General features: G+C 35.7%; 1 long non-coding RNA gene across 1 annotated transcript; it reads right to left on the bottom strand.

The window, feature by feature from the left end:
• Positions 1 to 3,998: 3,998 nt before the first annotated feature.
• On the bottom strand, positions 3,999 to 7,124 carry LOC132280115 (uncharacterized). Its single transcript, XR_009471455.1, has 2 exons — positions 6,744 to 7,124; positions 3,999 to 4,514 (listed from the first exon to the last, which is right to left on the bottom strand). It is a non-coding gene; the product is annotated as an uncharacterized LOC132280115 (long non-coding RNA).
• Between the last annotated feature and the right edge of the window lie 64,965 nt (positions 7,125 to 72,089).

Raw genomic sequence — 72,089 nt, forward strand, 5'->3', positions numbered from 1 at the left:
AGATCTCTAAACCCAACACCCACCCCTCCAAATGTCAAAAATATCCCCAACATTTCTCCAAATCACACACTCTCTCTCTCTCTCTCCTCATTTTCACCCTACCCTTCCATGGAACACACAAACCACCACTGATCCAGAGCAAGCAATCCTACTGAAGCTGAAACAACACTGGTCCAATCCACCCTCAATCAAACATTCGTGAATATAAATTATTGTTATTTCTATATACGCTCGTGTTGATGTGATGTGATAATATTTTTACTGTGCGCGATGAAAGTGGAATTTAACTCTCAATAATAACAGACTATTAACTGAATTTTAGGGAGTTAATTATTCCCAACAAATGTATTTGTGTTAAATATAAGTGCTACTAGCATTCTTTCGGTCATATATGCTCATGAAATATTGTGTTATGCGTGAATGTGTGTGATTGTTATTGCTATATATGTTCATGTTGATGTGATCTGATAATACTTTGACTGTGTGTGATAAAAATAAATAAATAAATAAATCTCAACAATAACCGATCATTGAGTGAATTATCGGGAGTTAATTATTCCCGACAAATGATATTATTTGTGTTGAATTTAAGTGCTCCTAGCATTCTTTTGATCAACGTTGAGTTATTTGTCCTGGACATAAGAGCTAGCAAAGCACATTTTTCACCATTAATTTGAATACAAAACAATTTAGTATTATATTGGGCACTTTTCTTTTCTACTTTCTTTATTTTTCTAATTATAATTAGACAAATTCAATAGGATAGGTTAAGGACAAGTGCAGAAAATACCCTTTAAAGTATATTCCGTGTAACACTTTAATCACATATTTAAAAAAGTGTGTAAAAAATATCCTTAATATTTTTACATTATGTAAAAATACCACTCAATCAAAAATATGACATAAATTAGTGTTGTAATACTTGTTTTACCCTTTTAATCTTCCAAAAATATCCAAGAGGGTATATATGCTACTAATCTCATAATATAAAGGTGTTATGTGCACATTACCTTTTTTAACTTTTTCTCTATATATACCTCCAAACTTTGTTTTTTGAAACTTTGAGAATTTGTTGAACAATGATTGAATTTTTTGAGATTTCAATTTTTTGTTTTCTACTAATTTTTTTTTCTTTATTTTATTTTATTTTCATACCAACACTATTAAACAAAAAAAAGGAGAAGGAAAAAAAATCCCAATATCAGTGTGCAATGGTTTTCAGAGTTTGGAGTAGATTTATTTTCTTTAGTTTGCATTTTATTTTCGCTTTTTATTTTCTATTTTTATCTTTACTTGTCCATTGCCAGCATCCTCCAATAGTGTCATTTTCGGTGATTTTACAAAATTATTTATTTTTATATATTTTATAAAATGATTTAGTAATGATAATTTAGTCAACTTAGGATTTATATTTGTCGGAGGAACCTATTTGCACCAAATTGAAAGTTTAGGGATATTTTTAACGCAAGGGACATCCTCCAATAGTGTCATTTGGTCATTTTATAAAATTATTTATTTTTATATATTTTATAAAATGATTTATAAGGGCCATTTAGTCAATTTAGGATTTAAATTTGTCAGAGGAACGTATTTGCATCAAATTGAAATTTTAGGGATATTTTTTGCCCGTGCGGGATGTGATTTGCACTGTCAACATACTTTAAAGATGTTTTCTACACTACACATTGTTTATTAACAAAAAATCTCACCTTACATATTAGATGTGGGAGTCCGGATTCTTTTGAAACTTTACCTGAAAGATAATTTCCTGACATATATTATTTATAAAGCATTGACGATAAAAATAAAAACTAAAAAGTAATAATTACTCAACAATTACATCTAATATATATCCCTTCAATTTCATATTTTTATATTGAATCTCTACCATAAACAAGACAGTTTGATCCGAATGACTCAACGTAGAAGAAAATTGCTTGGAAATGCTTAGACAACTTCTTTCAAGCTTTGGCGTTCTCATTTGACTATCACTAATAAGAATATAAGACCCTTTGAATTTTCAAAGTAGAGAGTGGTTTCGTTTCTACATTAGTTGTTGCATTGAAATTAATTTGAAATATCTAAGCAACCTTAGTCGAGGGCGGATTAAAGTTAGACATGCACCAAATTAATTAATTTGAATTTTTAAAGTAAAAAATGAGGGTTTCGTTTCTACATTAACTGTTGCATTGAAGTTAATTTGAAATTTCTAAGCAACGCAAGTCGGATCACCTGAGTGGGCCGATTTTGCAATAAAAAACGAAAGTAGTCCATTGATGCTATGTTTTATATGATATGATTTTATCATTGTTTATTTTGTTTAATTTGATTAGTTTCTAACTTTAAAAGAAGAGGTTTTCTTTTTTCTCTATTAGAAGTGCAACTTAGGCAGGCTAACTTAGTCCAATCTGAACTCAGTCCGAAAATTTTGTAACTCCTCTGTTTACTCATGCTTCCATTCCATTTTTCTCTTTGAAACTTCTTTTAACTCTTTTACTTTTACCTTTAAATGGAAATACTAATTAATACAAATAGAAACCCTCTGTTCTTCAACACAACAATAATAATATGTCATTTAAACATTATATCACCAAATTAAATCTTAACATATAGTCATGATACTAATTCTCTGAATTACATGTTATGGTGTCAGAAAAATAGAAGAAGAAAAGATTTATATGGTAATAAAATTTCAGCAAGATGACACGGACCAAATTCTGCATCGACTTTTGATTCATGAATGAGTAATGATAAGGAGTTTAACAGTTGGACACACGCGATTATATTTATGTGAATTTTACATTGATTTTTGAATCATGAATGAATAATGATAAGAAGTCTAACAGTTAGACACACACAACTATATTTATGTGAGTAGAAAATGATGTTATCGCCCACTCATATAAATTAATTGGATACATCCGTCTTTCAGTCTATCTATCATTATTCATCATGGTTAATCATATGTTTCGAACCAATTACTAGTACGTATGTTAGTTATGACTTAAAGCAGGATTAAGTATGGTGGACAAAATAAAAGCAAACTAGTTGTAAAGAAATATTCTATAGAATTGTTATTAAGCTAACTATAGTGTATGGAGCAAAGTGTCAGGTGTTGAAAAATCGCAAACATGTGAAATGAAGATGATACATTGGAAGATAAGAGTAATTAGAAGAAATAGATTAATAATGAGTCTGTGAGGAAAGTATTAATGAAGTTTACCTCTATAAATGAAAAATTAGAAGCGATAAAAAGGTCTATTAAAATTTACATGAGATATAGTAATTGAAATAATTTAAAAAAATTAAATCTAAGAGAAGACATGGTGTAATATAAGAAAAAAAAAAAAAAAAAAAAAAAAATCATGTGGCTGATTTCATAAATAATAAGATAAAAGTAAAGATGATGATGATAAAGTTTTTTGAATCTAGTAGAGGAGAGCGTTGATTGGATTGCGTGCATTTTAGCAAAATTTATTTAATCGTTGTGGAAAACATTCATGCAGAGGTATGATTACATACATTTAGGTTACAAACGAATCAAGTTATTCATGAACAATTCGGGTTCGACTTGACATAGTTCATTTTGTATTTGTTTATTAAATAAATAAACTATTTCCAAACACAATTAAAGACTCATTTATTAAATAAGCCAAACTCAAACATTTCGTTTGTTTGTGTGCATATTTGTGAACCACCTTGCTTAATGGGTTGATTTGATTTCGTGAAAAATGCATATAACCATTTCTTTTCAGTCCATGACATACTAAATTAGCCCACATAAAAATGCTCACTTAACTATTTAGTTATCATTAATCCAGCCCAACACACTTCATAACATTATTTTGTTCATTTTAGAAAGCAAAAGCCGAATCCATTATCCAATTTAATTGCCTAAGCCCATTACACCTCCCAATTATATTCAAGCCCATCTGCATCTTCTTTCACATAGTCTTCCTTTACCATTGTGAACCCTAGCCGCCAAGAATCATTGGCCGTTGACTGGAAACTTGATAATGTATTTAAATTCTGGGCAAAAGTTGAAAAATAATATGTACTATCTCGAGTTGTAAATCAACTTCAATCTCAACAAAACATTGCAAAATGGAACTTTCTGATCATTGAACCACATTTTTTGGTGTATGTCGATTCACGCGCCTGTGCATTTTAAGTAATGCCTGAATTACCATTTTGAATGACTATTACACCCGACAAAAGTGCAAAAAACCCTTGAACTATTAAAAAAATAAAAAATAACCTTATGAACTATATCGGGTTACAAATCAAAACTAGGGATGGCAACGGGGCGGGTTTGGAGCGGGTTTCCCTAAATCCCGCCCCACCCCTTTTATTTTTTGTCAAGTCCATGCCCGTCCTGAGACTCTCGACGGGTTGAATTTTCCTGTTTAGCCTCGCCCGGTTGGGAAATACTGTGCCCCCGTGCCCGCCCCGCTAACAAATTTTTTTCTCCCACTTTTTGAAACTTAAGCTCATGCTATTTGAATGTGGAAAGCCTGGGAATGACACAACATAAATGAAATTATGTATCCCAACAAAAATAAAAAAAATAACATGCATATAACATAATTCAGAGAATATAATAAACAAAAATAAAAGTTTAATACAACCAAATCACAAGAAGTTCTAAACTCCAACTTCCACCATAACCAAAACAAAAACAAATTTAATACCAAGTTTATATATATATATATATATATATTTATATATAAAATATAGTTATATGCTTAATGGGGCGGGGCGTGGCTCCTAGGATATGTATACTGAACCCTTACCCGCCCCGTGAACCGCGACGGGTACAAAATTTGTATCCATGCCCGCCCCAACGGTATAAAAAGTGTTTTCATATCCTTTATTAACGGGGTGGGACGGGACGGAGCTCCGGCGGGGCGATAAAAATTGACATCCCTAATCAAAACCCTTAATTATACAATTTATTTTTGTTATTATTTTAAGTTATTATTATTATTATTTGAACTATTTTTTTGATCATTTATGAGCTTCCATATACTCTTTGTAGGTATATAGATCCATTAAATAATTTAATTTTGTTATTATTTTAAATAATAATAATAAAAATTATTATTATTATTATTATTACTACTACTATTACTATTATTATTATTATTATTACTCCCTCCGTCCCAAAATACATGTCCACATTGTTATCTTTGTGAGTCATAAATACCAATGTGGATAACTATTTTGGGACAGATGGAGTATTATTTTTGTTTTGATAATTTAATGGCTTGCAAAAATTGTTTACAGGTGTATAGATTCATCAAACAACTAATCAAGCAATTTAATTTTGTTATTATTTAAAAAATTTATTATTATTACTACTACCACCACTACTAATACTATTAATATTATTCTTATTGTTATTTTTTTATTATTGTTAATTTGCAGGGGTTCTAAAAGTAATTCACATATCTTGTAACTAACTACTTTATTTTTATTATTTTATTATTCTTATTACTACTACTAATAATATTATTAGTTATTATTATTGTTGATATTGTTTATTATTTATTAGGCAAAATTGTAAAAATAAATGCTGAACTATTGATTAGTTGCAAAAGGGTTCCTGAAGGGTATTATGGGCATTATATATTTATAATATTTTATAATTTTTATATAAATTAATAAGTGTGGGTATTTTTAGTAATTTTGACCTGAACGGTGAAAAATGTGATCAGGTCATGGGGAGGGTCTTTTTACAAGGCAGGATTAATTTACAATCCAAAATAATTAAGTGTTATTTTTCACTTTTGTAATAGTACATGATTTTATTTTATTTATTTATTTTATTATTATTATTTTTTTTTTACAATTTTGCCTAAATTCTAACATAATTGTGTATTTGGAGTGGTGGGTGTAGAATTTCCAGCGGAGCCGGAGCGTTTACCGAATTGGTCTAGGACTGAATTTCAAACACGGCAAATTCAAAAGCAAAATTAATACTAATTTATTTTGGTAGGCGTCGTAGCATTGTACAACAATCCGACCGGTGAATTGCCAAGACCATGGGAATTGTAGCTATCTATCTTATGTCTGGGTTCATGGTAATCCGACTTGGCAACATTTCGGCTAGTTTATGGACATCATCCGATTTGAAAATATGTTGATGATAATCGACCATCTATTATTTACCGGTTTATCTTCCTAACAAATTGGTAAGAAACTTAACTACACTTCATCTCTATTGTGTGAGGGTGAGTCTCTAAGGTCTGTTTAGTTTATAATTTTGAAAAGAGTTCTTAAAAAATAATTTTTTTTTTTTTTTTTGGCATAACCATCTTATGAAAACATGTTTTTTTGTAAGTGAGTTCTTGAGAAATAATTTTCAAACTGAACTTGAGTAAATTTTTTGTACAGAATTCTATTCCTATTTTCTAAATTTACAAACTAAGACCACCCTAATATTCTTTAAAATAACCAATATATCCACAATCAAACTAATCAAACACAAATATCAGGACGTCAACGGCTTAGAGAGGGAGAGACGCCCACTGCATTTTTATCCCCTTTTATAGAGTTCTACATCTATATATATATGGATCAACTTGTATATACATATATATCATGCAAAACAATATTTGGTTTATAAGAAGCAGAGTGAATGTAAAAATGATAGCATAACAAGGAGAAACAGTTGGACAGTTCGGAAATAAAGCAAGTAATAAAATATATATATATAAAAAAAAAGGTTTAGGTTATATCACCAGCATGAAGCAATGAGTCCACACCGAGAGTCCTTTCGATCGTCTACCCTGCCATGAGAATACCTCTCCAGTGGTTGACTCAACAAGGGAAGGGGTGTGAATCGTTGATTCAGGGGAAGAGGTGAGAGAGGGCTTACACCGTTGACTCAGGGGAAGGGGTGAGAGAGGACTTAAGAGTGTAGTGGTTGTTTGTTGTTGTTATTTTTTTTTTCTTTCCCTTTCCTTGGCCTTAAAGCGCGTCCTTTTATCGTTGAAGGGAGTGAGGATGAATAATATATTCATGAGTATTATTATTATAATAATAAAGATAATTGTAATGTACTAATGAAATATAAATAATACAGTGTAATTGGATTAAATATTTAATGAGATAAATAATATTAATATGATTGGTTAAGGTGGAGTTTGGGTAAATCGGCCTATTTGACGGAACTTCACTCACCAAATCAAGTATTTCACTGAATTTCAAAAAATTTTAATTTCTGTTTCAGGTCTTCAAATATTTAATTTTTTATTCTGGCGTGATGAATCCCTATACATTGACCACTTGACTTTTGCCAACTGGGCCTTCGTTTATAATGTGGCAAGCCCATGTGGGGGTAACATACATCCATCACCTACAGGCTACAGACTTTTATCAAGAAATTGTGAATAGCCCATAGAATTGAATAAACCTATTTTAAGGGCAAAATCACATTTTAAACTTGAATTTTGATGACATCATCGTCTTTGACTACAAGAAGACTGAGGGCAAGATTGCATTTATTACAAATGTGTGAAATAGAAGGGATTACGAGGTTTTTCAAAACTTATTACAGAAAAAGTTTTCGTAATTTACCCTATTTAGAGGAGATAAAAGTTAATGGGTCCTTAACTTGATATTTTGTCTTTTCTATCCACATGGTTTATTTATATGGAGTAACATGAATTTTAGTGAAAACATGAAAGCTTTACTGTTTGGAGTATGTATCAAACTAAATTTCAAATTGTTGTTAAAATCCTTTCTCTTTTATAACTAAAATATTCTTCTCTAAACACATATTGTTGGACCTAATTGAAGACATAATTTGATCACGGAAACAAAACTTTATCAACTAAACTACACCTATAAAATTAAATTTCTTATAATTGATAATAGAAATATTAACTGATTGCAAGTTAAGCCATTAGATTAAGGGCTCGTTTGGTATAGTTTTTACTTCCGTTTTTACGGAGAAGAAAAATAGAAGTAGAAGTTATCACTTCTATTTAGCTTATTTGTTAGTGTTTGGAAACTGTATTTTAGAATAGTTTTTAATGGTAAAAGAGTTTTTCAATCTGTTTGGTTAAACATTTACGGAAGCTAAATAATTATTTTGCCCTTAGAGTATTTTTTAAAATTATCGTTTAACTTTTTCGTAACTCTTTCTCTAAAGACATACAAATAAACTACTCAATATAATCAAATTTATCCACAACATGCCATATAATTAATAATACTAATAATAACAATTAAGAGATGATTTAGAAAATTTTGTAATTGAACATTTTGATTCCACCAAAATATATAATAAGAAAAATAAAATAAAAATAAAATATTGAAGGTTTCTATTTTTTTCTTCTAAAAAGAAAATAATTAATCTCATACTTTTTGACTTTCCTATAATAATATTGTTGTTTCCTTATAATAACAAGCTTGATTATATTATAAGGAAACTTAATTATATTATAAGGAAATTACTGAAAAAAAAAAGAAAAATATTGCTACGGTCAACGTTTAATGTTCCAATGGGATTGATTGCAATATAGGGAAGATCTATGCCGGTGAATTAATCTGATAAAAAAAAAAAAAACTTTATTTTTGGGTAAATAACTAGAATCTATTGCCGCAACAAAAGGGAAATCAATTTTAGGGTGAAAAAAAAAAAAATTAAAGATTTGTGATGGTTGGATGGAGCATTGAAATATGGTGTGATTATTCTTATGGAAGTTAGTGATCGTTTGTCGAGGAGTTTCGAAAATATTTAGAGAAAATTGAAAAAAAAAAAAAAGGAGCATGAAGAAATAGGCAGAGAAGAAATACCAAATTATAGATTGGAAGATTGAAGGAGTATAGCCACCGGTTCTCTCTAGGTTAGAATTATGCAATTTAATAAGTTATTCGAACTTGAACAATAAAGAAAGAATTACCCCCAATAATAATCTTCTTAAATTTTTTTCTCTGGTTGAATGCTTGATGGATAGTTCTTGTGAGTATGGAGGGATACGTTGCAAAGAACACGGATGTGAGTTTTTTTGACAGTAGGGTTTGGAAATAGAATTAAGGGGTTTTTTTTTGTAGGAATACAGTTGGAATTATAATTTTTTATGAGAAAATATAAAAGGTACGCTTGTCATTTAAAAAGTTTCATTAATGTCCTCAAAACTCTTCTCGTGTATTTTAGAAGAGCGTTTAACAATTAGCCAAACTCTACCCAAAACAACTTCTAAAAAGCCAATCCAAACAGGCCCTAAATAAGTTTTCTAATTTATGTCCGTTGGTTAGGACTTTAGGGAAGGGACTAGCAAATATCCAACATGAGAATTTTGTACACCCTCATATGAGGTTTAAACAGATTAAACATAGGTAGTCATTGTTTGTTGAACCGGTCAGTTCAAAATGGTTTTGGTAAGTAAACCGGTGTGCACGGATTCACAAGAGAACTGGCCAATTGTATACAAACAGGTCACCTCTCGGTCAAACCACACGTATTTAGAAACTGACCCCTTCTCGATCAAACCGGCCGTTTTTAAGGATGAAAATTTAAATGATATGACCTCAAACAATCGTCCAAAGATCTTGGAATGAATATTGATTAACGCATGTAATCAAATGTCAAATTTCACAAATTGGAAACTAACCATGATATTATATAAGTGTGAAATTTGACTTCTTATTACTCAATGAGTCATGATTTGACCGACATATTTTACAAACACCGATGATGTCTCTGTTTCTGGATATCTGTTTCTATGTTGTTTTGGGTTTGGGTAGCAGCTATAGGGAAAGAGGAGTTTTGGGCCGGCCCTTTACTCTTTGTCCTTGTTTCGCCTAATGGCCTGTTTGGTTAGTAATAGCCAATCTTAATTACTGTGTGATACCAAAAATAAGAAACTTTGACTTCTTCAGGACACTTTCCAAAGCTAATTATAATTATTTGCATCAATCCCTCATTCTTGAAGAAACTCCCGAGTTTTGAATAAGTTTACCACAATGGCCTTCCATCATTATTTATTATTTATTTATTTTTGATACTTTAACAGAACATCACACCGAATGTTTTGTGTGGAACATTCAACTCCATTAATTTCACGATCATAGAATCCACAATTTCTCAACTCCATTAATGGAGAAGCTTCATTTTTAAGTTTTAACCAAATTATTCAAACAAAATAAATCTAATTCTAATGTACATTAGTACCAAGAGGCTAAAATTGACAAGATTTTGTTAAATCAAATTGATTACTCTTAGATCCAATATATATAGATTGAATAATGAAGCATTCTAATTAGTTGATAATATTAGTATTTGTTGATAATTTTGTGAAGGGTTTCATTAAAGCCTAATTCATGTTAGAGTAGATCCTGTTGTTGTGAGAATACTTAATTCATAAGTTATAGGGAGGGATTTATGTTACTACAAATAGAGACTAAAGCAAGTGTTGAATTCAAAGCTGGTGCTGACAACTACTTCAGCTTTGAAATGTTGTTGACTGGTTCATAAGAATTCTCCTCTTTTGCCTTATTTGCTCCTTTAAACTACTTAGTTTCAAATTCATTTCAATTGTTGCATCTTAAACATTATGCCATGTAATTTCTATTAGGATTTTTTGTTATTTATTTATTTAGTACACTTCATAATTTAAACATGACTTACACAATATTCATATACAAAATTTACACAAAATAAGAGATACAAAATCTATAGTTGAGAAAACACGACTTTAAGACAATTTTTACTACATTAATAATACTAATAATTCAAACATAAGAGCATCTCGAGCAATGTTAAAAGAACTTTTTTTGTGTAAAATATATACAACGTATAATAATAATAATAATACTACTACTACTACTACTACTAATAATAATAATAATAATAATTATTATTATTATTATTATTATTTTTATCTCTAAGTGTATGTTAAAATACATGGTAAATTCATCAATGTGTAAAATTTGTGTAAAATTGTTATGTATTTTGCGCAACTCTTTTACAGAGTCATATCAACATATTTTCTCTCTTTTGTACATTACACATGTTGTTATTAGCAAATATATTTTTACACAAAAGGTATAAAATAATGGCATAGCTAAAAAATAATTAGTTCAAAATTTTGTAGAAATCTACTTTGACACATAAGATATACAAATATATATATATATATAGACAACCATTAGAGATGCTCTAAGAGATGCAAAATATGTATATATATCTATGTATATATATATATATATAAAGATAAATGATAGAGAAGTATTTGTGAACACATTATCGTAAAGCTGATAGTCCTCCTCTATATGCAGTTACTAGTGGTACTAGTTAGTTCAAAATATTAGTTTCAAGTCTGTATGTGTTTCATTGCTCTAATTTCAAGTTGATATGTGTTTCGTTGCCTATATATTCGTAATTTGTAATGTAGATAAACTCAAACACAAGTATACAAATAATATGTAGAGCAAGACTGTGGAGAGTATAGATCATATAAAATCACATTAGTCCAAGATGAAGAGATAATGGATGCTTTATATGTGTATATATAAGATAAATAACTGGGTTAAGATATAATAATTATGAATATTACGATTAAATATAATTTAAATAAAAATATAATATTCATTATTAATGTAATTTGGTTATATTTTTATTAAAATATTCCCTAAAATTTCACCATTAGACATGAAAATAAATAATTTCACAACTCAGGCTGGTGAAGTTCAGGTTTTTTTTTACAGTTCCCTTTCTAACTTGTATAGTTTACTCTGATAAATATTGTTATTTACTAACTACCTGTAGATACCTGTTTTTCGTCGGTCGTGGAATAATCAAAGGGTCTGGGAATATATCACTAAACAATATGATGAATGCAGAAAGGTGGAAGAAGGAAGAGAAAACCAGTCCAGTGAGAGGATTGAAGCAATGGTAAGGAAAAAGCTGTCGAGAGAACTTGGCCTTTTGCCTTTTGTCACTGCTTCCTTTTATAGTCTTAGGTCACTCAGGTGATATATTATTGGGCCTCCAGCTTGAAAACGAATCAGGGTCATGCCTCTTTTGGGTCATGTTGCCCTAATCCCTATATTTCTGGAGCTGCTGCCAAGCGTACCTTTCCTATTGAGTGACGCGAAAATGGCAAGCTGTAAAGGCAATTGTACTATTCCAGCTGTATTTTGCTTTTATACTCAAATTAGGCCTTGCCTTAGTGAGCAAGACATTACTAATTTTCCATCTTCCATTCCAAAATCCCTTCTACATCCCATTGACCTTGAAGAGTCCTACCATAACCCTTCATTGCTTTGGCATAAGGTTGAGTTTGTCGCTCGTGACTTCAAGTCCTCCAATTGGCAATTTGAAGGTTAGATCAGATAGAGATTCGAGGCCCATCGATCGACAGTTTATGGCCGGGTTGGATCAAGGTTTAAGGCTCGTTGATCGACAGTTTGTGGTTGGGTCGGATCGAGGTTCAGGGCCCATCGATCGACAGATTGTGGCATTGGATCGAGGTTTAAGACCCGTCGATCGACAGTTTGTGGTTAGGTCGGATCGAGGTTCAAGGCCATTGACAGTTTGTGGCCAGGTCAGATCGAGGTCCAAGGACTGTCGATCGATAGTTTATGGCCAGGTCGGATCAAGGTTCAAGGGCCCGTCGACCGATAGTTTCTGCAAGGTTGGATCGAGGTTCAAGGCCCCCTCGATTGACAGTTTGTGGCCAGGTCAGATCGAGGTTCAAGGCCCGTCAATCGACAGTTTGTGGCCAGGTCGGATCGAGGTTTAAGGCCCGTCTATTGACAGTTGGTGGCCAAGTCGGATCGAGGTTCAAGGCCCGTTGATTAACAATTGGTGGCCAGGTCAGATTGAGATTCAAGGCCCATCGACCGATTGTTTAGTTAGGCCAAGGTTCGAGGCCCACTGGTCGATTATTGCTTTTTTGCTGAGGTGGATTGTCTAGTCTAAGTGTTGATCATTTTTGTCTTATTGCTCAAAGATGGTACTGTGGTGGGGTCATCTTAATTTGACCATTGATGACGTGGCTGAACCATATCCACACTACCCTTGTGTTTATATCAGTGTGTGACATATATGGGGTAAATTTTTTTTAATCAAATCATCATTAACCCTTTTTATGGGAAGAAAAGAAAATATTGGCTTTATTTTGATGCTTCGCTTGCCTCAACCCAAAAAATATAAAGAAAATAATAAAAGTATAAATTTCTTAATATATATATTTTGATTAATCCTATAACTGAGCCATTTCAAAAGAGCTAGAATTTAATTTCTCATACCATTTCATCCTCCTTTCATTGGTCGAGAATCTTTTTGTGACTGTCTCTCTAACTCAGTTTTTTCTCTCTTTAAAATATCTTTTTGTTTCTACCCATGTGTATCTCTCTCTCTCTCTCTCTATTTATATATTTTTATCTCTCTCCCTCTCTCTCAATTTTTTTGTCTTTCTAAAATATCTCTTTGTATCCGTCTCTTAGCCTATATCTCTCTAAGGTTTTTTTTTTTTCTCTCTCTCTATAATATCTCTTTGTGGCCATCTCTCTATCTCAATTTTTTCTTTCTCTAAAATATCTTTTGTGGCCACCCACATATATATCTCTATAATTTTTTTTTTCTCTCTCTAAAAATTCTGTGGCAGCCAATATTTATCTTTCTAATTTTGTTTTTTCTCTCTAAAAATCCTGTTGTTGCCAATATTATCTCTCTCTAATTTTATTTTTCTCTCCAAATTTGTGTTTTTCTAAATTTTTTCTCATTTGTTTCCTCTTTGCTTTGCTCTTATATTTTGTTTCTCATTTTTTTTCCTCTTTGCTTTGCTCTTAAATTTTGTGTTAACAGTTATGAAATTGGTTGGAAATTCAAGGAGCTAATCACAACCACTCATACCACGGTCCACTGCATCTAACATAAATTACAGGTAAAGAAAGTAATCAACCAAAATGAGCAAAAAAAAGTTATAACATCAGTAATTATCAAGGTATACTGCATCTCATCATTCAATCAAAATGAACATGGCCAAAAAAAGTTATAACAACACCAACTCTTAAAGTATACTGTAAGTATATAGCTTCAGTCTCAACCACAATAAATATTAAAAACAAGTTATAACACCACCAACTGTAAAGGTAAGATCGTTCACGTTTTAAGAGAGCGACTGAGGGGGTGTGTAGTGGGTTGGGTGTGTTTGGTGGTATCTATAAGGTTGGGTGTGCTGGGCCTTAGATGTAGGGAATAGAGGAATAAGTAAAATATTGTTAGGTTATGACTTTAAGGATAATTTTGATATTTTGTTTTTTATTTTTTATTATTATTATGATAAAGTAAGACTAATTTAGTAATTTTAACATCAAAATTATGATTTGTCCTTATTTGCACAAATTAGAAACAATATGAGGTTTTTCAAACAATAGGGGGATAGTTGCACATTTTGTATATTATAAGGGTTTTTTTTTTGCAAATTCCACCAAATCTTTTAATGTTTTAGAATCCCCATCTCTTTATAACACTCACGACCATTCCCCATAAAGTTACCAAGCCCTCACCTAAGTCTAAAAATGGAACCAATATCCAATCTAATAAAATAATGTGGCAGAATTTGTGTACATGTTCCCAGCTACCTTATATAAAACTCTATATAACTTTGTAAAGAATATTCTCTTTGTGGAGGGAAAAAACCCCACCAGTTACAACACACCACGTGGCGGCAAAAAGTAGCTCACAACCAAATTAAGATAACTAGAAGCCCACAATTAGTTGGAGGTCCAACAAAAGAAGCCTTGCGCATGTACCAGTTCAGCCCAATTAAAGTGAAGGAAGTTTGACTTAGTATAAAGGCTAAATGGGTGGCCCAATCTTAACAAGGCCTGAATTCCATAACATTTGCCATAATGATGAATGCACGATCTGTAGGTGTAATTACCCACGCTTGGGAATAAAAGCCAAGAAACGGCTCCATGTAAATCTCTGAAGAAAAACTTATAAATAGAGCCTGAATGAGAATGAAGAGGTATCGAATTCCCCATACTGCTACTCTCTCAAAGATTTATTTGTTCTCTTCTTGATTATTCTGTGTGTTCTCCATAATTTATCTCTTCGGGTGCGAGAAATTGCATCTACACTTTGGCCCCGTCTGTGGGAATTCCGATATAAGAAGTCCGTTCTCTATCTCTTACATGAAACATCACTCCAGAAAGGCAACAGAACTAGACGCCGTTCAACCGCAGCAACAGGAGACCATGTAGAAAATACGTGAAGAAATACAAGTGCAACTTGACGTCCTTTGACAAGCAAATGAAGCTAGCGCTGAGCAAATCAATATAATAAGGCAGGCTTAGGAAGCCAGCGTGGTGCAAATCAGCATTCTACGCAGGGCAAATGAAAGACTTCGAGGCAACGCTCGGCGAGATGATCAGCTAATCGACCCTCGGCCCGAACGTTAGAACGAAAATCCTTCTATGGAGCCGGGCACTGAAAATCCACCTCACCAGCAGAGGCTCCACGCCAACAGCTCAATGGAACGCTGGAGGACATTAACGATGCTGCAAGTCAATCCTGCACCCTAGGGAACTCCAATGTTGGGGGACTCAAGCTACTAAAGCCCATCCATCAGATGACGTGGACTCGAGTAGAAAAAAAGTGTGGACCCCAGCAGCTGATCAACCATCTTCAGGGAATGACTTTATCACCAGGCTCTGGAAAGAAATGGACGAGCAAATCAAAGAGCTGAAAACCCAAATGCCTGAAGACATGGCAAGAGAATTCACTGCGTCAATAGTGAAGACCCCTTTCACAGATGAGATAGAACGGGTCGCAAGACCCAAAAAATTCACACTGCCAAAGTTCATCAAATTCAATGGGACTGGAGATCCCCTTCAACACCTGAACCATTATACTCAGGAAATGACACTAGAGGCACACAATGATCTATTCATGTGCAAAATATTTCCATCCAGTTTGACGGGGGTGGCCCTAGAGTGGTTCAAGGATCACCCGTGCAAGTCAATCCCAAACTTTGAGTCACTGTGCGTTGCGTTCTTGGCCAGTATTGTGGAAATACGAAGCAGAGAAAAATCATTGCCACTTTCTTTATGATTCGACAGATGAAGGGAGAAGGCCTGCAGACCTTTCTCACCTAATTCAACATGGAGTTTTCGGGTATTCCAAATTGTAATCAAGACATAGCCATAGAAGCTATGGTGCAAGGCTCACGTTTCCACTCTTCTCTGGTGAAGTAAACCCCAACTAACATGTCAGAATTGAATTCGCAAGCACAAAACTATATCAGACTCGAAAAAAACGAAGTAACTAGATGTAATACCCCGATATTTTATAAAAGATTTATTAAGTAGGATTAATTCTTTTTATTTGATTTTTAAATGATTTTTTTGATTTAGTTGGAATTAATTATTTTTATTTTATTTTTAAATGATTTGTTGGATTAATTACTTTTATTTAATTTTTAAATGATTTGTTTGATTTAATTGAGTGTTATGGTTAATGGTCTTATTTTTATTAAATTATGTTTCTTGATTATATTTGTTGAATTAGTGTGTTGGTTTGCTTTGTAAGAATGTCATGATTGGGTTGTTTTAAGTTGCTTATTTGATTACGTGTGATTTTTATGCTAGTGTGATTTTATTGTGAACTAATTATAATTATTAGACTTAATTGGATTATTTTATTTATTTATGTTAATGAGTTTGGACGTAAGGAAGGTTGGACCAAATGCTATTGTCTTGGGCTTGGATGAAGCCTTATTGGGTTAATTAATAAAGGCCCATGGTTATTTGATTATTTTTGGTATAATTATAAATATATATATTTAATTATATATAAATATAATTAATTAATAAGTGTTACGGAAGGATATATATATTTATGGATGGATATATAAATATATATAGATATGATATATGATTTAATTAACCAATGGTTAATTATGGGAGATATATATATGTATATGTAATATAATATATGTTTATATATATTATATTATTTAAAGAGTATAGTTTTATTATTTTATTTGGTAATCCTATTAGGAATATGATTTAAGTTTTTATGTGTATAAATATACGCATAAGGTTTAGGATTAAAAAGTTTACACATTAGAAAAATAAGAGAAGTAGAGAGAAAGAAAAGAAAAGGAGGTCGACAAGGAAGAGACCGAATCTGAGAAAGAGGATGTTGGGATGGAAGTGTATTGAAGTGGCGGTTTTGTTTTAAAACCTTCAGGCGAGTTTTCTCTATCTTTCCTCTTAAAATCCATAAGGATTTCACCTTGAGTATCAAGGCTTTAATTAAATTGTTAATTTAAATCATGGTTAGAACAGAGTTAATAAAAAATATTAAGTTAATTTAAAGCATGGTTTATTATTATTTTTGTTTTTGGAATTGTAGGGTTTTAATTATATATATAGGATGTATATATTTAAAATCAATTGTAATGCTTGATCTATGACCCAAGAGGATTATTTAGGGTTTATATAATTTTTGATAATTTTCTGTAATTTTCAGAAATTTTCTAGAGTTGTTTCATATTTTTTTGATATTATTTAGAATTATTTATATTTATTCTGGGGAAAAAAATTATATATTGTTTTATATATATATATATATGAGAGGTCCTGTAGCGGCGACGGCATGTAAGAAGATTAGGTTAGTAATCCAGTGCGGCGCGGTGTAGTCTCATAGCGTGTACAAACGAATCTGGACCATTGGATTAGTTTAGTTAAGTGGTTTGATATGGTGTGGTGTAGCTTCATAAGAAATCAGTGCACCTGGGATCTGAGCCCTAGATGAAGATGGGCCAAAGAGGGATTGATTTGGTGCGTCATAGGAGCATGGAGATGCGGTGAACTGATCTGGTGTGACGTGCACATAAGGAGACCATGCATCCAGCGAATGGCAGCATGCCACATCAGCCAGAAGGAGGATCAGGCGCGTGGTAGCGCGTGAAGTGCTCGTGGGGGCGCGTGTTGACACATGGCAGCTTGTGGAGGCGCGTGGGAGCGTGTGCAGAGGGTGTAGGAGCTTGTGGTGGCGCGTGGGGATGCGTAAAGCACTATTTAAGGTTCCGTTAAGGTCCTGTGAGGTCCGGTGAGTTTCTGGAATTGGTTTTTTAGCCTATTAGGATTGAAAACAACTACTAGAGGAGGTGTTCTTGGTGTCCTGAAAGCGATGGAGTGTTACTACAGTGATTAGTAACATTTACTTTGCGTAAATATAATAACTTATTATATTGTTAAGGAATGTGGCGTATATATGTATATATAAAATTATATATATATATGTGTGTGTGTATACATAGATTTGATTAAATTATGATTCGCATGGAAGGAAGGATATATATATATATATATATATAGGATTAAATAATCAAGGATTATTTGGAAAATATATATTGTATATGTGTATATATATGTATGTTAATTAAGGTTATTAGTGTTATTATTCTTATTTAATGTATCTGGATAGACTGGTTATTAAATTAGGGATTTGCTTATAATCTAAGATATCCATGTATAAATTAGTTATCGTTGAGCCTACAATTTGTACATGAATCAGTTGCCATAGGCGTAAATATATATTGCCTGAGTATTTGTATGAATAGAATACATATATAGGAAGCATGGATGAGTTGCTAGTTATTAGTATAAATATATATACTTGTAGGGGCATGGTTGAATTGTCAATGTATAACTAAATATACATGTGAAGGCATGGTTGAATTATCAATGTATAACTAAATATACATATGGAGGCATGGTTGAATTGTCAATATATAAATAAATATATTTTTAATGGTGTGGTTGATTTGCCAAATGGTAATAATATTGCTATGTGTTAGATGATTAAAATATATCATTTATGGTTAGTGTATGTATAAGTTGGATTATGGTTAGATATTCTTAAATTAGAATAGTCTAGTACTGATAGGTTAGTGTATTATTTTTATACATATTAATAAAATAATACTGGTGGAGACATGGATGGTTTGTTAAAGCTTAGATTTTGGACATGTGATTTAAATAATTAAAATCATTATAGGGTTTGGGATTAAATATAATATTCTTTTTATTATAATTTATTGTTTAAATGATTAAACAACTGATTAGGATGGAATTAGGGTTAAAGGAGTTTCTTTTTTAAAATAAATTGTAGATTGGTCTAGGAATGATTATTATTTTAATAATTGGTTAATAGGTATGGAAATTTAATAAACCTATTAATGGATGTGATTAGTATGATATATATAATTATATATAGACATGTATATTGTGCTTAATTAAAGTTTAAACTTTATTAGGTTTGGTTTTGATCAGAGATGATCTGCTTATTGGTTTTCAGAGGCCTGGTAGAGTGAACTTGCTCGTAGGGTTTTACCCACGATTTATTTTTCAGGTTATTTGATGTTCAAGTCTAAAGGTTGAGGATCCGCAGTTGGAGGACTTATCCACTCTTTCGTTTTTTTAAAAGTAGGATATTTTATTATTTCATTTGTTATTAGTATTTAATAATGAATTTCTGGATAATGGATTTTTGGTGAAGGGGTCCTTGAGTTACAAGATTCCCGTGTTGTATATTTTGGGAGAAATATTAATGGAACTTTTATTTAATAGATTTCCTTCAGCGAGTTATTTATTCTTTATTATTCATCTTTGTACTCTGTGCTTGTTTAAACTACTTTAATTATTTTGATATTCCCTGATTTTGTACTCGGACTTGATCAACCCGTGTTCCGAAATTAGGGGGTATCACACTAGACAACAGAGAGCGACCCTGGTTACAGAAGAGAATCGACCGAAGGAACGATCGAGTACCTCGAGGGTCCATCAAAAACCCCTGGCCATTGAGGGATGAACCCTTAAGAAGAAGTCCCGAATGGCAGAAAGAGTCACACCTCTCAAAGTAACGCTGGCCAGACTGTACCAAAAGACCAAGGCAAGAAACATCTTTCAAATCCTACCACCAATTAGACAGCTAATGGAGCAGAGAGACCAAAGTAAGCACTGTGCATTCCACAGTGATTTTGGCCACCTAACCAATGATTGCAGGAGCTTGAGAAGACAAGTGGAAGCGTTAATAGCCAAGGGCGAATTGACTGATTACCTTATTACCCCGAGATAACAAAGGCAGCAAGATCGAACCCGGGCAATCCCAAAGGCCGTGGTAGAAAATCATCCTATCCGAGTAATCAACACAATTCATGGCTGTCCGGAAGAGGACGAGTAATCAGGAAAATCCTACAGGATCTAGCTCAAACAAGCCCATACGCTGTGGAGGATTGGTGAAATCAATGCTGTTGACTGCAAACCCAATCCAGCACAAGTTTCTTTTCATAAAGGAGATCTCAAAAAGGGTACAACACCCACATGAAGACCCATTAATAGTTAGCCTACTAGTGGCCAATTGCCTTGTTAGACGAGTACTGATTGATCCTGGCAGTAGTGCCAATATCATAACAAAGTGGACATTCGATCAGTTAAAATTGGCCACATATCAGATTCGCCCCACTAGAAGCCCTTTGGTAGGACTCGATGGAAAAAGAGTGGACCCCACAGGTGTAATCACACTGTCAGTCACTGCAGCTAAAAGATCTCTGAAAGAAAACTTCGTAATTGTGGATATTTACCCTACTTACAATTTGCTAATGGGCCGAGGATGGATCCACTGCATGGAAAGAGTCCCATCAACCCTGCACTAAGTCATGAGATGTGTGAGCCCGAACGGTCATGAGGTCATCGATATCTGGGGGAACCAAGTAACAGCAAAAGAGTGCTACCACACGACGATTTATCCCTCTGATAAGGGCAAGAAATTGCTGAAATAGCAATTACCGAGCTCTTCCTTTCCCAAAGAGAGGGAGGAACCGGAAGAAGAACATCCTACCAAGGAACCCCTAGAAATCGTACAGATAGTCGCAGGAGATGAACACAAGCTGACCAACATAGGGATTCTCTAGTCAGTTCAAGAAAAGAAGGAGCTGACAGAAATTCTGAGGTGGAACGCCGACATTTTCGCTTGGAATCACTGGGACATGCCGGGAATTGACCCACGGACAGCCTGTCATAGCCTAAACGTGGACCCTAGCCACCATCCGGTGAAATAAAAGCAAAAGAGGTTTGCCCCCGAAAGAAATAAAATCATTGCTGAGGAAGTCAATCAACTTTTAGAAGCAGGATTCATCAGAGAGGTCCAATACCCTCAATGGTTGTCAAATATGGTGGTTGTCCAAAAAAAGAATAGCAAATAGAGAGTCTGCATTGATTTCACCAACTTGAACAAAGCATGCGCGAAAGATAGCTTCCCACTCCCCAAGATCGATCAAATGGTAGACGCTACGACCCGGTATGAAAAACTGACTTTCCTTGTTGCTTACTCAGGCTACAACTAGATCCCGATGAACCCTTCGGATGTAGAGAAGACTTCTTTCATTACCGAACGTGGGACCTTCTTTTATAAAGTAATGCCCTTCGGATTAAAAAATGCAGGGGCAACTTATCAAAGACTGATCAATAAAATGTTCGAAGAGCAGATCTGCCGAACGGTCGAAGCTTACATAGACGATATGGTTGTAAAAAGCAAAGATAAAAAAGATCATCGCCAACACCTGCAGGATGTATTTGATATTCTCAGGAAACATAGAATGATGTTAAACCCAGCAAAGTGTTCATTCGGAGTATCCTTAGGTCAGTTCCTCGGTCACCTGGTGAACAAGAGGGGAATAGAGGCAAGTCCCACTCAGTTAGCAAAACTGCTACAGAGCCAAGAGCCCTGAACCATGAAGGAAGTCCAAGTCCTCACTGGGAGAGTAGCAGTTCTTAGCCGCTTTATATCCAGATTATCAGACAAATGCAAACCATTCTTCGACGCAATCAAAGCAAGAAAAGGAGATATTTAGGGGGTAGAGCAAAGAGAAGTTCTCGTGAAACTCAAAGAGTACATGACAAATCCCCTAATTTTATTTGCTCTAGAGCCCGAAGAGCCATTGTACTTTTACCTATCAGTATCTCAGTCAGCAACCAGCTCGGCCCTAGTAAGAGAAGTGGGAAAAAAATAACACCCTGTCTTTTACTCCAGCAAGGCCATGACCGATGCAGAAAGTCGGTACTCAATGGCAGAAAAAATCATCCTTGCTCTAGTTCAGGCCAAAAGGAAACTTCGACACTATTTCGAGACTCATCGGATAGTAGTCCCCACGATACACCCTATCAAAACAATTATTAGTAAACCAGATATTTCAGGTTGGATCACCAAGTGGGCAATTAAGTTGAGCTCCTTTGACATTCGATACGAATCACGTATCGCAAAAAAAGGGCAAGTGATTGTAGATTTTCTCTTTGACACTGACCCAGGGGAAGAACAACAAATCACAGAAAACCCTTGTTGGGAGTTATACGTCGATGGTTCCTCAAGCCAAAATGAAGCCGGAGCAGGGATAGAGATAAGAACCGCTGAGGGGACCAGAATCCAACAGTCAATCCGACTAGAGTTCCAGTCACAAACAATGAAGCGGAGTATGAAGCGCTGTTGGTAGGGCTCAGATTAGCCAAAGAACTCCAAGTAAAACACCTCAGAGCCTATAATAATTCGCAACTCATCACCAAACATGTGATAGGAGAGTACACCTCCAGAGAGAACATAATGGATGCATACCGAGAAAAGGTTGAAAAATTGGCAAAGTACTTTGATACAATCAAATTTTAGCAGATCCCTAGGGAAGAAAATCCGATAGCCGATCGCCTAGCGAGTGCAGCATTCATAACAGGTGAATCACTAACCAGGGTCGTCCTCATTGATATCCTAGATACGCCAAGCATCACAAGGAGAATGCAGGTACTGGTCATCTCATGGGAACTAAGCTGGATAAATCCACTATTGGCTTACCTTGAGAGAAGAGAACTCCCCAACTCTAAGGAAGTGACCCTGCAGCTAAGGATAAAAGCTGCCAAATATTCAGTTGTAGGAGGACAGCTCTTTAGGAGATTGCATTCCGGGCCCTACCTCAAATGTTTGACCCCTACGGAGTCCCGAGAAGTTTTAAAACAGATACATGAAGGGGAATGCGGGAATCATTCTGAGGGCAGGTTATTGGCTCATAAAGCTCTCACTTAAGGTTATTTCTGGCCCTACATGGCAAGGGAAGCGGAAGAATACTCCCGCAGATGCGACAAGTGCCAAAGGTATTCCCCTCTTGTCTATCAACCCCCAGAAGAAATACACATCATGAGCAGCCCATGGCCATTCGCACAATGGGGAATGGACGTGGTAGGACCCTCACCAATGGCTGCATCGCAAAAAAGGTATGCCCTGTTAGCCACTGATTATTTCACCAAATGGGCAGAGGCAGAGGCATACGCAAATGTGACTAACGTCCAAGTGAAAAAGTTTGTTTGGAACAATCTAATATGCAGATTTGGAATCCCAAAGTCCATCATCATGGATAACGGGCCAAATCTAGATAATCAATACATTCAGCGTTTCTTCTGCAAGTACGAAATCAACCAAAAAGTATTAACTGCATACCACCCCCAAGGCAATGGGTAAGCGGAGATAACTAACAGAACAATCTTTGTCTGCATAAAAAAGAAGCTGGAAGATAAAAAAGGGAAGTGATTGGACGAATTGCCAAATGTCCTATGGACATACAGAACCACCCCGAGACGTCCCACTGGTGAAACTCTTTTCTCTTTAGCTTACGGTACCAAAGCCATAATTCCCACCGAAGTGGTAGCACCCACCATCCGAAGCTTAGCTTGGGACTAGAAGTCAAATAATCAGCTTTTGGAACACAGTCTGGATCTATTGGAAGAAAAAAGAGAAGCTGCAGCCATCCGGCTAGCAGTTTACCAGCAGAAGATAGCAAATAGTTATAATAAAAGAGTGAGAAGGAGAAGCTTCAATCCAGGAGATCTGGTACTCCTAAAATCAGAGAAGTATGTCGGCAAATTGGAACCCAACTGGGAAGAACCATACCGAATATCAGATGTGATTGGAAAAAAGAGCTTACAGACTTTGACACCTGGATGGCACCGAAATGACCAAGCCAAGGAATGCAATGAACCTGAAAAGGTATTTTCAATAAAGTAACTCGTACAATGTTTTCCAGTATTCTACTTTTTGAATAAATAAAGCTGCTGACAGTCTTTTTCGAAAGTCCCACATTGGATAAAAATAAAACTTCTGGCTGTTATTTAAAGTAGAATAACACGAACTCTAAACAGTGGAGTGGACCCCCTGATGGTAGGCAACCCATAATAGGACCCACCATCAGGGGTCTCCACTTCACATTTTTTATCTTGTCATAGATGAGGCTTCGTCACCTACAAGAAACAATGTCCCACATCGTTTAAAAAATGAATTTTTAAGCTTTTCTTATAAAGTCACTCACTTGCTTATTTGTCAGTGTGTGGACCCATTGATAATGTGATCCCATCCACGACATCGAGATGCCTTATTGTCAAAGGTCTCCATACACTCCCCACACATTTTTAATGAAAAATTGTTTTTTGTTCCTAGAACTTGGGGTCCCACATCGACAAAATAAGAAAAAGTCATTTATTATTAAAGAATGACTTGCTGGATGTATAGTCAGCGGGTGCGAGCCTTGAGTTATGGGATCCATGGGTAGATACGGCCCATTAACGGAGGGCCCGTAATTCAGAGCCTTTCTCACTTTTCTCTAGTAAAGATCTTTTCAAGACGATACCCCATTTTGGATTAAAAAAAAACACACACACACACACACACACACACACACATATATATATATATATATATATATATATATATATATATATACATATACATACATATATGTTTTCTGTAAAACAAAATCGCTTGAATTCAGTGTTAGCAGAATAACTCCCCTAGAAAAATAGAAACCTAATACCCATTTTACCAACAAAGGCCCAAATAAAAGGGGCCAACTTGTGTGGAGACGGTTTAGTCGGACTGACAAAAAAAAATAAAATAAAATAAAATAAAGCTAAACGGCCCCAAGAGCTGATCGCAAAATAGGCAAAGGCTCCAACAGCCGAACGCCCAATCAAGTTTGATCAGAAAATTGATCAGGCCCAAAAAACCGAACGGCCCCAAGAGCCGATCGCAAAATAGGCGAAGGCCCCAAGAGCTGAACACCTGATCAAATTTGATTAGAAAATTGATCAGGCCCAAAAAACCGATTGCAAAATAGGCGAAGGCCCCAAGAGTTGAGTTGAACGCCCGATCAGGTCTGATCAGAAAATTGATCAGGCCCAAAAAGCCGAACGGCCCCAAGAGCCGATCGCAAAATAGGTGAAGGCCCCAAGAGCCGAACGCTCGATTTGGATTGATCAGAAAATTGATCAGGCCCAAAAAGCTAAACGACCCCAAGAGCCGATCGCAAAATAGGCGAAGGCCCCAAGAGCTGAATACCCGATTAGGTCTGATCAGAAAATTGATCAGGCCCAAAAAGCCGAACGGTCCCGAGAGCCGATCGCAAAATAGACGAAGGCCCCAAGAGCCGATCACCTGATCAGTTTTGATCATAAAATTGATCAGGCCCAAAAAGCCAGAGCAACCACAAAACCCGATCGCAAAATAAACAAATGTATCAAATCACAAGCAAGAACACAAGCAAAAATAATCTCAAAGATTGTCAAAAAGAAACTTCTATATTATTTAAAATGGGTGAGGGTTTCTACAAAAGAGGCAGGGCATACCCAATACCTCAAAACAATTATAAAAAATAATAAAAAAAACCAGCAAGAAGATACGCAGGATCACTATCAGGCTCAGCTCCACCTTCCGCATTAAATCTCTGTGTAAAAGCATCAACCAACTCTACCCTGGCTGGAGTAAAGGAAGGGGCATCAAGCGACAAAGCAGGTAACCCCTGGGAGCCCGAAGGATATTGGAGAGGGGGCAGAACCTCACCAGCCACCTCACCCTTCAGCAGAGCAGCAAATTCAGTCTCTCTAGGGCCAGCTATAACGACCCACTCCACCACATGGTATGATATTGTCTGCTTTGGGCCCGAGCCCGCACGGCTTTACTCTTGGGTTTCACCGCAAAAGGCTTCATACCAATTAAAGATGACACACTTACATCTAAGTACTTCACCTTTCCTCTACCCAGGCGATGTGGGACTATACACTCGTAGCTCGCCAGTGTAGTAGCCTGACAGTGTCTCTCGCACTCGTCCACGGCACACCCGCCCACAAGGTTATCACAATCCACCCCCCTTGGAGGCCCGACGTCCCCGTCGGCACACTTCCAGCTGGGTCAGGCTCTGATACTATTTGTAACGATCCACTCCACCACATGGTATGATATTGTCCGCTTTGGGCCTGAGCCCGCACGGCTTTGCTCTTGGGTTTTACCCCAAAAGGCCTCATACCAATTGAAGTGACACACTTACATATAAGCATTTCACCTTTCTTCTACCCAGGCGATGTGGGACTTGTGCACCCATAGCTCGCCAATGCGGTAGCCTGATAGTGTCTCTCGCACCTGTCCATGGCACACCTGCCCACAAGGTCATCACAATCCACCCCCCTTGGAGGCCCGACGTCCCAGTCGGCACACTTCCGGCTGGGTCAGGCTCTGATACCATTTTGTAACGACCCACTCCACCACATGGCATGCTATTGTCCGCTTTGGGCCAGAGCTCGCACGGTTTTGCTTTTGGGCTTTACCCCAAAAGGCCTTATACCAATTGAAGTGACACACTTACATATAAGCATTTCACCTTTCCTCTACCCAGGCGATGTGGGACTTGTGCACTCGTAGCTCGCCAGTGTGGTAGCCTGATAGTGTCTCTTGCACCCGCCAACGGCACACCCGCCCACAAGGTTATCACAATCCAACTGTGATACCCTCGGATTTCCGGATGCGGGTTGGCCAGGCCCATGCCCGATTACCCGAGGATATCAAATCAATTAGCAATAATCGAACACAGAATATAATTAAGGAAATAGGAATAAATAAAACTGCTGAAAAAAAACTAGAATGATAATCCAAAACTGAAAGCCTCAAAATAAAATTTTATAAATAAAGTATTAATCTGGTACATCCAACTTTTCCAATTCCAATACAACTCGGGAATCCATCTAGTGGACACCTATCCAAAACCAACATTGGAAGGCGAACAACTGAAAAAAAGTCCACTGCTAAACCATGAAGAAACCTCATACGTCGTCGGTAGAATGAGTAGTCGTCTCTGCTCAGCACGAACAAGTTCTAAGACCTGGAACCATTTATTACCTGAAAAATAATAGTGGGTCAGGCCCACGAACAAGTTCTATCCTAACTACAATCCAAACAGAGACCCGATACGCAGATACATCCTAGATGTCCCAACCATATCTATATAGTCCGTAATAGATAAATATATATCCACACTATAGGACTCTCATTAAACTATGTTGTGGGTCTCAACCTGAATAGAAGGCAACATGCAATACGCACCTGAGTGGGCATGACTACCTAAGCCTAACAGGGTATACCTCAACCAACATAGCTAGTTACGCATCCTACTGCATATACGCACCCTAACCGTCGACTATAAGACTCAAGCTCAGAGCGCGGTACCATAATAATATATATAAAATCCGTTCACATTCATTTATAAGAAATCCAGTAAGTCGTTCTGCGTATTCAACCAAACCGACTCATATATATAAGGGGGATTTTATTTAACAACCCGTACCCTTATTCCAAAATAGGTAGGATTTTAGCAACTGGTGCTAATCCAAACCTAGTATGCCACCGTCCCATACCGGTGCATACAATCCTCCATATCATGTAAATTACAACAATTACATAATAGTTTAACAATTTACAGTCCAAAACCATTCCAAATAATTGCAGAAGAGTATTTAGTATATCAGCAATTTAAATCCAAAACCATGTAAATTTCAAACGATACATAACAGTTTAGCAATTTACAATCCAAAACCAAAATCCAAATAATTGCAGAAATGTATTTAAAATTTCAGCAATTTAAATCCAAGAGTTAAACCATATAGTTGCAGGAAACAATTAATAATTCAGCAACTACCATCCAGAGCATGCATAGATCAAATCTAATATACCAATGACTCTATCATGCATTTAAAATAAATTCTATAATCATATTATAGTCCAATAAATCGGTACATTAATTTAAAAAATTTAATTCCTTCCATCCGATAACAGCGTACTAAGTTGTATACTTGTATTCTGTCTTATCTTTTAGTACATAGCCATGCACTATGCCCCAAGTCCAATTTATTAATTTAAAAGACTTCACTGTGCTTTTAAACTTAATTTAGAATCATTATATAACACCCTAAATTGTCAAATTAAAACTAGACAATAAACTTCCTTCCAGCCGTTAACCGCACGCAAAGTTGTTAATTAACGCACTGTTAATTTCATTCAGAGGTCAACCTTACTCAATTTAAAAATTTAATAACACCCTAAACCAACCTTATAATCCCTCTGTAAAACCCCAAAGTCAACAAAACAGTTTCCATGCTCCAACAGTAACAATACAGTTCGTAAAAAAAAAAAAAAAAATTCTGAAAACACTATTGAAAAGAGCCTTCTCTAAAAAACTGGAAAAAGGCTCTAAACCACCTAGAGCAGGCTCCACATTCTAGAGCCTTCTCTTTCTTCCTTTGAGCCTTCTCCTTTGCTTCCTATTCCACTTGCTTAATTGCATCTCTTATGCACTAAGAGCTTATAACAATACCTAGGTTGCATATTAATCATCTTAGTCTACTTCCCACACAGTTCCAGACTAAAAAATCATCCACACAGTGCACCCAAAAAAACCCAGTATATGTCAAAATAGGAGAAAATAGGAGAGAACCTGCTCTTAGAATGCAAGAGCAGGTTCTTGCAAGCATGGAGCCGGCTCCATGCCTTCTTGGAGCCGGGTCTTCAATTCCAAGAGCTGGCTCTTCATTCCTCTGAGCCTCTGTTCTCCTCCAGTCCCGTTTTCCAACCATCTGCTTCAACACCGGCCACTTCTACTCCCTCTGTTCGTTTTTAAAACTGTTACTAGGAGTCCTAAGTGAGTCCAGAACCATCCCATACTCTTACTTAAGTCAGTTTGCATTAAATAAAACCTTAGAACATTCCTCGATCAAACATGCTTAGGAAAAGCAAACATTGTAATCAAACCAAACTAAACTTGCATGAACTGTAACAAAGTAAATTCACGCATACAGAAAATTGATATAGCATATAAGATTCAATTTAATAACCAATTAAAACCCTAGAGACTCTCTAAGGATACACAGAACACAGGCAACGGGAGAGAGAAATGAAAGAATTTGCCTTTACAGTTTTGGATTCAAACCCATGTCGCCGTCTGCCTAAGCTTTCCGATGACGTCCAATTCACTGTTCAGTCTCCTATGGCTCAATCTTCCCTTCTCCTATGTCTGTTCTTCAAGCCACGGCCAAGCCCTCATCAAAGTTGTTCTGTCTGGTTCTCACAACCTCTCTGTTTTCTCTCTATATTATGTTGTACGTGTATAGGGTTCTAAACCCTTTGAAGACACATAATAGTATATATATAGGCACTAAAAAACCCTAAGCCCAATCCTAATCCATGATGGAAAAATTAAACCTGAATCCTAGTCGACTTTAATTAACGTAATATAAAAGCCTACAATTTAATACACTAATAATGTAAACCTAATTAACTCATTCAAATAAAATAACAAAGCATTTAAACAATTAAAAGCGAATTTAATTCAATTAAAGAAAATAAAAACTACAATTAAACAATTAATTAATTCAAATAAACCTAATTAAAGAAAACAAACCATTTAAATAAAACAATTAATTAAACCAAACCACTATGCAAATTCAAAATTTGACATCTAAGCACATATCCACAAAATCAAATTAAAATTGCAAATAAAATAAAATTTAAATTCTAATCTTATCCTTTTGAAAACTAGGGGTATTATATTCTTCCCCCCTAACAAAAGGAATTCCGTCCTCGGAATTCACGAAACTCTGAATTATTTATTTGAAAATTCATTTCCGTGCGCGTGTAGACTCAGCTCTATCAGTACGAATATATTAAGTCAAAACTTGACAACTAATCCATGCCTCCCTAAGTATAGTTATTTATACTTGGGCAAATAAACCATGCCCCCTTTTTTTTTTTCCGGATATTGTATTAAACCTTTGCAAATCAACCATGCTGACAATTTAACCATGTTTGTGGCAAATCACCCATGCTGCCTTAAGTATATTTAGTTATACTTAACAAATCAACCATGTCGACAATTCAACCATGCCTTTGGCAAATAAACCATTCCACCTTAAGTCTATTTAGTTAGACCTTGGCAAATCAACCATGCCTTAACGTAACCATATACTGATTTGAAACTGAACAAAGAATTGAATCACCCATTATCCGAGCATGCATATCAAACGCATCACATTAATTTTAAATAAACAACCAATCTAGATAGACAAATTAAACCTGTCTTACATCATCCGGTTCACGTGACCAGATAGTCGATGTCCTGATGCACCTTTATAATCATCCGAGTGCATTGAAAAGAGCGGTTGTTGAGAACGTCCACTTCCCTATACCCTTCCACCAGATAGAACTTAATGCAAAATGTGAATCATGAATTCCATTCATCGAAGGTCAACCCATTATGACTTTTTCACACACACCGTGTACCACTTCCTTATATAGGTGCTTGGTCTCACCTTCCTGTCCTTAACACACCCTACTTCTCTATTATAGGTAAGTGTTAAGTTAACTCCTTGTCTCGTTTCAAACAAATACGAAACTTTTCCCATCCTCCCTATAGTCATCATTGTCGGAGCAACAACTAATTGTTACGAAAGATAACCCGAAAAAAAAAAAAAAAATTTCCACATTTTGTACAATGTAGAAACTTTGGTCCCTCCTCCGAGTGCAACACCAGCAAACCCTTCAAATGACACCCCTGTAAAATAATGTCTGGATTACGAATAGACTGATAAAGCTTAAATCAGTCCACTATCCCCACCCGGCGTCATTCCAATAAGTACCTACCAGCCTGAAATCCTCCATCCGAACTATAGTGGCATTACAGTGATCTTTACCTACCACAACCTCACGAATTCCCCAAGACATTAACAACCACCATTCTTATAACGTTGTACAAACGAATCCCTACCTACCATAGAGCATATCAAACTAATCATTGTAGATTATTTGACTCGTATTAGTAGTTTAACCATCCCTTCCCAAGTAGCATATCATATTAATGCATATCCAGGTCCAATAGATTGGCTAGAAGCTTGCATCTCTACCCAATCCTATGACCCTATATCCACCAATCCTAGCGCATATAGCACTATTACTCAATGTTATTACAATAATAGTTGGCTGACATACTTGTGCCCCAACTAAATCCTATTCTAAATCCTGAACCAATTAACAAAAATGAAACACATAACAACAAAATGCAACATAAAATAACAAAATCAAACACATAGATACACACAATACAACAAAAAAACAAAAATATAATTTCTACTTAAAACATCCTCCATTCCAGAGAAGAAAACCTCATTTGAACTCAAGTTCCCAAATTATGTCACAAAAGTTCATTTCATAGTTTCGTTGGTAATCATCCAACCTTGAAACCTATCTGTAATTATAGCTTAAAAGCAACATTCTTTTGCCCAAGCAAATACCAAAGGCTTACCCCTTATCCTCCTATACGCGGAATGCAAACCGTCTATTGTGGCTTTGTAAAGTAACGTAGAACGTCACAACCTAATCCCCATATGTTCTGGAATGTGATATAAAATTACATCTTTGTTTTGATAAGAACTTCACCACATTCCGACCCTCCAGAAGAGTACCTCTCAATTAACTCCCGGAGAGATAATACGAAAATTCATCCATATGTAGATTGGTTTACCCCAATGCTACTAGTATCATTCACTATACTGCTAGTGAATGAGAGCACACTCGTGCGATCCTTCATCCTCAAGCTTTAGTATCCCCTTTCTTGGAGAAGCTGACATCTCCTCCCTTAGAATCCTTTTTTAGAATCATACTCTTCGCTTGTCTCCTTTTTGAGAACATCCAAAGTTATGATGGTCCCGATATACGGTGACCTAACACCTACACCTTAATCTGTTCTCGGCGTATACTTTCTAAGTAATACCAACATTGGAACTAAACCTTCAATCCCAAGTTCTGCTTCTGGCAAAGAACTCGACAACCTACTCCTTTACTCCTTTGGGTCCGTATCGCTTTCGCCTTGAACCCCATCCTCCTCTTAGTGTCAACCATTTATGGAAATTGACATCAGCTCCTCTGAACGAACCGTAAAGAGAGTACAAGGAATCCTAACATGGCTCTAAGTTTTAAGAGACGCAACGCGGAAGTCTTATAACGAAAACATTCCTAAGGACACTAGAACCTGGAGTGCTCTGATACCCCCAGATTTTCGGATACGGGTTGGCCATAGGATTAAGTTAACTATTAGGATTTATTAATAATTACATTTATACTATTTTATTAATAATGATTTGGGGTTTTATATTCGTATGTGGTCGCCGACTTATAATTGAGTTTGGGGTTTAGAATTAGGTTTTAGTGGAAGCTTATATATATATATATATACCGTCATAATCCAACTTAGGGTTTAGACGTCTATATATATATTCTTGGTTACGTGTGCTAGGGTTGGAAAACCTTATTCACATAATAATGACTGGAGAGGTAGAACAGAGGGAAACTTAAGAGAAAACAGAGAGAGACTTGAGTGAAACATATAAAGGCTCAAGAAGGAAAGAAAATGTGTTACTTGTAGGTTGAACCAAGAGGCAACAGAGGAGGAGAACCAGTGAACAGAGGAGGACAACAGTCTTGGGATTTGCCGGAACTCAGAGACGATGGTTTAAGGTTTCAAAACTGAAATCGAAGGCAAGTTTTGTCCTAACTCCTTCCCTTAAACCTGTGTTTTGTACATGCTATATAGTCTCCAGGAATAAATTCAAACTTTAAAGTGGATGTTAATGCATATTATATCTGACGGTAAACTCTTTTATGTTTAATTAACTAGAATTGTGTTTTCTTGCATAAACTGTTTCGATTATGTTTTAGATTTCTGTTAAACAATTCGTATTGGAAACAGAGGAGTTTCTAGGACTGTTAGGACTTGGATTGAACACTAAAACCTTCAAAAATAATTGGGACAGACAAATTAAACTTCACCGGAAGCGAAGAAGAAGACTAGAGGAGGAGAGGCACCGCTTTCAAGGAAAGAGCCGGCTCCCTAATGGAGGGAGCCGGCTTCCTGGTGTGATACCCCTCGAATCAGAGACATGGGTTGATCAGGCTCAAGCCCAAACCCGAGGGAATATCAAACAATTAAAATTTTAAGTGAACACATATTACAAAATGAATTAAGAAATAAATAATTAAAAGCTGAAAGATCTCTAAAATATAATCCTTTAAAATTAAATACTTAAAATCCAAAACCTCCAATTGTTTAACAACTCGGGAATCCCTCCAAATGGACCCCTAATAAAAATCCAAACTGCAATGTAAATAAATAAAAGAATATCTAAAGTTAAACCACGGAGAGAAGTCCTACATCGTCGTAAGAGTGAGTGATAGTCTCTGCTCAGTACGATCAGGTTTAAGACTAGAACTGGCGAATACCTGAAAAATAGAAGTGGGTCAGGCCCACGAACAAGTTCTATCCTACTACAATCCAAACATAGACTCGATATGCATGTACATTCTAACCAACTCAACAATAGCTATATAATCCGTATATATATATATATATATATATATATATATATATATATATATATATATATATATATCCACACTACAGGACTCTCACTAGACTATGCAAGGGTTCTCAACCTGAATAGAAGGCAACATGCAAAAACGCACCTGAGTGGGCATGAGTATCTAAGCCTAACAGGGTATACCTCAACCTAACATATCCAACTACGCATCCTATTGCATATATACTCCCTAACCGTCAACTTTGAGGCTTAAGCTCATATCGCGGTACAATAAAAATATATTTAAAGTCCGATCCTATCCATCCATAAGAAATCCAGTTAGTTGTTCAGCATGTCCAGCCGCACAGACTTACATATAAGGAGGATTCTGTTTTTATAATCCGTACCCTTATTCCAAAATAGGTAGGACTTAGCAATTTGAGCTAAACCTTCCTTAGTATGCCATCGTCCCATACCAGTGTATACAATCCAATCCATCCAGCAGTTGATAGAATAAATAATAAATGTAACTATCAACTAATTCTTATATTCCACAATCGATAATAAAACATTAAATATAAACATCAATTGTTCCGTATTAAGTATGATAAAATGTTATAAATTAATAGGCTTAATCGATACTACTCCTCAATGTTTAATAATTGATACTACAGGTCATACATGTAAACCAATTAATTCTAATTAAGCATAATCAGAATATAAACATTCACAGGTTTATTTTTATAATACTGGAACGTGATTAACTGAAAATCATCACTGAGAATTTCAATACTAAAATTAGACAACTTGCAATCATTTCCACCTAGAAAACCGTAAACCAACTTAGTTCCAAATAAGCATACTAGAATATATAAATCCACACGCTTATTTTTATAACACTGGGACAGAATTAACTGAGAATTTTATTACTAAGAACTGCTATTCCAAAATTTAAGCTATTTGAAATCCTTTCATCCAGAAACAGTAAACTGATTTATTTAAACATTGTCTACTGTAGCATTAAAAATAAAGTTGTTTTATTTTGCATAAATCTTCTCTCAAAGATTTTAATCAAGCTTAGAACATCTCCAAACACCCCAATACAGCTTCTACCAGAATCTGAAAATTCCAAAATCCAAGCCCCGTAGCCCAAACAGTCACCGAAAAACTGAAAAAAAAAAAAAAAAAAATTAAGGGAGCCGCCTCCCTAGTGCATGGAGCCGGCTCCCTCCTTGAGGGAGCCTGCTCCAACGGCCCTAGAGCCGGCTCCCTCCTTGAGGGAGCCTGCTCCCTTCCAACGGGAGCCGGCTCTCCTCCTGTTCCCTCTTTGTCTTCAAGTCCGACGACTTCCCATACGTCTGTCCTTCATACCTAAGGTTCCTAGATGTTTAAATTAGATCCCATCATGTTCCAGAAACAATTAAATTCTTTATTCAATCACCGACATTAGTTAAATATGAATTATGCCAAAAAGAATTTAAACCGGAACAATTATCCATTCATGAACGTACTATTCAAGTGATCACCCATGCGAACCAGATTTAGTTTAATGTTTTCCCAAGGTGATCTAGAACTGATTAGATCTTTTATTCATTAATTAACATCAATTAAAACATGAACCATGCAAGAAAAATTCAAAACAAGCAATATATGATTCATGAACACGTACTGATTTACTTAAATCCAACATGCAAAACCAGATTAATTTTAATGTTTAAATACTCATGGAATTGAGTTAGGCATGTAAAGAACACAAGCCAAAGGAAGAGAGTTAGGAGTAGAACTTGCCTTTGAGATTTTGGTTCAAAATCTCAACGTTGTCTTCCTAAGGCTTCCGGCGAACGTTCTGTTTTCCCTTTCTATTTTCTCCCAGACTTCTCTAAACATCTCTCTGCCTTCACTATGTTGTGAATAGGGTTCTAAAACCCTAGGCAGATGTAACACATATATTTATAGGCCACCCTTAAACCTAAGCCTAAGTGTAATATGAGACGGAGAACTAAGTCGGCTATAACGTGAAGAAAAATAAAACAAAACCCTAAATTTCAATTAACGCATTTAACTTACTCACACAATTACGCCAATGAAAGAAAAATACCAATAATCCAATTAACGTAATTACAAAAAAATAAAATACGATTTAACAATTAATTTATAAACACCATTAAATAAAACAAGTCATCAATTAATGCCAATAAACACGCCAAAAAATAATTAAACAATTAAAAAAATAATTTAAACAATAAATTAAATACCAGTACTATCCTTTTGAAATTAGAGGTATTATATTCTTTCCCCCTAACGAAAGGAATTCTGTCCTCGGATTTCACTCTTACCTTCTTCCAATATACCAGGAAACTACGAGCGAATGACATCCTCCCGTTCCCAAGTAGACTCAGCCTCATTGTGATGACTCCACTGAACACGAACCAAAGGGATAACTTTATTACGAAGGATTTGATCCCGACGGTCGATAGTACGACACGGTGGCTCCAAGTAAGTTGCATCCGGCTGCAACTCAATCTCCCTAACATCGATATGCTGATACCAATCCTCATCTCGCAGAAATTTCTGCAACATGGAAACATAAAACACATTGTGTACACGATTTAAATGATCCGGAAGTGCCAATCGATAAGCTACAACTCCAACTCGGTCCGTAATCATGAATGGACCAACAAATCGCGGAGAAAACTTTCCTTTCTTCCCAAAGCGCATTATTCCTTTCATAAGAGACACTTTGAGCAGAACCTGATCCTCAACCTGAAACTCCAAAGCACGAGTGCAACGATCGGCATAACTTTTCTGCCTACTCTGGGCTGTACACATGCCATCCCTAATAAGAGCGATCTTCTCAGAAGTATCTTTAATGAACTCAGGACCCAAGAATCTGCTCTCACCAACCTTTATCCAATAAACAAGCGATTAACACAGTCAGCCATATAATGCCTCAAATGGTGCCATACCGATAGTCTTCTGGAAACTATTGTTATATGTAAACTCCACAAGTGGCAAATAATCCTCCCAGTGGCTCTTAAAATCAAGAATACATGACCGAAGCATATCCTCCATGATCTGATTAACTCTCTCAGTCTGTCCATCAGTCTGAGGATGATAAGCAGTGCTAAAATCCAACTGTATACCCAAAGCCTGCTGAAAACTCTTCCAGAATCCTGACACAAAGCTCAAATTCTTGTCCGCTATAATAGACAACGGAATGCCATGCAACTTCACAATCTCTGTAATGTAAAGTTTTGCCAACTGCTCCGAAGTAAAGTCAGTGCGAATAGGCAAGAAATGAGCTGATTTAGTCAATCTATCCACGATGACCCAAATAAAATTGTGATCCTTAAAGGAATTACGCAATCCCTTCACAAAATCCATAGAAATGCTCTCCCATTTCCACTTCGGTATCTGTAGTGGCTGTAGAGCTCTTGGCGGTCGTTGATGATCAATCTTGACCATCCGACAAGTATTGCATCGAGAGACAAAAAGAGCAATGTCCTTTTTTATACATGTCCACCAAAACTGTCGCTTCATATCCTGATACATCTTGTCCCCTCCTGGATGAACATAAAACTCAGAATGATGAGTTTCAGTCATCACATCATTCCTCAAATCGTCAACAGAAGGTACTACTAAACGTCCCTTGTACCTTAAACCTCCATCAGCACCAACATAGTAAAATGGGACCTCCCCAGAAGTTATCTCTGCAATGTTGTCAATGCATTGTTGATCCATGAGTTGTGCCTGCAAAACCTTGTGAATGATAGAAGGCGTAACTACCATGCAAGCAATAAAAGCATCCGACAACTCATCCATCGTCTTCAAAGCATTCCAGTCAGTGGTGAATAGAGTAGAAAGACTAGCAACGGGTCAGCGACTGAGTGCATCTGCCACCATATTTGCTTTCCTTGGATGGTATTGGATAGAGAATTGATAATCTTTCATAAACTCTAACCATCGGCGTTGTCTCATATTCAGCTCCCGTTGAGTGAACAAATACTGCAAGCTCTTGTAATCGCTAAATAATCTGAAGGACTATTCCAACAGATAATGCCTCTAAATGCTTAAGGCAAAGACCACAACTGCCAACTCCAAATGATGTGTTGGATAATTAAGCTAATGAGGCTTAAGCTTACGAGATCCATACGAAATCGGTCGCTCCTTCTGTATCAAAACACATCCAAGACCCTGCAAAGAATCATCTGTGTAGACAAGATACTCTATCCCGCTCTATGGGGTAGATAAAACCGGTGCAGAAGTCAACTTAGTCTTTAGCTCATCAAAATCTTTCTGACAGTGCTCATCCCACACAAACCGTACACCCTTCTTAGTCAAATGAGTGAGTGGTCCCGCTATTTTCGAGAACCCCTGGATGAACCTACGATAATATCCGGCCAATCTGAGAAAACTCTGAATCTCGATAGGTGAAATACAGACTGTCCCCACTCAACCACTACTGAAACCTTGGTTGGATCTACCGCTATTCGCCTTTCTGACACCATGTGACCCAGAAACTTCACTTCCTGCTACCAAAATTCACACTTCTCGAACTTGGCATATAACTGGTGCTCCCGAAGCGTCTGCAAGACTATGCGAAGATGTCTAGCATGATCATCCTCTGACTTTGAATAAATTAAAATTTCATCTATGAAGACAATGACAAACTGATCTAAATAAGCCCTGAAGACTCTGTTCATTAAGTCCATGAAAACCGTAGGTGCGTTAGTCAGTCCGAAAGGCATGACACGAAACTTATAAGACCCATATCTAGTGAGAAATGATATCCTCGGAACATCTTGGCTCCCTAACCTGCAGTTGATGATATCCAGAATGCAGATCAATCTTAGAAAAATATGTAACTCCCTTCAATTGATCAAAAAGATCATCAATCCTGGGCAAAGGGTACTTATTATGAATAGTAACCTTGTTCAACTCCCTGTAATCTATACACAAGCGAAGTGAACCATCCTTCTTCTTTACAAACAAAACTGGCGCTCCCCAGGGTGAAGTACTCCTGCGAATAAAACCCTGGTTGAGTAATTACTGAATCTGATCCCTCAGCTCTCGTATCTCTACTGGTGCCATCCTATACAGTGCCCTAGCAATAGGCATAGTGCCTGGAGCTAAGTCAATCACCAAATTAATCTCTCGACTATGTGGCAACCCTGGAATCTCCTGAAAAACATTCAAAAAGTCCTGCACAATTGGTATGCAATCCAATGACACAGTAACCTTCTCCTCCGTTTCCTCCTCCATATGAAACAAATAAATACTAGTGACTCCATTAAAACGTGGCATAACAACGACGTACATATCCTGACCAGGTATGGTAAAAATAACAGACCTATCATAACAATTAACTTGGGCATGGTAGTGCGATAACCAATCCATCCCAAGTATCACGTCATAAGTGTGCATGTCCAAGACCAAAAGATTGGCTAGAAACCTGAGTATACCAATATCTAGTGTCACAGGCCCATCACTCTCATGTATAATGGCTGTATTGCCTAAAGGTGTAGAAATACCCTGAGGTCTACTGCATACCTGAGTCATCATCCCAGATAAAGCAATAAAAGATCTAGCTATAAATGAGTGTGTAGCACCTGTATCAAATAAAACACGACCTTTTGAACAATGAATAAGAAACATACCTTCAACAGCCTGAGGTGCCTGAATATCTTGTGGCATGGGGTTGTACACCCTGCCATAATGCAACTGCTGCTATCTTTGTCCCTGAGTCTGTGGCGGTCCCGGTAATACCGGATATGTCTGTCCCTGAATCCGTGAAACCTGTGGAGCGGGTAAAGGTACTGGTGCCCTCTGCCCCTGCTGCATATGTTGTCCATGTCCCTGTCCTGCTTTACGCCACTGCCTGGAAGTATGACCATACTCTCCACAAGTGTAGCAAATACCCTGGAAAGTACCAAATGGCCTTCTCCGTAGGTTAGCCTGTGGCTGACCTTCTCCTGCCTGTGATCCCCTATTTTACTGCCTTTGAATAGGTGCCCCATTCCTGTGAGCATCTGAACCACCCTTGTGCTTCTTCCAAGGTTGTTGTCCCTGGAATTTGCCTTTATCATCCTGTCGGTGTCCATTGCCATTCCCTTTCTCAGCTGACTGATTTGCAGAGTCTTTGTCACCCCGCTTCTTACCCTTAGCCTGTTTGAAGTCCACAGTCAACTGATACTGCTATAGAGCGGCGTCTACCACCTGAGCATAAGTAGTGTAAGCTGGACTACCTGTAATAGCTTACTTAATAGACCACATCAGTCCCTTAACGAAACTATTGCGCTTCTTCTCCTCTATATCTACCTCTTCTGGAGCAAAAAGAGATAAGCGTGTGAACTGCTGCTCATACTCTGCCACTGTCATGTTCCCTTGCTGTAGATTAAGAAACTCAGTCTTCATAGCTGCCCTGACTGCATAAGGAAAATACTTTTCATTAAAACGTGCACTGAACTAATCATAAGTCAATGACATCCTCTCATCTGTGGTGGTAACTGACTCCCACCACTGTAATGCATCTCCGATCAGCTTGAAGGTAGCAAACATCTGCTTCTGAACCTCCGAGCACTGAACGAGGCGAAGATGTCGCTTGATGTCCTGTTTCCAGTGGTGAGCTACTTTCGCATCGGTGGAGCCTAAGAACTCAAATGGGCTCCCCTTTGTGAAAGAACTCCTACTTTCTCCCAAGTATCAATCTGAACCATTGGTGCTGGTATAGGTGCCTGCTGAACCTATGGCAGATTCCGGAGTGCAGCTGTTATCCCTGCTTCTATTGCCTGAGCAATGAGGTCATTGATATGAGGAGGATATTCTGGATCTTCTCGATCCTGAACTTGCTGAACCTCCTCCTGTTCTTCCTAAAACTAACCATCATCATCCTGAAACCCAGGCATTTACTGCTCTTTCTCAATTTGCTGACGCTATAGGCGTTTTTGCTACCTACGTTCCGCTCTCATTTGCCTCCTATTTCCTTACATGTTCTGTCCTCTTCTAGCATTAACCACCCGTTAACACAGAAAGACAGACATCAGTACAATTTCTAAACGGACCGTAAAGGAATACAATGAATCCTAAACTTAAGCTTTAATCAAAAGAAAAATGCTACGCGGAAGTCTTAATACGAAATACCCTAGAGACACTTGAACCTGGAGTGCTTTGATACCAACTGAGATACCCCTCGAATCCGAGACATGGGTTGAACAGGCCCAAGCCCGAACCCGATGGAATATCAAACAATTAATATTTTAAGTGAGTACAGATTACAAAATGAATTAAGAAATAAATAATTACAAACTGAAAGATCTCTAAAATATAATCCTTTAAAATTAAATACTTCAAATCCAAAACCTCCAATAGTTTAACAACTCGGGAATCCCTCCAAATGGACCCCTAATAAAAATCCAAACTGAAATGTAAATAACTGAAAGAATATCCAAAGTTAAACCACAGAGAGAAGTCTTACATCGTCGTAAGAGTGAGTGATAGTCTCTGCTCAACACGATCAGGTCTAAGACTGGAACTGGCGAATACCTGAAAAATAGAAGTGGGTCAAGCCCACGAATAAGTTCTATCATACTACAATCCAAAATAGAGACTCGATACGCATGTACATTCTAACCAACTCAACAATAGCTATAAAATCCGTATATATATATCCACACTACAGGACTCTCACTGGACTATGCAGGGGGTCTCAACCTGAATAGAAGGCAACATGCAAAAACACACCTGAGTGGGCATGAGTACCTAAGCCTAAGAGTGTATACCTTAACCTAACATATCTAGCTACGCATCCTACTGCATATATGCTCCCTAACCGTCGACTCTGAGGCTCAAGCTCATATTGCAGTACAATAAAAATATATTTAAAGTCCGATACTATCCATCCATAAGAAATCCAGTTAGTCGTTCAGCTTGTTCAGCCGCACAGATTTACATATAAGGAGGATTCTATTTTTATAATCTATACCCTTATTCCAAAATAGGTAGGACTTAGCAATTTGAGCTAAACCATCCCTAATATGCCATCGTCCCATACCGGTGCATACAATCCAATCCATCTAGCAGTTGATAGAATAAATAATAAATGTAACTATCAACTAATTATTATATTCCATAATCAATAATAAAATGATGAGCGCTGAAAAGTACACATTTAAACCTCTTAAGCTTGAGTATTCTAGGACCTTTATCTATCTTATTTACCCGTTTTAGTACTTATTTGTGTTTTTGTCTATTTCAGGTCAATAATGTAAAAATGGGCTAAAAATGAGTTCTTAAGGCCTTTTTGGAGTCAAACTAAGTCTTAGCGATGATCCGGAGCAAAAAGAGGCTGATTTGGAGCAAAAAGAAGCTGATACTGAAAGCTGAAAAGTTGGATGGATCGCAGAAAAAGTTGGATCGATCGACTTTTAGTTGGATCGATCAGAAAAGTTGGATCGATCGAAAAATAAGTTCGATCGATCGAAAAAGTTGGATCGATCGAAAATAAGTTGGATCGATCGAACTGGACATGCTGGCAGCAAGCTGTCACTTTTTCCGTGCGCGCCCAAAAGTTCACCTACCAAAAAGTTGCGGGATTAGATATTTTTGGGCATATATTCTAGACTTAGTAACTAAGAAAATGACCTTCTATATAAAGGGAAGTGACCTATTTGTAAAAGGGGATTCTTTAGGCTTTTTATCATATTATTTTCTACATTATAATTTTTATTTCTCTCTCTAGAAAAGTTAGAGATTAGGGTTAGAAGAAAAGAGAGAAGTGGAGGCACATCTCAAGAACACATCTCTAAATCCACTATCTCTCCATCTCTAGAGCTTTAAAGAAGAAGAAGAAGAAGAAGAGGAAGAAGAAGATGGAGCCATGTTTGGAGCTTGATTCCATGACTGCATCCACCTCCTCCATGATTGACTAGATCTACACTTAGGGCTTGGATGAGCCCTAAGTCTTGTGTAATCTAAACCCTTGTATTTCTATTTTTGGGGATTTTTATATATATTGTTGTGATTAGTGTTCTAGCCTTGTGAATTTCATGAAACTTGGTATATTTCTTTGATTTCCATGGTCTAATTCTTCCTATTAATTCTCTAGTTTATTTACATGTCTATGTGTAATTAAATTAGGAATTATGTCTCACATGATTCATATGGGTTAATTCTTCCATTGATTCTCTATTTTAATTACATGTTGTCTTATGTGTGATTATTTGGGGAATTGATCTCTACACTAGTTTTTCTATATTAATTGCATGTCTATGTGTGGTTGATTGGGAATCTAGTGATGGCTAGACATTAGTGCTTAATGGAATGCTCTTGTTATGTCTTTTGATGGTTCATACTTATTCCTTGATGGATTGTCCTCTCCCTTAGTTTATTTTCATGCTAGTAGTGTAGTTGTAGTGTAGTGTTAGATGGAGGAGACAATTCATGCTTGTTCTTTGATGTTCCATGTTTTTGAATGCAAGAAGCATATGCTCTAATATTGTGGTGTAATGGAATTTTGAGCTTAATGAAGGATTAATGACTTGTTATGATATATTGTATCTTTCACATGTGTTTAGACAATATATTCCTCTCCCAATAGATATATTGTGGCCTCTCACATGATGTTTAGATAATACATGTTTAACTAAGTCATCCTTGTGAATTATTTGGACTATGAGCTTAATGAAAGGTTTAATGAATTAATTTGATATTTTGTTCTCTTTACATGTTGTCTACACAATATATTCCTCTTCCAATAGATATATTGTAGCCTTTCACATGTTGTTTAGACATTATACACTTGTTGAGTCACCTTTGCTAGTCGAACCAATTTTGTTCACAACAATGTATTCCCCATTAATGGAAAGCAAGTGGTTAATTACATGAGCTTAGTGGTGATTCCAACACCCTAAGTCCTCTCTTCTCATCTCTTAAATCCCTATCTCTACTTAGTTTTATTTTTATTGCATTTTAATTAATTCTTTTCTAGGAGTAATCAACCAACCCAACTCTCTTTTGCAATCATTTGGTATGCTAGAGTCGAAGTTGAAATTCCAACACGTATGATCCCTTGGGACGATCCCTACTCACTCTTGCTACGTTAGTAGTGGTGTTGGTAGTGGTTTTTATAAATTTAAATTTGACATAAAAGGCTTTTCTTGAACCACACATTCACTACATTCAGTTTGGCGTATTGGAACGGCCGTCGTCATAAAACATTAAGTATAAACATCAATTGTTCCATATTAAGCATGATAAAATGTTGTAAATTAACAGGCTTAATGGATACTACTCCGCAATGTCCAATAATTGATACTACAGGTCATACATGTAAACCAATTAATTCTAATTAAGCATAATCAGAATATAAACGTTCACATATTTATTTTTATAATACTGGAACGTGATTAACTGAAAATCATCACTGAGAATTTCAATACTAAAATTAAACAACTTGCAATCCTTTCCACCCAGAAAACTATAAACCAACTTAGTTCCAAATAAGCATACTAGAATATATAAATCCACACGCTTATTTTTATAACACTGGGATAGAATTAATTAAGAATTTTATTACTAAGAACTGCTATCCCAAAATTTAAGCAATTTGAAATCCTTTCATCCAGAAACAGTAAACTGATTTATTTAAACATTGTCTATTGTAGCATTAAAAACAAAGTTGTTTTATTTTGCATAAATCTTCTCTCAGAGATTTTAATCAAGCTTAGAACATCTACAAACACCCCTAATACAGCTTCTACTAGAATCTGAAAATTCCAAAATCCAAGCCCTATAGCCTAAACAGTCGCCGAAAAGCTGAAACATAAAAAAAAATTCGAGGGAGCCGCCTCCCTAGTGCATGGAGCCGGCTCCCTCCTTGAGGGAGCCTGCTCCACAGGCCCTAGAGTCGGCTCCCTCCTTGAGGGAGCCTACTCTTTGATTAGGGGAGCCTGCTCCCTTCCAACAAGAGCCGGCTTTCCTCTTGTTCCCTCTTCGTCTTCAAGTCCGGCGACTTCCCAGATGTCTGTCCTCCATACCTAGGGTTCCTAGATGTTTAAATTAGATTCCAGCATGTTCCAGAAACAATTAAGTTCTTTATTCAATCACCGACATTAGTTAAACATGAATTATGCGAAAAAGAATTTAAATCGGAACAATTATCCATTCATGAACGTACTGTTAAGTGATCACCCATACGAACCAGATTTAGTTTAATTTTTTCCCAAGGTGTTCCAGAACTGATTAGATCCTTTATTCATTAATTAACATCAATTAAAACATGAACCATGCAAGAAAAATTTAAAACAAGCAATATACGATTCATGAACACGTATTGATTTACTTAAATCCAACATGCAAAACCAGATTAATTTTAATGTTTAAATACTCTTGGAATTGAGTTAGGCATGTAAAGAACATGAGCCAAAGGAAGAGAGTTAGGAGTAGAACTTGCCTTTGAGATTTCGGTTCAAAATCTCAGCGTCGTTTTCCTAAGGCTTCCGGCGAACGTTCTGTTTCCCCTTTTTGTTTTCTCCCAGACTTCTCTAAACATCTCTCTGCCTTCACTATGCCGTGAATAGGGTTCTAAAACCCTAGGCAGTCTTAATACATGTATTTATAGGCCACCCTTAAACCTAAGCCTAAGTGTAATATGAGACGGAGAACTAAGTCGGCTATAACGTGAAGAAAAATAAAACAAAACCCTAAATTTCAATTAACGCATTTAACTTACTCACACAATTACGCTAATGAAAGAAAAATACCAATAATCCAATTAACGTAATTACAGAAAAATAAAATATAATTTAACAATTAATTAATTCACATAAACACCATTAAATAAAACAATTCACTTAAATAAAACAAGTCGTCAATTACTGCCAATAAACATGCCAAAAAACAATTAAACAATTAAAAAAAACAATTTAAACAATAAATTAAATACAAAGACTATCCTTAACAATAAATTAAATACCAGGACTATCCTTTTAAAATTAGGGGTATTACACTAGGTGAGATAGCCGGCTCTCCATGAGGGAGAGCCAGCTCCAAGAGTGCCAGAGCCGGCTCCCATGAAGGGGGAGCTGGCTCCCTTGCCAAAACACCCCAAGGGGGGTATTTTTGTTATTTTTCGTTACTTCAGGGGCTAAAGGGCAATTCTGAACTTTGATGGGGGTTCTTAAATGATGTATATAACACGTTAAAGACCTAGGAATATTGGTTTAGGCTTTGGGAATGGACAGCATGAATTTTTAGATATTAATATGCATGTTGTCAAGGAAGGAGGAAGATTTAATTGCCAGTTGTTTTAGCAAAGTAAATGGATTGAAATCAAAGTTATTTTTGGGATTTTATATCAATGATATATATAACCTATTCAAGTTCTAGAGATGATGGTTTCTGCTATAGTTATAGACATCATGAAATTAGATACTAAATCGTATGCTATCAGGAGTAGTGGAAGTTTTAATTGCTAGTCTTGTTTTAGTAAATTAAATGGACTTGTTTGAAAGTGGTTTCGGCATTCCAGTATAATGTGCTCAGTTCATAATCTGCTTATCATTATATCATGCTATGGATGTTAATTGATGAACTGTTATAATTTCTACTCTGTCAATTATATGGATATGGATAGTTTAAATTGTTTATCATTACTCTAGCAATTTAAATGGAGGTTCAATGATTATAATCATATACTGGATGCATAATAAGATCTTGTCAATATCTGATTTCTATTATGTTTGTCTCTGGATGTATTTGATGTTAAATGAGTGTGCATCATTTATGGATCATATGCATTATATGCACTGGTATGGGACGGTGGCATATTAGGGATGGATTAGATCAAAACGTTAAATCCTACCTATTCATACATACGGAATGGATTAACTAAAACAGTTAAATCCTACATGGATGCATGTCCTGTTAACTAAAACAGTTGAACGACATATTGGATGTTTATTTAATTTTTCTGTATTAGGAATGATTTATATATATACTTATGGTACCGTGATATGAGCTTGAGTTTCAGAATCATGGTTAGGGTGCGAATATCGCCAATGATGGATAACTGGACATAGTTGTTGTTCCTTAGTAGGTCTAGGTACACATGACCACGTTATGCGCGATTTGCATAGTATCTTTACTCAGGCTGAGACAGACCTATTGGACTAGTGAGCGTCCTTTAGTATGTATTTTTATCTATATGGACTATTTTAGTTATTGCTGAGCTATCTAGGATATATCTGCATATCGGGTTTCTATATGGATTGTAGTAGAATAGAACTTGCATGTGGGCCTAACCATTCTTATTTTTCAAGTGTTCGTCAGTTCCAGGCTTAGAGCTTGATCGTGCTGAACAGATACAGTCACTCACTCCTCCGACTACGTAGGATTTCCTTTCATATTTTAGTTTTAGATTATGGTTTGGTATTTTACTTTCGATTAGAATTATTAGGGGTCCACTAGATGGATTCCCGAGTTGTACGGATTTGGAAAGTTTAAATTATATTAATGTATAATCTTTTGAGGATTTTTAATTTAGAATTCTTTCAGCTTTAAATTTGTTTCTTAACTCTTTTGTATACCTGCTTGTTTATATATTAATTGTCTGATATCTCTTGGATCTGTGCTCGAACTTGATCACCCGTGGCTCTAGGATCGAGGGGTATTACAATTCGCAATCTAGGAAAAATGGTTAAACATCTCCAAACCCCCATCCTTGCAGGTTTGAATAAGAAAGTTTGTCTTCCCAAGCTATAGGTCAAGCTCAGCTGTTTTGTGCTCAAGTTCCTTAGCTTTTTTGTCAAAGTACGCAATTGACTTTAACTGCTGAGCCTTCTTCCTCTTCTCCTCGGCGAGGGAAGCCTCCAAAACATTTACCCTCTTCTGAAGGGCAGCAGATTGGTTCGTCTGAAGGGAGTCAGCTGACAGCTTCTTCATAAGAACGAACATTAAGAAAGAGCTCTGTGCAAAGACAACAGAGAATTGTTAAAAAAAAAAAAAAAGGGGAAATAGTGGAATAAGGAAGAGTTACCTCCATTATGGACTTGGGAACAAGAGACAATAGATCGTCAACACTCATTTGCTATTGTAAAATTTCATCTCTAGGAGGCCACATCCTTATAGTTAAACCCATCAACGTCTCTGGGTCTTCGGTTCCAGAGTCACCAATGGTGATAAGGGACCCATCAGACTTCATCATTTTGGGGAACCACTTCTCGATAGACCCCGCAAAATCACCCTTAACAACATCAGCAACGCCAAGAATTAGGGCACTTTTTCCTCCAAAGGCTTAGCCATAAGTTTGGGGCGCTTTGAAAGAGAATTGTCCTTTGCTAAGGGACGCTTAGTCCCTGACTGGACCCTTTTTTGCTTTTGAGAAGAAGAAAGCTTGCTCACCTCAACAAGGAGGTTCTTCCTTTCTTACAACAACTTAGCAGCTGCCTCACTCTCCTTCTTCGTCGTATGAGGTTTTGGAGGAGGAAGCTCCATCGCTGACTGAGAAAGGGAAAGAGGGGCAAGCGATAAAAGGATAGCCTCGGAATCAGAAGCGTCAAGATCAATGGGCTCCTAAGGATTTTGAACAATTATCGAAGAATCCTTTGAGATCACCTCAAGAAGAGAAGAAGAGAGGAGGACCTTGGCAGAAGAAATGTCGCTCCAGGCTCTTTCCTGCAAATAAGCAAGACAACTATCTGCAAATTTCGAAGAGAAAAAGTCAGTTTTGTGACCCAGGAAGTCATATATATAACAAAAATGCTTTACGACACAGACGAAGCAAGAAGACTCGCCTGAATCATCGAATGTGGGAACGGATGGGGCATGAAAGCTTAATCGAATGAATAAATCCCGAGCAGACAAAGACCACCACGCCTCTCCGACCCTAACAATTTTGTATTTCCATTCTTTGTAGATTGTATTAAGGTGAGATAAAAGAGTTCTACCTGGTGTAGAATGAGGGTGGAATCTACCCTCTCCTCCTTTCAATGTATTAAGTGAATAGCAAAATAGAAGATCGGCAAGATTCAAGGTCAAACCTCGAACCCTGTTCAAAGCAAGAAGATAGGAGAGAATACGGAAGAAATTAGGGTTAACTTGAAGAGGAGCCAGATTCAACACCGACAAAACCCAAAGGTAAAAAAGATTTAGGGGGAATCGAAAGACGGGAAAAATACAGAGCTGAGAAGAGCATCTCGCCCTCCTCCAAACCCGAACATGTACTAAAATTCAAATCATGACTGTATTCCTTAAGGAAAACATCAGAAGAAACGCGATTCTTCTTTCTCAACTGAGAAATTGAAAAAGACTTCTTTTCTACAACATCTGCATGGAGGATTATTGGATGCTCGGCATAATCGCTCTGACTCGCCACCACAGTTCTCGACTCGGAATCAGACATATGAACACTATGAGTTCGTTCACTTCTTTATTGACTCATAATATAAGTCAGATGGAACGAAAAAGAAGACTAACCTCAGTAGATGGAAGGAGATGTCGAAACAGGAATCGGATTCTCGCCAAAACTCGAGAACAAAACCACAGATGCAGATATCCAAATCACAAAAACCCAATATATAAGATGAAGGGGGCAGATAACGGAAGGGCAAGCACGAAACCCCAGAATCGACAACACGAATGGTAATGATCAGCAGTAATAGCCGCAAAAACTTCTCCACTTCCCGAAAGTAGTTACAATTCCTTATATGAATCAATTTCATAAAAGGAATCGGGAGCAAAGTGTGGAGGGAAAAAACCCCACCAGTTACAACACACCACGTGGCGGCAAAAAGCAGCCCACAACTAAATTAAGATAACTAGAAACCCACAATCAGTTGGAGGCCCAACAGAAGAAGCCTTGCGCATGTAGCAGTTCAGCCCAATTAAAGTGAAGGAAGTTTGACTTAATATAAAGGCTAAATGGGCGGCCCAATCTTAACAAGGCCCGAATTTCATAACATTTACCATAATGATGAATGCACGATCTGTAGGTGTAACTACCCACATTTGGGAATAAAAGCCAAGAAACGGCTCCATGTAAATCTCTGAAGAAAAACTTATAAATAGAGCCTGAATGAGAATGAAGAGGCATCGAATTCCCAATACTACTACTCTTTCAAAGATTTATTTGTTCTCTTCTTGATTGTTCTGTGTGTTCTCCATAATTTATTTCTTCGGGTGTTCGGGTATGAGAAATTGCACCTACACTCTTCTTCGGCGAAAATCACAATAATCCAGAATAAGGAACCATAGAGAATAGGTAGGGTTTGTCCAACTAAAGTCCTCTTCAACATTTACGTGTTACACACAACCTCCTTGCATTGCTGCAACGTGACATTAAGCTTGATTTAGTTTTTTCCTTTGCTCTCAATCTGCCCAATATATGTTATATTGACTGACATGCATGGTAGAAAAGCCAAATTTCCTTACCATAATTGTTTAATCTCAAAAATCTAAACTCTAATTAATGCAAGTGTGGGGGCAAAAATCTCCCCTTCTAATTAAGACAAGCCATGTCATTTAGCAAGGGTCCCGCCCAATACAACAGCTTTGGATTAAGCAAACCAGGGTCCTTCCACGACCCAGAAATGAAGCCCAACTCAGAAGAACCTTCGTCGGTACCTCAGCCCATTATAAGACCGGTTAAAGTTATCTCTCCAGCCCAGCATAATTTGATTAAGCCTAAAAGAGTCATCATCAGCCCATCACAAGATCAGCTTAATCTGTTCTCGGTCAAACATATAGCCTAGACAAACATTATCCATGATTCAGATCAGATCAATCACTGCATTAGAAGAAACTTATATGGAAGAATCTTTATGAAGAAATTGCCCTGTATAAAAGAAAAGCCTCACATGGAAGAATAAATATGAAGAAAGAACCCCGTATAGAGGAAAAGCTTTATATGGAACAAAATGTAGAAAGATAATGATGAATAAAATCGTGGAGAACAAACAAGACGAGTCTTATCCTAATCTGAATATATTTGTATAAATAAGGGCAAGTTCTTCAATAAAATATGTACGCAACATTTGCACCATTATTATTCTTTTTATTGAATGATTATTCTTTTTCCTTGAATCTGTCATTTTATTTGAGTGTGTTGTTTTTATGGGTTGGCTTTTCAAAGTTGACAGATTTTTGCACCTACACTTTGGCGCCGTCTGTGGGAATCTTATAGAAATATATACACTTTGGAGCAACGTGATGCATTCATACGAATTCAAAGTCCACCAGAGATGTGATGCGGGATGGGATTTGAAACCAGCCCTTTCCAACCGCCAGGTCGGTACCGAAGGTCTCCACGCCCGGCAGACGTTCGAAGGCCGTGTTCCTCACACGGCCAGATCTTTGCACAACAAGTGCAATCGTCTAACCACAACGCGTAACACGCCGAGCGCCAAGCCGAACGGCATTTGGACAAAGGACAACAAACCAAAGGCTAATCGCCAAAAGAGTATTCTAGACAATTTTACAAGCAAAAATTCAAAGGAATTCCAATGGTTTAATCTTCGATCAAGGTACGATTGCTGACTTCGCCTCTTTAATTAATGTTTTCTTCTTGATTTCTATTATTGAACCAAAACCCAAGAGCCATGGGCCAAGGTTTTTCTTGTAGAAATTAAGAAAATGTAAATCTATAGAATTTATATACGTATATTGGGTTGTTCATTTTATGCAAAAGTTGATCCACAAAAGTATATATCAAAATCTTGATTTACCAGGATTATTTTATTTGATAGGCCCTGAAAGGAGAAAGAAGGTTGGAATACCAACAGACGTCTATTATTGAATTCACCCGACCCGATAGTACCCATTTTGGGAACGTCCAGGGCCAAAGTCACTGAATGGGTAAGTCGTCAATCCCTAAAACAGACTATGTAATGTATTTTATCTGCTGGGATGTATATAAAAAAAAAAAAAACTTCAAAATCTAATATATATATATATAAAGTGTATCAGATAAGGGCATTGATGACATCATCACTCCTTGCAACATTATCTTTGTCTAAAGTCAACCGGATTTGACTGTTTTTATATGAATACAGTTCGACACTTTCAATTTTTGATAACTGTATCACAACTTCACAAGTATGCATCCAAAAGAAAAGCTTTTGAGTGCAGAAGAATAAAGCACAACCTTACAATTCAGAAGGAAACCGGAGATGGTTTAGTTTCCCATTTAAGTGCTTTTCAACTTCACTTTATTCTCAAGTTTCTTTTTCTCTATTTAAGAATTCAATTTGACCTGCATATTCATAGCAATCTCCATTCGGCATATGGGGTTAATTTTGCTGTTGTTTGTTCTATAGTTCTTCTGGTTTAGTAAGACAAAACAAATAAAATAATAATAAAAAAAAATGAAGTATCTTCTTCAGTTTCATTAGCAAATTAGTTATTCTTTATCAAGGCGACATATGCTAGTAAGTAATAAGTCACATGCTGCCATGACCGTGCAAGAATGAGTTATATGGATATGGTTGACATTAACGCTTTTGATAATGCATTCTCAGTTTAACACCACCATGAAACTTTACTACAATTCGTCTATCAAATTCTCTCTTGTTTATTCACAAATGAAGATTCAGAGAAAGACTAGGGTCCATTGCGATTCTAGTTTTTCTAGACAAAAGAAAAGGTGAGAGACTAAAAATTACAATTAGAGGGCATCGTTTGAGAAATTCCCATAGGTGCACAGACCTTTTTTTGTGATTGCTAAAAGAATAAGCACAAATAGTGACAAAGTCTGCTTCTTTTATTTTGGTTTCTTTATTTATTGAAATATGTTTCATGTGAGTCCCCCTTAGCTACTAAAAAAAAAAAAAATTAGGGAGCACAAAAATAGATCATCTTAAAGAAAACAGGATTTCATTGATGACATCATCACTCCTTAAATGAAAAGTGCAAAAACTGATGCTTCTACTTTGTGATTAATGTTTATATGGATTTTGATAAATATGATATTAGTGAATGCACAAGTTGTGCTATTTGGTCTATTGTTTGAAGTCCTAAACATATTACATGCATCAAATAATTCCAATTGAACTTTAAATATTTTTAGAGTTGACACATCATCAAAAAATACTTGTTGATTGGAATTTCTATTTATATATTTGATTATGATATATAAGAAGTTCTTAAAATTCTTTCTTGCCGTCAATCAGTTGCTGTATGCTGTATGTAATTCGTTTACATACTTCTGATAACTTGGTTTACAAATAACTTTGTATTTGCTCCATATTTGTATGTTGATAGATATTTGGGTTTGGTTTATTTGCATTGCAATAATGACCGATCCCCAAGTGAAGTAGCAAATAGCCTAACTATGTAGCTATACTATATGTGGCGTTAGAACGCCGGGGAAAAAAAAAAAAAAAGAAAAAAAAAAGAAGTGGGGGCAAGCCTAACCACAAAAAGCCTTGGACCTCAATAGTCTGTAGGTACCAAAAAAACAAAATTTCCTCTAAAGCATAAAAGAGTGCCTAGGGATTAAAAATACATGAAAATCACCTCGAACACAAAGGAGTCAAAGGTTAAATTTTCATATAAAATCCTCCAAGGCACAAAAGAGTGCCGAGGAATAAAATTACATGAAAATTACCATGAACTCCAATAAGTCGAAGGTTAAATTTTCATGTAAAATTCTCTAAGGCACAAAAAAGTGCAGAAAAATAAAATTATAAGAAAATTACCTCGAATTCAAGAAAACCGAAGGTTAAATTTTAATAAAACCCCCCAAGGCACCAAAGAATGCTGAAGAATAAAATTATATAAAAATTTCTTAGGACTCAAAGAAGTCGAAAGTTAAATTTTCATGTAAAATCATCTAAGGCACAAAAAAGTGCCGAGGAATAAAATTATATAAAAATTACCTCCGATTCAAGAAAACCGATGGTTAAATTTTCATAAAACTCCTCAAGGCTCCAAAGAGTGCCGAAGAATAAAATTATATAAAAATTACCTCGGACTCAAAGAAGCCGAGGGTTAAATTTTCATAAAAATCCTCAAGGTACAAAGGAGTACCGAGGAATAAAAATATGAAAATTACCACGGACTCAAAGAATTCGAAGGTTAAATTTTCATATAAAATCCTTTAAGGCGCAGAATAGTGCCGAGGATAAATTTAATGTGAAAATTGCCTCGACCTCAAAGAATTCAAAGGTTAAATTTTCATATAAAATCCTATAAAGCACAGAATAGCGCCAAGGATAAATTTAAAATGAAAATTGCCTAGACTTCAAATAATTTGAAGGTTAAATTTTCGTATCAAATCCGCACAGAATAGTGCCGAGGAACAAAAATAATATAAAAATTACCTCGAACTCAAAGAATTCGATGGTTAAAATTTTCATATAAAATCCTGTGAGGCACAGAATAATGCCGAGGATATAAGTAATATTAAAACTACCTCGACATCAAAGAATTCGAAGGTTAAATTATCACATAAAATACTCTAAGCCACAGAATAGTGCCGAGGAATAAAAATAATATGAAAATTACCACGGATTCAAAGAATTCGAAGGTTAAATTTTCATTTAAAATCCTCTGAGGCACAGAATAGTGCCAAGGATAAAAGTAATATGAAAATTACTTTGACTTCAACGATTTCGAAGGTTAAATTTTCATATAAAATCCTTTAAGGTATAAAATAGTGCCAATGATAAATTTAAATATGAAAATTGCCTCGACTTCAAAGAATTCGAAGGTTAAATTTCCATACAAAATCCTCTAAAGCACAGAAAGTGCCCAAGAATAAAAATAATATGAAAACTACTTCGGACTCAAAGTATTCGAAGGTTAAATTTTCATATAAAATCCTCTAAGGCACAGAATAGTGCCGAGGATAAAAGTAATATGAAAATTGCTTTGACTTCAAAGAATTCGAAGGTTAAATTTTCATATAAAATCCTCTAAGGCACAGAATAGTGTAGAGGATAAATTTAATATGAAAATTGCCTCGACTTCAAAGAATTTGAAAGTTAAATTTTCATATAAAAACCTTTGAAGCACAAAATAGTGCCGAGGATAAAAATAATATGAAAATAACCTCGGACTCAAAGAATTAGAAGGTTAAATTTTCATATAAAATCCTTTAAGGCACAGAATAGTGCCGAGGATAAAACTAATATGAAAATTGCCTCGACTTCAAAGAATTCGAAGGTTAAATTTTCATATAAAATCATCTAAAGCACAGAATAGTGCCGAGTATAATTTTAATATGAAAATTGCCTTAACTTCAAAAAATTCGAAGGTTAAATTTTCATGTAAAATCCTCTAAGGCACAGAATAGTGGCGAAGATAATTTTAATATGAAAATTGCCTCGACTTCAAAGAATTCGAAGGTTAAATTTTCATATAAAATTCTCTAAAGCACAAAATAGTGTCGAGCAATAAAAATAATATGAAAATTACCTCAGACTCAAAGAATTCGAAGGTTAAATTTTCATATAAAATCCTCTAAGGCACAAAATACTGCTGAGGATAAAAGTAATATGAAAATTGCCTCGACTTCAAAGAATTCAAATTTTAAATTTTCATATAAAATCCTCTTTTGCACATAATAGTGCCGAGGATAAATTTAAATATGAAAATTGCCACGACTTCAAAGAATTCGAAGGTTAAATTTTTATATAAAATCCTCTAAAGCACAAAATAATGCCACAGATAAAAGTAATATGAAAATTGCCTCGAATTCAAACAAGTCAAAGGTTAAATTTTCATAAATGTTCTTAAGGTAAAAAGTAGTGTCGAGGAATAAAAATAATAAGAAAATTACCTCAAATTCAAAGAATTCAAAGTTTAAATTTTCATAAAATCCCCTAAGGCACAGAATAGTTCCTAGGAAAAAAATAATATGAAAATTATCTCGGACTAAAAGAATTCGAAGGTTAAATTTTCATATAAAATCCTCTAAGGCACAAAATAATACCGAGGATATAAGTAATATGAAAATTGCCTCAACTTCAAAGAATTCGAAGGTTAACTTTTCATATAAAATCCTCTAAGACACAGAATAATGCCAAGGATAAATTTAAATATGAAAATTGCCTCGACTTCAAATAATTCGAAGGTTAAATTTTCATATAAAATCATTTAAGGCACATAATAGTTCCGGGATAAAAATAATTTGAAAATTACCTCGGACTCAAAAATTTTGAAAGTTAAATTTTCATATAAAATCCTCTAAGGCACAGAATAGTGCCGAGGATAAATTTAAATATGAAAATTGCCTCGACTTCAAAGAATTCGAAGGTTAAATTTTCATATAAAATCCTTTAAAGCACAAAATAGTACCGAGGATAAAAGTAATATGAAAATTGACTCAAATTCAAAGAAGTCAAAGGTTAAATTTTGATAAATGTCCTCAAGGTACAAAGGAGTGCCGAGAAATAAAAATAATATGAAAATTACCTCGAATTCAAAGAATTCGAAGGTTAAATTTTCATAAAATCCTTTAAGGCACAGAATAGTGTCGAGGATAAAAATAATATGAAAATTACCTCGGACTAAAAGAATTCGAGGGCTAAATTTTCATATAAAATCCTCTAAGGCACAAAACAGTATTGAGGATAGAAGTAATATGAAAATTGCCTCAACTTCAAAGAATTCGAAGGTTAAATTTTCATATAAAATCCTTCAAGGCATAGAATAGTGCCAAGGATAAATTTAAATATGAAAATTGTCTCGACTTCAAATAATTCGAAGGTTAAATTTTCATATAAAATCCTTTAATGCACATAATAGTGCCGAGGATAAAAATAATATGAAAATTACCTCGGACTCAAAAAATTTGAAAGTTAAATTTTCATATAAAATCCTCTAAGGCACAGAATAGTTCCGAGGATAAATTTAAATATGAAAGTTGCCTCGACTTCAAAGAATTTGAAGGTTAAATTTTCATATAAAATCCTTTAAAGCACAAAATAGTGCCGATGATAGAAGTAATATGAAAATTGACTTGAATTCAAAGAAGTCAAAGGTTAAATTTTGATAAATGTCCTCAAGGTACAAAGGAGTGCCGAGAAATAAAAATAATATGAAAATTACCCCAAATTCAAAGAATTTGAAGGTTAAATTTTCATAAAATCCTCTAAGGCACAGAATAGTGCCGAGGATAAAAATAATATGAAAATTACCTCGGACTAAAAGAATTCGAAGGTTAAACTTTCATATAAAATCCTTTAAGGCACAAAACAGTACCAAGGATAAAAGTAATATGAAAATTGCCTCTACTTCAAAGAATTCAAAGTTAAATTTTCATATAAAGTCATCTAAGGCACAGAATAGTGCCAAGGATAAATTTAAATATGAAAATTGCCTCGACTTCAAATAATTCGAAGGTTAAATTTTCATATAACATCCTTTAAGGCACATAATAGTGCCAAGGATAAAAATAATATGAAAATTACCTCGGACTCAAAAAATTTGAAAGTTAAATTTTCATATAAAATCCTCTAAGGCACATAATAGTGCCGAGGAAAAATTTAAATATGAAAATTGCCTCGACTTCAAAGAATTTAAAGGTTAAATTTTCATATAAAATCCTTTAAAGCACAAAATAGTGCCAAGGATAAAAGCAATATGAAAATTGACTTGAATTCAAAGAAGTCAAAGGTTAAATTTTGATAAATGTCCTCATGGTACAAAGGAGTGCCGAGAAATAAAAATAATATGAAATTACCTCAAATTCAAAGAATTCGAAGGTTAAATTTTCATAAAATCCTCTAAGGCACAGAATAGTGCTGAGGATAAAAATAATTTGAAAATTATCTCGGACATAAAGAATTCGAAGGTTAAATTTTCATATAAAATCCTCTTAGGCACAGAATGGTACCGAGGATAAAAGTAATATGAAAATTGCCTCGACTTCAAAGAATTTGATGATTAAATGTTCATACAAAATCCTCTAAAGCACACAATAGTGCCGAGGATGAAAGTAATATGAAAATTGCCTCGAATTCAAAAAAGTTGGAAGTTAAATTTTCATATAAAATTCTCTAAGGCATGAAATAGTGCTGAGGATAAAAGTAATATGAAAATTGCCTCGAATTCAAAGAAGTCAAAGGTTAATTTTCATAAATGTCCAGAAGGTACAAAGGAGTGTTGAGGAATCAAAATAATATGAAAATTACCTCGAATTCAAAGAATTCGAAGGTTAAATTTTCATAAAATCTTCTAAGGCACAGAATAATACAGAGGATAAAAATAATATGAAAATTATCTCGGACTCAAAGAATTCGAAGGTTAAATTTTCATATAAATTCCTCTAAAACACAGAATAATGTCGAGGAAAAAGTAATATGAAAATTGTCTCGACTTCAAAGAATTCGAAGATTAAATTTTCGTATAAAATCCTCTAAGGCATAGAATAATGCCAAGGATAAATTTAATATGAAAATTGCCTCAACTTCAAAGAATTCGAAGGTTAAATTTTCATACAAAATCCTCTAAAGCACACAATAGTGCCGAGGATAAAACTAATATGAAAATTTTCTCGAATTCAAAGAATTCTAAGGATAAATTTTCATAAAATCCTCTAAGGCACAGAATAGTGCCGAGAATAAAAATAATATGAAAATTACCTCGAATTCAGAGAATTCGAAGGTTAAATTTTCATAAAATCCTCTATGGCACAGAATAGTGCTGAGGATAAAAATAATATTAAAATTACCTCGGACTCAAAGAGTTCGAAGGTTAAATTTTCATATAAATTTCTCTAAGGCACGGAATAGTGTCGAGGATAAAAGTAATATGAAAATTGCCTCGACTTCAAAGATTTCGAAGGTTAAATTTTCATATAAAATCCTCTAAGGCACATAATAGTGCCGAGGATAAATTTAATATGAAAATTGCCTCGACTTCATAAAATTCGAAGGTTAAATTTTCATACAAAATCCTCTAAAACACACAATAGTGCCAAGGATAAAAGTAATATGAAAATTACCTCGAATTCAAAGAATTCGAAAGATAAATTTTCATAAAATCCTCTCAGGCACAGAATAGTGCGGAGGATAAAAATAATATGAAAATTATCTCGGACTCAAAGAATTCGATGGTAAAATTTTCATATAAAATCCTCTAAGGCACAGAATAGTATCGAAGATAAAAGTAATATGAAAATTGCCTCGACTTCAAAGAATTCAAAGGTTAAATTTTCATATAAAATCCTTTAAGGCACAGAATAGTGCCGAGGATAAATTTAATATGAAAATTACCTCGACTTCAAAGAATTCGATGGTTAAATTTTCATACAAAATCCTCTAAAGCAAACAATAGTGCCGTGGATAAAAGTAATTTGAAAATTACCTCTAATTCAAAGAAGTTGGAAGTTAAATTTTCATATAAAATCTTCTAAGGCACAGAATAGTGTCAACGATAAAAATAGTATGAAAATTACCTCAAATTTAAAGAATTCAAAGGTTAAATTTTCATAAAATCCTTTAAGGCACAAGATAGTGTCGAGGATAAAAATAATATGAAAATTACTTGGGACTCAAAGAATTCGAAGGTAAAATTTTCATATAAAATCCTCTAAGGCATAGAATAGTGCCAAGGATAAAAGTAATATAAAATTTACCTCAGATTCACAAGAGTCAAAGGTTAAAATTTTATAAATCCTTTAAGGCATAGGAGAATGCTGAAGAGCAAAAATTACATAAAAATTACCTCGGACTCACTACAATCGAAGTATAAATTTTATAAAAATTACCTAAAGGCACAAAGAGTGCCGAAGCAAAATATGTCACCTCGGAAGAAAATTCGAAGGCCAAAATTTTACAAAGATTGATTAAATTAGCAAAAGGTAAAAAAAGTCGATTCTTAATAAATAGTAGCAAGCAGTGTAGAAAGCTGATCACCGAGGCTAATCATGAAAGTCGATCATTAAACCTAATTACTAAAGAAAATCACTAAGTTGATCACTAAAGATGATCACCAAGGTTGGTCACCAACATTATTCATCAAGGCTGGTCACCTAAGCTGACTGCTAAGATTGATCGCTTTCAGCTTGAGAAAATAAAAACACTAACAGCTTGAAGAGAAAAAAGCTAAACATAAGGCGCCACCTTTGAACATGAGGGCACCTCAACTACAACCTCTTCAGAGCCCTTGATTTTGGGTCTTCATACTTTCCAAGAAGACAAATATAGATCACCGCCGTCAAGGCATACTGTCCCAATTTTCAACTGACATAACTTCTAGTTCATTACAGTTGCCATTACATTTCATTAGCTACGATTAATTTCCTCTAGTTTTGACTAGTACATCAAACTAAAGGGAATTGAGGGCAAAATGTGGGGGCAAAAATCTCCCCTTCCAATTAAGATAAGTCATGTCAGCTAGCAAGGGTCTTGCCCAATACAACAGCTTTGGATTAAGCAAACCAGTCGCCAAGGTGGAGATTGTTAACAAATTTGGAGTTGCAAAGTTGGAATTGAAGTTGGCTCAAAATATGTCATCGCTTACATCATCAGTTGCATATGTCATCGCTTGCATCAGCAGTTGCATATGTCATCACTTACATCATCAGTTGCATATATTATCGCTTACATCAGGCTTTGCATATGTCATCGCTTACATCAGACTTTGCATATGTCTTCGCTTACATCAGGCTTTGCTTACATCATTGCTTACATCTGCAAAGGGAGATTTGTTGGCTATAAATAGCCTTAGTATCTCATAGTTCAAATCATTCAAAAATCATCCAAGAGCATTCAAATGAGGATCGATTCGGATCAAGAAGAGAGAGTTTGAATGAACAAAGTGAGTTTGGAGAAAATAGTATTTATTTTCTCAATTGTGAGCCTTTTGTAACCCTTTGGGTTTTGATATTAGTACATTGATCTTGAGCTCCCGTGCACATAGGCACATTGCCAAACCACATAAATTTGTCTTCCTTTTGTGTATATGTTTTCTCCTATTTATTATTTTGTGAGTGCATTTTTCTTGTGTGTGTGATCACAACCACCATTATTTATTTGTTGGGCTCACGCTTCCGCACAACAAATTGGTATCAGAGCACCACGGTTCGGTTCTTTTAGGTGATCGTGATCGTTGAAAAAAAAGATGTCAACCGCAAAATTTGATATTGAAAAATTTGATGGGCGCAACAACTTCAGCATGTGGCAATGCGAAGTTATGGATTGTCTGACTCAACAAGATTTAGACACTACTCTGGGGAGGGAGAAACTAGAAGAAATGAAGGAAGAAGATTGGAAAAAGATCAATCATAAGGCTTGTGGTCAAATTTAGCTTTATCTCGAAAAGGATCATAAATATCCTTTCATGCATGAAGTTTCAGCAGACAAGCTTTAGAAGCAACTGGAGGAGAAATATCTGAAAAAGAGCATTGAAAATTGGCTCTATTTCAAGAAGAAGCTCTTCCGGTTTAATTATAAAGAAGGTATGTCTATGTCCAAGCATTTACATAATTTTAACAAAATTCTTACTGATTTGCAAAATTTGGATGTTAAAATTGATGATAAAGATAAAACATTATTATAGTTGAACTCTCTGCCTGATTCGTATGAACATTTGATTACCAAACTACAGTATGGAAAAGAAGAAATTAAATATGTTGATGTCTCTAATACCCTTATGAATAATGAGGTTCGCAAGAAGGATAAGGAGGTTGATAGAGACTCAACAGCTGAAGCTCTAACAGTACGTGGTAGAACAGATCAGAAAAAGTCTGGTAGCCGTGGAAGATCTTAATCCAGATCAAGAGGAGCATCAACTTTGGGCAAGAAAAATCTTACCAAAGATGAATGTGCCTTTTGTTACAATAAAGGGCATTGGAAGAAGGATTGTCCTAAATTGAAAAACAGGGATGACAAGAAGATTGCCGCCAACATTGTTAGCAGTGACGATGAAGCTGCAAAGTTTGCTTTAACTGTATGAGTTGGATCCAATTCTCATGATGCATGGATCTTGGATACGGGTTGTTCCTATCACATGTGTTCCAACCGGGAGTGGTTCTCTAGTTTCTAGAAACTGGACGATGGAGCTGTTTTCATGGGCAATGATCATGCCTATCAAATAAGGGGGATAGGAAAGATCTATTTGAAGTTGCCTAATGGAACAGTCAGAGTTCTTGAAAATGTCCGGTATGTACCGGATTTGAAGAAAAATCTCATCTCACTTTTCTACTTGGAAATACAGTTACAGGCACAGCAGCTATTGTAGATAGCTTAGACGTAAATGCACCAGATGCTACTAGATTGTGATACACTTGGGACATGCAGCTGAGAAGGCTTTGCAGGGACTAGTGAAGCAGGGTCTATTGAAATGTGCCAAGACCTGCAAGCTTGGATTTTGTGAACATTGTGTTCTGGGCAAGCAGACAAGAGTCAAGTTTGGCATAGCAGCACACCGCACTAAGGGAATACCTGACTATGTTCACACAGATGTTTGGGAACCTACCAGAGTTGCATCTTTGGGAGGTAAGCATTGGTTTGTCTCATTTGTTGATGACTACTTTAGACTAGTGTGGGTGTACACCATGAAACATAAAGATAAAGTCTTAAAAGTGTTCTTGAAATGGAAGAAGATGATGGAGACCCAGACTGGCAAAAAAAATCAAAAGACTCAGATCTAATAATGGCGGTGAATACACATCGGACCCATTCTTGCAAGTATGCTAGGGCGAGGGTATTGTTCGATGATGAGCGCTGAAAAGTGCATATTTAAACCCCTTAAACTTAGGCATTCTAGTACCTTTATCTATCTTACTTTACCGTTTTATATTGATTTCTATTATTTCCTTTTTCAGGCACTTATCCTGAAAATAAGCTAACTCAGCCAAATAAGAGCTTAATTGAAGCAATTCTGGGATTAAACAAAGAAAGGAGCAAAGTGGAGAAAGAGGGAAGCAAATGAAGCCAAAGGTGACAAGCACCAAAGTTCGATCGATCCAAGTTCAAGGTTCGATCGATCGAACAATGATCGATCTCAGCACTTCAAGATAGATCCAAGCCTTGACCCAAAAGCATAAAGTTCCAAAAGTTCGATCGATCCAACACCATCCTTCGATTGATCGAACACTTTTGTCCTTATTTAAATGATTGATCATATCCACAGCTGTACCACCCACTAACCACTTTTATCCTTTTCCCATAAATATCTCCCAAAAATATCTCGAATTTGTCTTTTTCCAAAAAGCTCAGCCAGTTGGATCGATCCAGCCCAAGTTCGATAGATTTCAGCCAATTCGATCGATCCAAGTTCAAGGTTCGATCGATCGAACTTCCTCCGGTGCAAAAAAGTTAAAATTCCACCTCATTAAAAGTTGTCCTTTATCCAATCATTAGGGAATATTGTGTGCACGACCCCAGCTCATTTTGGGTGTCATTTTGACCTACCTATATAAGGATAAGGATTATTTTTTACAAAGGAGAGCCAACATTATTTTCATATCATCTCTTGGAGAGGAAGCTTAGAGGAGGAGGAGGCTAGAGACACCATTTGTAATACCCCTAGTTTTATAAGGGTTATAATTGGAATTTTAATATTTAGTTTATTGTTTTTATTATTTATTTTATTTGCTTTTGGTATTTATGTGGCTAGGTGTTTTTCTGAATTAAAGTAAGTGTTGGGTGAATTTAAATGTTTATGACTTAAATTGATTTGTTAATTGTTTTATTTTTATTTGATTTAATGGTTAATTGTATTTGACGTTGCCTTATTTGGTTATTTGTTCTATTTAATTTAATTGTATTTTTATTTTTCTGTAATTGAATTAAATTCATTTTAAATGGATTAAATGTTTTGTAATTTAAAGGATTTAAAGGAGTTTAACTTATTAATGAATTAAATTATAATGTTAAATTAGGATTGTAGTCTGGTATCTCACGCCGACTAGAATTAGGGTTTTGTTTCAATCGTGGAGTAGGATTTGGCTTAGGATTTCTTGGTGCTTATATATATATAACAGTGTGTCACCTTAGGGTTGGTAGCAAACACATACCCTATTTACGTTCAGAATTATAGAGAGAAAACAGAGAGGAACAGAGAGAGATTGTGAGAAACAAACAGAGCCACTTTGGTGAGGGTTTGGCCGTGGCTTGAAGGACGGACGTAGGAGAAGGGAAGATGGAGCAATAGGAGATTTAATAGTGAATTGGATCACCGGAAAAACTTAGAACGATGGCAACAGAGTTTTGAATCCAAAACTGTAAAGGCAAGTTCTTTCTTTTCTCTCTCCCGTTGCCTGTGTTCTATGTATCCTTAAACTGTCTCTAGGGTTTTAATTGATCAATAATTAAATTATACATGTTTGTTATATGCTAAATTAGATGTCTATATGTGTGCAATTATTCTGTTAAAGTTCTTGTACCTCTGGTTTGCAGTTTGGAGTGGAAGCATGTTTAATCGGTTAAGGTTTTAAACACTGTAATTGAATTGAACTATTATGAACAAGTCATGGGGATGTTAATGGGATGTTATAAGACCTTAGGTTCAGTTTTGAAGAGGAGAAGAGGGGTTGGAATGGAACTATAGTTGCAAGATTGTATTCAGTGTTTGATCGTAAAAGCGTGTTAAGACAATTGTTGTTTTTGTTGTTGTTTTAATTCCTACTGTTATAACAAACTGATTAGATGTTATTGGGTGTTAATTAAACTCCTAAGATCGGTTTTAAAGACCAATAGAGTGTTAGGAATTGACCAGAGGTGAAGAGGACGGACTGAAACAAAGCAGGAACGGACTGAAGTTCGTAGAGTGGGAAAAAGACGGCTCCACGGAGGGAGGAGATGGCTCCCCCATGAGTAGAGCCTGCTCTAGAGAAAGTAGAGCAGGCTCTACCTCTAAAAGAGGCAGCTCTAGGCAGGCTAGAGTCTGCTCCACTTATTTGGAAAAGGCTCTGTGATCCTATTTGTGTTCTAGGGCTGTTTGTGTGTTGTTTGGTTCGATGGTGGTTTTTCTGAGCTGTGTTTGGGTTAGGGAGATGGATTTATATACTAATTCAAGAAATATTAAAGCCCTAGGATGCATTAATTTATTTATATGCTAAGGTTTTAAATCATAGGAAAATCTAAGGCAAGACGCAGGCAGTTTACGGACTTAGCGGACCGAAAGGACTTAATTGTGCAAACTGCGTCTAGAAATTAAAAAGAGTTGGAACATGGATTCCAAGCATTATATTATGCTATACTAGAGCCATTTTTAATAAATTAAGGTCTTTATACTCAGGGGTTTAATCGTGGGAAGGTATACAGCAGTGCAGGTTATTAACGGATGAAAGAAGTTTAATTGTTTTTTTTAGTTTAGCAATTTAATGGAGTATGTATATATTTGTAACTCTTGTTGTGGTTGTATGCTAGGATCACTTAATTAACAAATTTGGTCTATGCATATCCTGATGTTAATTGTTGAAATACGAAATACTTTTCTGCAATGCATGAATTTAAGCTTGGAATTTTAAATTGCTATAATATTAAGCATTACACTGCAATTATTTGGATTAGGGTTTGGAATTTAATTGTTGGACTTGTACTTAGGTTCTGCCAATCTAATTAGATGTTGGCCTGGAATTAATTGAAGAAATAAATGTATATTTTCTGTCAATTACCCGGATGGATGCTGGAATTTAACTTGACGAATTTGTAAACTTTGTCTCGTTTAATTACATGGATGGATTCTGGATTTTTAGTTGATGACTTGTTTAAATTCTGTGTTTATCAACTATATGGATACTATGGACTTTATTTGATGTACTGCCTAAATGTTGCATCATTTACGGATCGTTTGCATGTATGCACCGGTATGGGACGGTGTCATACGGAGGGATGGATTAGGTCACAACGCTAATTCTTACCCATTCATACATACGGAATGGATTAACTAAAATAGTTAAATCCTACATGGTTTCATGTCCTGTCAACTAACACAGTTGAACGACATACTGAATGATTGTTTATATTTCTGTATTAGGAAGGATAGGGTTTTAACTAAAATGTTTAAATCCTAATTTTATGTCGTGTCATGGCAATGAACAGTTGAGCGGCACTACATTGGTTTGGATAGGAATTTATATATATAAATTATGGTACCGCGATCTGAGCTTGAGTCTCATAGTCGACGGTTAGGGTGCGTATATGCAGTAGGATGCATAGCTAGCTATGTTGGTTGAGGTATACCCCGTTAGGCTTAGGTAGTCATGCCCACTCAGGTGCGTATTGCATGTTGCCTTCTATTCAGGTTGAGACCCTCAGCATAGTTTAGTGAGAGTCCTGTAGTGTGGTTATATGTATATATCTATTTACGGACTATATAGATATGGTTAAGACATCTAGGATGTATCTGCGTATCGGGTCTCTGTTTGGATTGTAGTTAGGATAGAACTTGTTCGTGGGCCTGACCCATTATTATTTTTCAGGTAACGGATGGTTCTAGGTCTTAGATCTTGTTCGTGATGAGCAGAGACGACTTCTCATTCTTCCGACGACGTAGGCAGTTCCTGTATGGTTTAGCATTGGATTCTTTTTCGGTGGTTCATTTCTCAGTGATGATTTTATTAGGGGTCCACCAAATGGATTCTCGAGTTGTATTAGAAATGGAGAATTTGGATGTATCAGAATAATTCTTTATTAATTTAATTTTATTTTGAGGTTTCAGTATTTGGTTTATCATTCTAGTTTCTTTTCAGCAAATTTTTATTTATTCATGTTTCCTTAATTGTATTCTGTGTTCATTTATTACTAATTGGTTTGATATCCTCGGGTAATCGGGCGTGGGCCTGGACAACTCATATCCAAAAATCCGGGGGTATCACATCATTGGAGTTCTTTATCAACAAGGAGCAGATTTTAACCATGGAGTTAGCCCTTGAGGGTTGGAGGAACATCACCATGAGTGGCTAGACATCCTCTTACAGCTAGAGTTAGCCCCAAGCATGCTTTCTATATCTTAATCTTGTGTATTATTGAGGGATTGGTGTTGTAATTGATGTTTTGACATTTTGATTTATATAGATCTTGTTTATTCAATGATTTATGTGGTTTAATACTTTCAATTGATCATTTCATTCTATCCATATGTCTATGTATGCTAGAATAGATGTTCATGTGCTTGTCTCTAGATTTTGTGTTATTAATGCATGTCTGTGTGTATTGATGCTATAGATTTAGAGATTGTCAAAACATAGTGCTTAAATGAATGCTTTTGTGATTCTCTTGATGGTTCATACTTATCTCTTGATGGATTGTGCCTCTCCCCTAGTTTATTTTCATGCTAGTAGTGTAGATGTAGTGTAGTTGTAGTGTAGTGTTAAATCGGAGGATAATCTATGCTTGTTGTTTGATGATCCAAGCTTTTGAATGCAATTAGCATATGTCTCTATCCTTGTGTTATATTTGGATTGTGAGCTTAATAAAAGGATTAATGACTTGTTTTGATTTATTGTGCCTTTCACATATTGTTTAGACAATATATGCTTCATTGCTTAGATATATTGTGCCTTTCACATGATGTTTAGACAGTACATGCTTAACTAGTCATCCTTGCTTATTGAATCAACCAAACACACACACACACACCAATATTACAACACACCATTTGCCCTCATTAATCACTTGTCAATGATATAGAAATGGATTGCTTGGTGGTGATCTCTAAACCCTAAGACCTCTCTCTCTCTTACTTACGCTTGATTGTATTCTTTTGCTATCATTTAACTTAATCTAGTTACTCTTTAATCAACCAACCAACCAATTGTTTGATCACTCGACCTACTAGCCCTAATAACAATTCCACGACATTGCTCGATCCTCATAATCTCTTGGGACGATCCCCACTCGCCCTAGCTATATTTTTAGTGAAAGGTAATAGTGGCTTCTATAAATGTAAAACTCTTTGCCCTCGCCATAATGCACACTCCCAAGCTTGACGGTGGTACAGCATACACCAGTCATTCGACACTTTACAGTCAGAGACACGCCACAATAGAATGGGGTGGCAGAACGTATGAATCAAACCTTGTTAGAAAATGTTAGATGTATGTTGTCCAATGCTAGATTGGGCAAATTGTTTTGGGCTGAGGTTGTGACATACGCATGCCATATCATCAACAGGTTGTCTACAGCTGCGAATGAGGGCAAAACGCCCATAGAGGTATGGTCTGGGAAACCTGCTATAGATTATGATTTTCTGCGAATATTTGGTTGTATTGCTTACTTTCATGTTAAAGAGAGTAAGTTGGATCTTAGAGCCAAGAAAGCTATATTCTTGGGCTACAGTAAAGGCGTAAAGGGGTATAGACTTTGGTGCACCGAGTTGAAGAAAATTATTAATAGCAGGGATGTTACATTCGATGAGTCTTCTATGCTGAAAAGTTCTTCTACAAATAACATGACCAAAGAAGTTTCGCAGCAAGTGGAGCTTGAAGCTCCAATTGTTCCAGCTAGACCTGCCAATAACTCAGATGATGAGGAAATAGGTACAGATAAGGAGGAGGCTCCTACCCAAGAGTCTCCACAACAACCATATTATATTCAATTGGTAGATCAAAAAGAGAAATAAAGAAACCGGCACTGTTTACTGATATGGTGGCATATGCACTACCCATAGTTGATGATGACATTCCATCTAACTATAGAAAAGCTGTCAGAAGTTCAGAAAGTGTAGATTGGAAGAAAGCAATGGACGAGAAGATGCAATCTCTTCATACGAATCAGACTTGGAAGTTGGTCCAGCTTCCAAAGGAGAAGAAGGCGATTGGGTACAAGTGGGTATACACCAAGAAGGAAGCTTCTTCAGGGCAAATTAGTGTGAGATTTAAGGCTAGATTGTTGGCGAAAAGCTACGCACAAAGGGAAGGGATTGATTATAATGAGGTATTTTCACCTATTGTAAAACACTCTTCCATTTGGATTTTACTAGCTTTGGTTGCCCAGTTTGACCTCGAGTTAGCTCAACTCGATGTCAAAATTGCCTTCTTACATGGAGATTTGGAGGAGGAGATCTATATATCTCAACCAGATGGATTTAAAGTTGCTGGTAAGGAAAATTGGGTTTGCAAACTGAAGAAGTCGTTGTATGGGTTGAAACAAAGTCCAAAGCAGTGGTACAAACGATTTGATCAGTTCATGAAAGGGCAACAGTACACAAGAGGCCATTTTGATCACTGTATGTATTTTCATAAGCTTCATGATGGATCATTTGTATATTTGCTCTTATATGTTGATTGCATCTAAAAGCAAAGTTGAAATTGATAAGTTAAAGATTCAGTTGAGCACTGAGTTCGAAATGAAGGATCTTGGTGAAGTTAAGAAGATACTTGGGATGAAGATTAACAGAGATAGAATGAAGGGCACTGTTTGTTTATCTCAAAAGCAATATTTGAAGAATGTGCTACATCGGTTTGGTATGGACTCGAATACTAAACCTATAAGTACCCCTTTGGCCTCTCATTTTAAAATTAGTGCTTCATTATCTCCACGCACAGATAAAGAGCGTGTGTACATGGCTTATGTTCCGTATGCAAGCGCAGTTCAAAGTTTGATGTATGCAATGGTGTGTACGAGACCTAACATTTCACAGGTCGTTAGTATGGTGAACAGGTATATGCATGACCTAGGTAAAGGTCATTGGCAGGTAGTGAAATGGATTTTATGGTACATCCATGGTACTGTAGATGTTGGTTTGAAATTTAAGTGGGATGATAGACTTGGTTAGTATTTGGTTGGATATGTGGATTCAGACTACGCTGGTGATTTGGATAAACGTCGGTTAACTATAGGTTATGTGTTCATACTTGCTAAAGGACCGGTGAGTTGGAGGTCAATATTACAGCCTACAGTTGCTTTGTCTACAATAGAGGCAGAGTACATGGCAGTGACAGAGGCCATTAAGGAAGCCGTATGGCTACATGGGTTGATTGAGGACTTGGGGATTATTCAGGAGCATGTTGATGTCTACTGCGATAGTCAAAGTGCTATCTATTTGGCAAAGAACCAGGTTCATCATTCATGTACAAAACACATTGATGTCCGTTTCCATTTTGTTCTTGAAATTTTGGATAAAGGCGATATTCTCCATCAAAAAATTGGGACTGCAGATAATCCCACAGATATGCTGACGAAGGTTGTAATGAAGGTTAAGTTTAAGCATTGCTTAGACTTGATTAACATCCTGCGAGTATGAGCGCCTTTGGGCGCAATTGGAAGCAGTTCAAAATCATGCTTGAAAAGGATTGCAGAATTTTTTCGCCAAGGTGGAGATTGTTAACAAATTTGGAGTTGCAAAATTGGAATTGAAGTTGACTCAAAATATGTCATTGCTTACATCATCAGTTGCATATGTCATCGCTTACATCAGCAGTTGCATATGTCATCGCTTACATCTTCAGTTGCATATGTCATCGCTTACATCAGGCTTTGCTTGCATCATTGCTTACATCTGCAAAGGGAGATTTGTTGGCTATAAATAGCCATTGTATCTCATAGTTCAAATTATTCAAAAATCATCCAAAAGTATTCAAATGAGGATCGATTCGGATCAAGAAGAAAGAGTTTGAATGAGCAAAGTGAGTTTGGAGAAAATAATATTTATTTTCTCATTTGTGAGCCTTTTGTAACCTTTTGGGTTTTGATATTAGTACATTGATCTTGAGCTCCCGTGGACGTAGGCACATTGCCGAACCTCGTAAATCTTTGTCTTCCTTTTGTGTGTGTGTTTTCTCCTATTTGTTATTTTGTGAGTGCATTTTTCTTGTGTATGTGATCACAACCACCATTATTTATTTGTTTGGCCCATGCATCCACACAACAATATATATGCAACATTTGCACCATTATTATTCTATTTATTGAATGATTATTCTTTTTCCTTGAATCAGTCATTTTATTTGAGTGTGTTGCTTTTATGGGTTGGCTTTTCAAAGTTGACGGATTTTTGCACCTATAGCAAACTTGTGTTGAGTGTATAGAATCCATTGCACTGCATATCCTAGAAAATATATTTTGTTGATATACAGTTTAATATTCTGAAATTAAATATATCATTATTTTATGCTCTTTCATATATGGTCGCAACTCAATTTTTATTTTTTTAAATCGGGTAGTAAGAAATAATTTAACTAATAAGAATTTCACTCTTGACAGTGATATATGTTGTATATATAAATCCCATTTTATAAAATATATAAAAATAAATAATTTTATAAGATGACAAAAAATGACACTATTGGAGGATGCTCCTTTTGTGCAAAAAATACATCTAAAGTTTCAATCTGGTGCAAATAGGTCCCTCTGACAAATTTGAACCCTAAGTTGACTAAATTACCCTTACTGAACCATTTTATAAAATATATAAAAATAAATAATTTAATAAAATGATTGAAAATGACACTATTGGAGGACGCCGGCAATGGACAAGTAAAGATAAAAAGATTAAATAAATATAAAAGTATCAAAGAAAAGTAAAGATAAAAATAGAAAATTAAAAACAAAAATAAAGTGCAAACTAAAGAAATTTTTTTTTTTTTCTTTCAAAACTCTGACAACCAGTGCATCCTGATATTGGGAAATTTTTTTTTTTTTTTTTTTGAAACAGTGTTGGTACCCAAAAAAAATAAAATAAAGAAAAAAAAATTAGTAGAAAAGAGTAAACTGGAATCTCAAAAAATTCAGATCTTTATTCTACAAATTCTCAAAGTTAAAAAAAAAATATATATATATATATATATATATATATATATATATATATAGGGTAATGTACACATAACACTCTTATACTATGGGATTAGTTGCATATATACTTTCTTGGGCATTTTTAAAAGAGTAAAAAGGTAAAACGGGTATTACAGCACTAATTTATGTCAGATGGGGTATTTTTGCACAATGTAGAAAGATTGAGGATATTTTTTACATACTTTTTCAAATATGGATAAAAATATTACACAAAATATACTTTAGAAGTGTTTTTCTGCACTTGTCCCTTATAAAAATCCTCCCACGCATGCTTCCAAGTTGTGCTTAGGGCAAGCTCAGATGCCCTCAAGTCGTACACAGGGTAAGCTTGGTTCTTTTGCAAGGCTGCGCAACGCGGATGACTAACATTTTTTATTTTTATTTTTAATAAATAGCGTAATTTGTCTTTATATAAATAAATTAGCGCCATGCATCATATAAGGCCTATGTAATAACTACTACTATTTCAGAAAAAGATGTCTCTTTTGTGAGTCATTAACTTTTCAAAAGAAGCATTCTTTTTGTGAGAGAGAGAGAGAGTATTATGTTTTCTTAATGCTTCAAGGCATCTAGTTTCAAGGTGTTTGACTAATGGAAAAGAAGCTATACATGGATTTATCATTAAATAATACCTTATAATTCCACTCCAATGGCTATTTACTTCAAATGTTTTTATTTTTC

Source organism: Cornus florida, unplaced genomic scaffold (genome assembly GCF_030987335.1).
Source record: "Cornus florida cultivar Cherokee Brave unplaced genomic scaffold, ASM3098733v1 CherokeeBrave_3.0.0_Hap2_Chr10, whole genome shotgun sequence".
NCBI classification, from domain to species: Eukaryota; Viridiplantae; Streptophyta; class Magnoliopsida; order Cornales; family Cornaceae; genus Cornus; species Cornus florida.